Consider the following 60,948-nt stretch of genomic DNA (forward strand, 5'->3'; position numbering starts at 1 on the left):
TTTTTTTTTAATAACTTTTATTAAGCTTCAAGTGAACGTTTACAAATCCAATCAGTCTGTCACATATAAGTTTACATACATCTCACTCCCTACTCCCACTTGCTCTCCCCCTCTTGAGTCAGCCCTTTCTGTCTCTCCTTTCTTGACAATTTTGCCGGCTTCCCTCTCTCTCTATCCTCCCATCCCCCCTCCAGACAAGAGTTGCCAACACAGTCTCAAGTGTCCACCTGATATAATTAGCTCACTCTTCATCAGTGTCTCTCTCCCTCCCGCTGACCAGTCCCTTTCATGTCTGATGAGTTGTCTTCGGGGATCGTTCCTGTCCTGTGCCAACAGAAGGTCTGGGGAGCATGGCCGCCGGGATTCCTCCAGTCTCAGTCAGACCATTAAGTTTGGTCTTTTCATGAGAACTTGGGGTCTGTATCCCGCTGATCTCCTGCTCCCTCAGGGGTCCTCTGCTGTGCTCCCTGTCAGGGCAGTCATCGATTGTGGCCGGGCACCAACTAGTTCTTCTGGTCTCAGGATGATGTAGGTCTCTGGTTCATGTGGCCCTTTCTGTCTCTTGGGCTCTTAGTTGTCGTGTGGCCTTGGTGTTCTTCATTTTCCTTTGCTCCAGGTGGGTTGAGACCAATTGCTGCGTCTTAGATGGCCGCTTGTTAGCATTTAAGACCCCAGACGCCACATTTCAAAGTGGGATGCAGAATGATTTCATAATAGAATTATTTTGCCAATTGACTTAGAAGTCCCCGCAAACCATGTTCCCCAGACCCCCGCGCTTGTTCCACTGACCTTTGAAGCATTCATTTTATCCCGGAAACTTCTTTGCTTTTGGTCCAGTCCAATTGAGCTGACCTTCCGTGTATTGAGTGTTGTCTTTCCCTTCACCTAAAGCAGTTCTTATCTACTGATTAATCAATAAAAAACCCTCTCCTACCCTCCCTCCCTCCCCCCCTCGTAACCACAAAAGTATGTGTTCTTCTCAGGTTTACTATTTCTCAAGATCTTATAATAGTGGTCTTATACAATATTTGTCCTTTTGCCTCTGACTAATTTCGCTCAGCATAATGCCTTCCAGGTTCCTCCATGTTATGAAATGTTTCAGAGATTCGTCACTGTTCTTTATCGATGCGTAGTATTCCATTGTGTGAATATACCACAATTTATTTACCCATTCATCCGTTGATGGACACCTTGGTTGCTTCCAACTTTTTGCTATTGTAAACAGAGCTGCAATAAACATGGGTGTGCATGTATCTGTTTGTATGAAGGCTCTTGTATCTCTAGGGTATATTCCTAGGAGTGGGATTTCTGAGTTGTATGGTAGTTCTATTTCTATCTGTTTAAGATAACGCCAGATAGATTTCCAAAGTGGTTGTACCATTTTACATTCCCACCAGCAGTGTATGAGAGTTCCAATCTCTCCGCAGCCTCTCCAACATTTATTATTTTGTGTTTTTTGGATTAATGCCAGCCTTGCTGGTGTGAGATGGAATCTCATCGTAGTTTTAATTTGCATTTCTCTAATGGCTAATGATCGAGAGCATTTTCTCATGTATCTGTTGGCTGCCTGAATATCTTCTTTAGTGAAATGTGTGTTCATATCCTTTGCCCACTTCTTGATTGGGTTGTTTGTCTTTTTGTGGTTGAGTTTTGACAGAATCATGTAGATTTTAGAGATCAGGCGCTGGTCTGAGATGTCATAGCTGAATATTCTTTCCCAGTCTGTAGGTGGTCTTTTTACTCTTTTGGTGAAGTCTTTAGATGAGCATAGGTGTTTGATTTTTAGGAGCTCCCAGTTATCTGGTTTATCTTCATCATTTTTGGTAATGTTTTGTATTCTGTTTATGCCCTGTATTAGGGCTCCTAGGGTTGTCCCTGTTTTTTCTTCCATGATCTTTATCGTTTTAGTCTTTATGTTTAGGTCTTTGATCCACTTGGAGTTAGTTTTTGTGCATGGTGTGAGGTATGGGTCCTGTTTCATTTTTTTGCAAAGGGATATCCAGTTATGCCAGCACCATTTGTTAAAAAGGCTATCTTTTCCCCAGTTAATTGACACTGGTCCTTTGTCAAATATCAGCTGCTCATACGTGGATGGATCTATGTCTGGGTTCTCAATTCTGTTCCATTGGTCTATGTGTCTGTTGTTGTACCAGTACCAGGCTGTTTTGACTACTGTGGCTGTATAATAGGTTCTGAAGTCAGGTAAGGTGAGGCCTCCCACTTTCTTCTTCTTTTTCGGTAGTGCTTTGCTTATCCGGGGCTTCTTTCCCTTCCATATGAAATTGGTGATTTGTTTCTCTATCCCCATAAAATATGACATTGGAATTTGGATCGGAAGTGCGTTAAATGTATAGATGGCTTTTGGTAGAATAGACATTTTTACTATGTTAAGTCTTTCTATCCATGAGCAGGGTATGTTTTTCCACTTAAGCATGTCCTTTTGAATTTCTTGTAGTAGAGCTTTGTAGTTTTCTTTGTGTAGGTCTTTTACATCCTTGGTAAGATTTATTCCTAAGTATCTTATCTTCTTGGTGGCTACTGTGAATGGTATTGATTTGGTTATTTCCTCTTCGGTGTTCTTTTTGTTGATGTAGAGGAATCCAAGTGATTTTTGTATGTTTATTTTATAACCTGAGACTCTGCCAAACTCTTCTATTAGTTTCAGTAGTTTTCTGGAGGATTCCTTAGGGTTTTCTGTGTATATAAGCCTGTCATCTGCAAATAGTGATAACTTTACTTCTTCCTTGCCAATCCGGATGCCCTTTATTTCTTTGTGTAGCCTAATTGCCCTGGCTAAGACTTCCAACACGATGTTGAATAAGAGCGGTGATAAAGGGCATCCTTGTCTGGTTCCCGTTCTCAAGGGAAATGCTTTCAGGTTCTCTCCATTTAGAGTGATATTGGCTGTTGGCTTTGCATAGATGCCCTTTATTATGTTGAGGAATTTTCCTTCAATTCCTATTTTGGTAAGAGTTTTTATCATGAATGGGTGTTGGACTTTGTCAAATGCCTTTTCTGCATCAATTGATAAGATCATGTGGTTTTTGTCTTTTATTTATGTGATGGATTACATTAATGGTTTTCTGATATTAAACCAGCCTTGCATACCTGGTATAAATCCCACTTGATCAGGGTGAATTATTTTTTTGATGTGTTGTTGGATTCTATTGGCTAGAATTTTGTTGAGGATTTTTGCATCTATGTTCATGAGGGATATAGGCCTATAATTTTCTTTTTTTGTAATGTCTTTACCTGGTTTTGGTATCAGGGAGATGGTGGCTTCATAGAATGAGTTGGGTAGTATTCTGTCATTTTCTATGCTTTGGAATACCTTTAGTAGTAGTGGTGTTAACTCTTCTCTGAAAGTTTGGTAGAACTCTGCAGTGAAGCCATCCGGGCCAGGGCTTTTTTTTTGTTGGGAGTTTTTTGATTACCGTTTCAATCTCTTTTTTTGTTATGGGTCTATTTAGTTGTTCTACTTCTGAATGTGTTAGTTTAGGTAGGTAGTGTTTTTCCAGGAATTCATCCATTTCTTCTAGGTTTTCAAATTTGTTAGAGTACAATTTTTCGTAATAATCTGAAATAATTCTTTTAATTTCATTTGGTTCCGTTGTGATGTGGTCCTTCTCATTTCTTATTCGGGTTATTTGTTTCCTTTCCTGTATTTCTTTAGTCAGTCTAGCCAATGGTTTATCAATTTTGTTAATTTTTTCAAAGAACCTGCTTTTGGCTTTGTTAATTCTTTCAATTGTTTTTCTGTTCTCTAATTCATTTAGTTCAGCTCTGATTTTTACTATTTGTTTTCTTCTGGTGCCTGATGGATTCTTTTGTTGCTCAGTTTCTATTTGTTCAAGTTGTAGGGACAGTTCTCTGATTTTGGCTCTTTCTTCTTTTTGTATGTGTGCATTTATTGATATAAATTGGCCTCTGAGCACTGCTTTTGCTGTGTCCCAGAGGTTTTGATAGGAAGTATTTTCATTCTCGTTGCTTTCTATGAATTTCCTTATTCCCTCCTTAATGTCTTCTATAACCCAGTCTTTTTTCAGGAGGGTATTGTTCATTTTCCAAGTATTTGATTTCTTTTCCCTAGTTTTTCTGTTATTGATCTCTAGTTTTATTGCCTTGTGGTCTGAGAAGATGCTTTGTAATATTTCGATGTTTTGGACTCTGCAAAGGTTTGTTTTATGACCTAATATGTGGTCTATTCTAGAGAATGTTCCATGTGTGCTAGAAAAAAAAGTATATTTTGCAGCAGTTGGGTGGAGAGTTCTGTATAAGTCAATGAGGTCAAGTTGGTTGATTGTTGTAATTAGATCTTCCGTGTCTCTGTTGAGCTTCTTACTGGATGTCCTGTCCTTCTCTGAAAGTGGTGTGTTGAAGTCTCCTATTATAATTGTGGAGGTATCTATCTCGCTTTTCAATTCTGTTAAAATTTGATTTATGTATCTTGCAGCCCTGTCATTGGGTGCATAAATATTTAATATGGTTATGCCTTCCTGATCAATTGTCCCTTTTATCATTCTATAGTGTCCTTCTTTATCCTTTGTGGTGGATTTAAGTCTAAAGTCTATTTTGTCAGAAATTAATATTGCTACTCCTCTTCTTTTTTGCTTATCGTTTGCTTGATATACTTTTTTCCATCCTTTGAGTTTTAGTTTGTTTGTGTCTCTAAGTCTAAGGTGTGTCTCTTATAGGCAGTATATAGATGGATCGTGTTTCTTTATCCAGTCTGAGACTCTCTGTCTCTTTATTGGTGCATTTAGTCCATTTACATTCAGGGTAATTATAGATAAATAAGTTTTTAGTGCTGTCATTTTGATGCCTTTTTATGTGTGTTGTTGACAATTTCATTTTTCCACATACTTTTTTGTGCTGAGGCGTTTTTCTTAGTAAATTGTGAGATCCTCATTTTCATAGTGCTTGACTTTATGTTAGTTGAGTCGTTACGTTTTTCTTGGTTTTTATCTTGAGTTATAGAGTTGTTATACCTTTTTGTGGTTACCTTATTATTTACCCCTATTTTTCTAAGTAAAAACCTAACTTGTATTGTTCTATATCGCCTTGTATCACTCTCCATATGGCAGTTCAATGCCTCCTGTATTTAGTCCCTCTTTTTGATTATTGTGATCTTTTACCTATTGACTTCCATGATTCCCTGTTATGTGTATTTTTTTTTAATTAATCTTAATTTGTTTGTTTTTGTGATTTCCCTATTTGAGTTGATATCAGGACGTTCTGTTTTGTGACCTTGTGTTGTGCTGATATCTGATATTATTGCTTCTCTGACCAAACAATATCCTTTAGTATTTCTTGTAGCTTTGGTTTGGTTTTTGCAAATTCTCTAAACTTATGTTTGTCTGTAAATATCTTAATTTCGCCTTCATATTTCAGAGAGAGTTTTGCTGGATATATGATCCTTGGCTGGCAGTTTTTCTCCTTCAGTGTTCTGTATATGTCGTCCCATTCCCTTCTTGCCTGCATGGTTTCTGCTGAGTAGTCAGAACATATTCTTATTGATTCTCCCTTGAAGGAAACCTTTCTTTTCTCCCTGGCTGCTTTTAAAATTTTCTGTTTATCTTTGGTTTTGGTGAGTTTGATGATAATATGTCTTGGTGTTTTTCTTTTTGGATCAATCTTAAATGGGGTTCGATGAGCATCTTGGATAGATATCCTTTCGTCTTTCATGATGTCAGGGAAGTTTTGTGTCAGGAGTTCTTCAACTATTTTCTCTGTGTTTTCTGTCCCCCCTCCCTGTTCTGGGACTCCAATCACCCGCAGGTTATCCTTCTTGATAGAGTCCCACATGATTCTTAGGGTTTCTTTATTTTTTTTAATTCTTTTATCCGATTTTTTTTCAGCTATGTTGGTGTTGATTCCCTGGTCCTCCAGATGTCCCAGTCTGCATTCTAATTGCTCGAGTCTGCTCCTCTGACTTTAGTGCATTGTCTAATTCTGTTATTTTATTGTTAATCTTTTGGATTTCTACATGTTGTCTCTCTATGGATTCTTGCAACTTATTAATTTTTCCAGTATGTTCTTGAATAATCTTTTTGAGTTCTTCAACAGTTTTATCAGTGTGTTCCTTGGCTTTTTCTGCAGTTATCCTAATTTCATTTGTGATATCATTAAGCATTCTGTAAATTAGTTTTTTATATTCTGTATCTGATAATTCCAAGATTGTATCTTCATTTGGGAAAGATTTTGATTCTTTTGTTTGGGGGGTTGGAGAAGCTGTCACGGTCTGCTTCTTTAAGTGGTTTGATATGGATTGTTGTCTCCGAGCCATCACTGGGAAACTAGTTTTTCCAGAAAATCCGCTACAAAAAAAAATGCAGTCAGATCCCTATCAGAGTTCTCCCTCTGGCTCAGGCTATTCAGATGTTAATGAAGCTGCCTGGGGAGGGTGGGGGAGGGAACAGAGAGATAGGAGAGTAGCACCTCAGAATATAGCCAGAGTTGCTTGTCTTGCTTGGAATGACTATTATATCTGAGATTCCCGCGGGAGCGTCGCCTATGTGTGCTGGCTGTGTGGAGATTGCCCCCCGGGGGGTCTGGCCCGCTGGAGTCACGGTCAGATCCTCCGCTTCCAGCCCCACGCCCAGCGTCAAGGCTCCCCTACTGGGACGGTGCACTCTCGACTCCAAAATCAGTCGCTGCCTCCCGGGGACTTCTCGTCCCTCCAGCCGCGTGGCCGTGCCGCCTCCGAGAACCAGTTGGGCCTCCTCCCGGGGTTAGTTCAGGTGGGTGGAGCAGCTCCCCGTGCTTGTGCCGTGACCGAGTGTCCCGGCTGGGACGCTGTTCTCCCCGCTCCAATACCAGTCGCTGCCTCCCGGGGACTTCTCCTACCGGCTGAGTCCCACGCCACCCGCGCGACCCAGCTGGTCCCCTTCCCGGGGTTAGTTCAGGGGGGTGGAGCAACTCTCCGTGTTTATGCCGTACCTGCGTGCAGTCCAAATCCCTGCGGGACGGTTCCCCGGCTCGGACGCTGCTCTTTCTGCACCAAGACCAGTCACTGCCTCCCCGGGACTTCTCCTACCGGCTGCGTCCCACGCCGCCCGTGGAACCGGCTGGTCCCCCTCCCGGGGTTAGTTCAGGGGGGTGGAGCAGCTCTCTGTGCTTGTGCCGTACCTGACTGGTACGCTGGCTCCAGGCTCTGGAAACAATCGCTGCTTCCCCGTATTAGTCCGTTCTCCGTCTCTAAATCTGTGTTTGTTGTTCAGGGTTCGTAGATTGTTATGTATGTGACCGATTCACTTGTTTTTCCGAGTCTTTGTTGTAAGAGGGATCCGAGGTAGTGTCTGCCTAGTCCGCCATCTTGGCTCCGCCACTCTATGCCATTGATTTTTCAGGAGAAACTGGATCATTTGTTCTATAGAATTTTTCACATTCTAAATAGGCTGATTTCTTCCTTGTGGTATCATTTAACATGTCCCTCATATTTCCTATAAACTGATAGTTAAGCCTAGAGGCTTGAATAGATTAGGGTTCAACTTTTTTTAGGCAAGGGTATTACATGGGTACTCCTATGTTCTCCCTGGTGTATCACACCAAGAGGGACAACATATCTGGTCGTTGCAGTTTTGATGGTGCTAAGACCAATCAGCCCGTTGCAACCCTATAGGACAGAATAGAACTGCCCCATAGGAGCACCTGGTGGATTCAAACTGCCAACCTTTTGGTTAGCAGCCGTAGCTCTTAACCACTGTGCCACCAGGGCTCCAGTAGCATGAGCCAACAGGAGATCCAACAGAATGCAGAAACTGTCAAACAACATCATACGTAAGTAAAATTTGCTGGAGAGCATTCAAAAGCGATTACAGCAGTACATCAACAGAGAAGTGCCAGAAATTCAGCCAGATTCAGGTGGGGATGTAGAATGAGGGCTGTCCTTGCTGATGTCAGATGGATCATGGCTGAAAGCAAAGAATGCCAGAAAGATGTTTACCTGTGTTTTGACGACTACGGAAAGGCAATGGACTGTGCGAATCATAACAAATTATGGATAACATTGTGAAGAATGGAAATTCCAGAACGCTTAATTGTGCTCGTGAGGAACCTGTGCTTAGACCAAGAGGCAGTCGTTTGAACAGAACAAGGGGATACTGAGTGATTTAAAGTCAGGAAATACGTGTGTCAAGGTTGTATACTTTCACTGTACTTATTCAAACTACATGCTGAACAAATAATCCAGGAAGCTGAACTATATGAAGAACTCAGCATCAGGATTGGAAGAAGATTAATTAACAACCTGTGATATGCAGATGACACAACCTTGCTTGCTGAAAGTGAAGAGGACTTGAAGCATTTACTAATGAAGATCAAAGACCACAGCCTTCAGTATGGATTGCACATCAACATAAAGAAAACAAAAATCCTCACAACTGGACCAGTAAGGAACATCATGATAAATGGAGAAAAGATTGAAGTTGTCAAGGCTTTCATTTTACTTGGTTCCATAATCAATGCCCATGGAAGCAGAAGTCAAGAAATCAAATGACACATTGCACTGGGAAAATCTGCAGCAAAAGATCTCTTTAAAGTGATAAAAAACAAAGATGTCACTTTAAGAACTAAGGTGTGCCTGACTCAAGCCATGGTGTTTTCAATTACCTCATATGCATACAAAAGCTGGACAATGAATAAGGGAGACTGAAGAAGAATTGATGCCTTTGAATTCTGGTGTTGGCGAAGACTACTAAATATACCATGGACTGCTAAAAGAATGAATTCTGGTGTTGGTGAAGACTATTAAAGATACCATGGACTGCTAAAAGAATGAACAAATCTGTCTTCTATGAAGTACAGCCAGACTGCTCCTTAGAAGCAAGGATGGTGAGACTACCTCTCACATACTTTGGACTTGTTATCAGGAGGGACCAATTCCTGGAGAAGGACATCATGCTTGGTAAATTAGAGGGTCAGGGCAAAAGAGGAAGACCCTCAACAAGATGGATTGACACAGTGGCTGCAACAATGGGCTCAAGCACAACAATTATGAAGATGGCGCAGGACTGGGCAGAGTTTCGTTCTGTTATACATAGGGTGGCTATGAGTCGGAGTAGACTCAATGGTGTCCGACAACAACCACAAAAACAAGACCAATCAGTGAATTCAAGTGGTGCCAGTCTGATCCTTTCATTATTAAGATCTTCATCAGTCTTTCAACCACTGATGATCTTTGTCCAAATCGATTGTTTTATTAAGAGTTGCGAAGTAGTGATTTTACTGATTCCATCTTCCCTTCTGCATTTATTAACTAGAGTTATTTTATAAAGAACTACACCCCCAACCCTTGATTCTTTGATTATCCTGAAATACAGTTTGTACAGAAAAGTCAGGGTAAGTGCTGGATTCCTTCCCATATCAACTTAATAAGTCAATCCTTTGTAACCTCGATTGGTTACCAATGAAGGTTGTGGGTTTTTTTAAGTATCATTATGAACTTAGGATTTTAATGTATTTGATGTGTTTAAATCAATTACAGTTACTCTTTTTTGGTGCTTGAATTTCCCCATCTTTTATCAGGCAAAACCTATTGGAGTTGGCTCTTGAGTCCTTTTTACACAAACTCAGTAACCTTTGTCAGGTTCCTTGTTATCTGGCTCAACCTGGTGACCCAGCATGCATCATCTTGGAATTTTTTTTTTCCCCCCAGATCTGGAATCAGCCTTTTCTCTAAGGGCTGCTTGCTCCTGTTAACCCCATCGCTGTCAAGTCAATTCCAACTCATAGTGACCCTATAGGTCAGAGTAGAACTGTCCCACAGAGTTTCCAAGGCTGTAATCTTTACGAAAGCAGATTACCACATCTTTCTCCCATGGAGCGGCTTGTGGGTTCAAACCACCAACCTTTCTGTTAGTAGATGAGAGATTTAACCACAGCCCCACCAGGGCTCCTTCTGGCTCCTGTTAGTAGGAGTAATTTTAGAGATCACAGTCTGTGTGTCCTGGGTGCTCACTGATAGTGGGTTGTCATTGCTTCTAGGTTTATTAAGTGAAGCTAAAAAATACTATGTATTTTTAGAGAGAGAATCATGAGTTCATAGTATTACCAATTCAAAGATACGTAGATTTTAGTTAAATTTTTTAAAGTTTTTATTTATGTATCTTTTCCTTTATGCTGAAAATATTGATGCTGTAATGACACTAACATAATTAAGTGTCTTATCCTACAATATACCTACTATAGTTTCAAAATTACAATAGCATTTATATACTAAAATTGTTGCTGTTAAGTGCTGTTGAGTTCATTCTGACTCATAGTGACCCTATGTACAACAGAATGAAACACTGCCCGGTCCTGTACCATCCTCACAATCATTGTTATGCTTAAGCCCATTGTTGCTAAAATAAGACTATTAAATGCTGTTTCAGAGTTCTTTGTTAAAGCATTACTGAAGAAGAACAAATTGGGAGGCCTCACACTACCTGATTTTAAAGCCTATTATACTACCATGGTAGTCAAAACAGCTTGGTACTGGTACAATAACAAATACATAGACCAATGGAATAGAATTGAGAATCCAGACATAAATTCATCCAACTATGAGCAGCTGATATTTGACAAAGGCCCAAATCTATTAAACGGGAAAAATCTCTTTAACAAATGATAGGGGCATAACTGGCTATCCATCTGCAAAGAAAGGAAACAAGACCCATACCTCACATCATCCACAAAAACTAACTCAAAGTGGATCAAAGACCTAAATATAAAATCTAAAACAATAAATATCATGGAAGAGAAAATAGGACAACACTAGGAGACCTAATACATGGCATAAACAGAATATAAAACATAACATACAATGCACAAACACCAGAAGAGAAATTAGATAACTGGGAGCTCCTAAAAATCAAACACCTATGCTCATCCAAAGACTTCACCAAAAGAGTAAAAAGACAACCTACATGCTGGGGAAAAAATTCTGGCTATGACATTCCTGATCAGGCTCTAATCTTTAAAATCTAAAAAATACTGCAAAACTTCAACCACAAAAAGACAAATAACCCAATTAAAAAATTGGCAAAGGATATAAACAGGCACTTCACTAAAGACATTCAGGCAGCTAACAGACACATGAGGAAATGCTCACAGTCATTAGCCATTAGAGAAATGCAGATCAAAACGACAATGAGATTTCATCTCGCCCCAACAAGGCTAGCATTAATCCAAAAAACACAAAATAAAAAATGTTGGAGAGGTTATGGAGAAACTGGAACACTTATACACTGCTGGTTGGAACGTAAAATGGTACAAACACTTTGAAAATCAATTTGTCGCTTCCTTAAAAAGCTAGAAATAGAACTACCACACGATCCAGCAATCCCACTCCTTGGAATATATCCTAGAGAAATAAGAGCCTTTACACGAACAGATATATGCACACCCATGTTCATTGCAGCACTGTTTAGATGGAAGCAACCAAGGTGCCCATCAGTGGATGAATGAATAAACAAATTATGGTATATTCACACAGTGGAATACTACACAACTGTAAAGAACAAAGATGAGTCTGTGAAACAATTTCATAACATGGGTGAATCTGGAAGGCACTATGCTGAATGAAATTAGTCAGTCACAAAAGGACAAATATCATATGAGATGGCTATTATAAGAACTCAAGGAAAAGTTTAAACACAGGAGAAAACATTCTTTGATGGTTACAAGAATGGGGAGGGAGGCAGAGGGGTATTCACTAACTAGATCGTAGACAGTCATCTTGGGTGAAGGGAAGGAGAACACACAATACAGGGAAAGTCAGCACAACTGAACTAAACCAAAAGCTAAGAAGTTTCCTGAATACAACCAAACACTTCAAGGGACAGCATAGCAAGGGTGGGGGTCTGGGGGCCATGGTTTTGGGGAACAACTAGGTCAACTGGCATAACAAAGTTTATTAAAGTGTTCTTCATTTCACTTTGGTGAGTGGTGTCTGAGATCTTAAAAGCTAGCGAGCGGCCATCTAAGATGCATCGATTGGTCCCAACTCACCTGGAGCAAAGGAGAATGAAGAACTCCAAAAGCACAAGGAAAATATTAGCTGAAGAGACAAAAGGGGCCACATAAACCAGAGACTCTATCAGCCTGAGACCAGAAGAATTAGATGATGCCTGGCTACCACCAACAACCGCCCTGACAGGAAACACAACAGGGACTCCTGGACGGAGCAGGAGAAAAGTGGGGTATGGGACTCAAATTCTAGTAAAAAGGCCAGACTTAACGGTCTGACTGAAACTGTAGGAACTTCAGAAGACATGGCCCCTGGGCTCTCTGTTAACCGAGAACTGAGGCCATTCCTGGAGCCAACTCTTCAGACAAAGAGTAGGCTGGACTATAGGACATAAGATGATAACTTGCGGGGAGTGTGCTTCTTAGCTCAGGTAGATATACATGAGACTAAATGGGCAGGTCCTGTCCGGAGGCAAGATGACAAGGCAGAAAGGGATAGGAGCTGGTTGAATGGACACGAGAAATCCAGTATCTACAAAGAGCTATCACCTCACCCCAACAACCAAAAAAAAGCCAAACCCGGTGCCGTTACGTCGATTCCACCCCAACAAGGCCACTATTAATCCAAAAAACACAAGGTGTTAGTGTACTGTCACATTACAGGGAGAGCAACCAGGGTCACTTAACAACGTATGTGTAAATTTTTGTATAAGAAACTAACTTGAGCTATAAACTTTCACCTAAACCACAGTTAGAAGAGTTCTTTGTTCCTCTCCTTGTCCTTAAAGTATGTTCCACTAGAAAGTACAATCGAAACACTGTATTTTAAGATCATCTGAACCAAATCATTGTCTGCGTGTGTGTATATGCCGCCATTTTGGTATGTGATTGGGTTCATTAGTATTAATTTGTACTTAAAATGTTTTTTAATTTCTTATCTTGCAAAACACATACATGGTTCCCAAGCCAAAGCTACACAGTAAGATACATGCACAGAAGTCTTGCTTCTGTCTCTGCCCACCATGTTCCCCTTGTGAAAAAACAAACCCAGTTGCTATTGAGTTTCTGACTCAGGGCAGCTCCCAAGTGTACCCGAGTGTGGTGTACAGCTACGCTCCATAACACTTTCATTATGAACTTAGGATTTTAATATATTTGACAAGTTTTCAGGCTGTGGTCTTTCAGAAGGAGATCAACGTTTTCTTCCAAGGAGCTGCTAGGTGGATTCAAACCGCCAACCTTTTAGTTAACACTCAAGTACTTAACCATTTGCTCTACCCAGGAACTCCTTCCTCTTGGAAGTAACTATTTAAATAACTGTTTTTTATTTTTTTATACAACTGTTTTTTTTAATATGTAAGCAAATATAAATATACATTCACATTCCCGTTCTTATGCAAAAGGTAGCATATTATATACATTCTTCTGAACCATGCTATCTTCACCTCATATATCCTGGAGGTCACCCCTGAACAGCGTAGAGATCTTTCTTATCGTTCATTCAGCTGCGTAGCAGACTGACGTTTAGTCAACCAGTCCCCTAGTGATGGAATCTAAATTCTTTCCAGCCCTTGTCCATTTCAAAGACCACTACAATGAACAGCTTTGGAAATACTTTCTTTAATTTCCGGTGTATCTCTGGGTTAGAGACTTGGTATGAGACCGATGGATCAAAAGATAAATGCATCTGTAATTTTATCGGACGTTGCCAATCACCCTGCATTGGACTTTCACATTTTGCATTTCCACCAGTAATATATGAGAGTGTTCCTCTCCTCAGAGCCTTGCCAACGAATCTTGTCAAGTTCTTGTTTTTGCCAATCTTGTAGGTGAGACGTAGACCGTCAAGGTGGTTTAATTTGCATTTCCCTTAATGTGGGCTGGTTTGTGTATTATTTATCGTGATGGTTAATTTTATGTGACAGCTTGGCTTGGCTGTTGTTCCCAGTGGTCCTGCCAAACACTGGACTAGTTGCTGCTTCATCATGTAACGTAACATAATGTAAGGTAATGGCCTTCCATAATGCAGTGTCATCAGTCGGTCAGAGGGGGAGTTCCTTAGGGTGTGGTCCGCCTTCAGACTATAAAAATAGATGTTTTGGTGGGTATCTCTGTCTCTCTCTCAGCTCTGCATTCTTCCTGTCTCCTGACCTATAAATCTGGGGACACAAGCCTGCAGAAGTCTCCGGGCAGTTGCCTGACCTGCAGGTTTTGGACTTGCCAGCTCCTGGCAATCCCATGAGTTTGCAGGGGTTTTCAGCCTGTTGCCTGATTTTGGATTTTTCAGGACCCACAATTGTTTGGGTGCATCTCTTGAAGCAAATTAATCAATCAATGAATCTCTCTCTCTCTATTGTTGTTGCTGGGTGCCTTTGAGTCAGTTCCGACTCATAGCCACCCCACAGGACAGAGTAGAGCTGCCCCATAGGGTTTCCAAGGAGCGGCTGGTGGATTGGAACTGCTGAGCTTTGATCAGCAGCCGGGCTCTTAACCACTGTGCCACCAGGGCTCCGTGTATATATATATGGTATATAAAAAACCACTGGTCCTGTTTCTCTCAAGAATCCTAAAGACACTTATGTTTAAGGGTCATTCAGATTTTTTTCCCTACTATTCAGATGTTGTGTCTATTTTTCTATTGGTTTGCTCATTTTTCGTCTTTATTTTTGTTGTTGTTGTTAGGTGCTATTGAGTTGGTTCCGACTCATAGCCACGCCACGTACAACAGAACAAAACACGGCCTGGTCCTGCGCTATCCTCACAACTGTTGCTGTGTTTAAGCCCACTGTTGCAGTCACTGTGTCAATCCATTTTGTTGAGGGTCTTCCTTTTCTTCCCCGGCCCCTCTTTATCCTTTTTCTGGAAAGGAAATTGAACCTGATTGAGACTCAACAGCAAGACTCAGCGGAGAGCACAGGCTTTGGTGCCAGACGTAACTAGATGCAAGTCCTGGCTCCGTCACTTATGACCAGTTTGTCCTTGAGAAACTTATGTAACCTCACTGAGCCTATTTCTTTATGTCCCTGTGTGATACGAACAGTTTACACACTCAATTGCCAACTGAAAAGTTGCAGGTTCAAGTTCACGTGGAGGTGCCCGGGAAGAAAGGCCTGGCACTGTTCTCAAACTTTAAATGAATTAACACATTAAATCCTCACTCCAGCTCTGTGAAGTAGATATGATCATAACTCCACTTTAAAGGGGAGGAAACTGTGCCACACAGAAATTAAGTAACTCGCTAGGGTTATAAATGATAAAGCTAGTGTCTACTAATCTATATCTTTCCATTTTCCACTCCTTCCCTCCATCCAATCATTCATCTTCCCGTCCATCTATCCGTCCAATCATCTATTTCCCCATCTTTGCATTTCCCGAGCCACCCTTCTCCCAGTCCATCCATCCATCATCTCACCCTCCCCAACAAACACTCATCACGTGCCCGATTCCAGGCCCCTGACGCCTGCTGTACAGGGAGGAAAGTCAGGGAGCTACCTGAGAAGCATGAGACAAACACATCTGGGTGAAGCTTAGCATAAGACATTTATTCAGTGCTCTCACACTGGCCCTCACTGGCTCAGCAAAGGGGTGGAGCAGGGTGGGGTACACAGTGTATCTTTCGACCACTGCAGCCTCCAAGGGATCAGGTCCTGAAGTCTGCATTCCTGGTGGATGACTCATCAGCTGTGGCTGCAAGACAAAGACACTTAGCACCTCCTCTTGCAGACTGAGCACCCACCCTGACTGCCCCCTTCCCATGAGGACGCAGCTGTCCCTGCCCCAAGAAGCCTGGCTTCTGTGCTACATCCCTCACCATGGGGAGAAGTCCTGTGCTCTCCAGCTCTCCAACGCCGGCTTCCCCTGGGAGTCATGCCCATCATTGGTCCGATCTCCGTCAAAGTTTCCACAGGCCCCACACAGTATTCCAGCGTGGTCATCACTGACCATTATAGCCAGCTGCCTGTTGGTCCCAAGCCGCACCTGGACCCCTGCCTTCTGCTGGACTAGCACAGAGCCATCAGGTGTCCGACTCACGGACACAGATGTTAATACCTCGGCTGGGAGATCCACTTGGCGACCATTCACCTGGTATGAGGGGAGAGCAAACACAAGGGTGAGGCCAGAGCTACAGAAAGGCTGTTGCATTACCAGGATGAAGACTCCAAGACAGGTAAGTTCAAGAAGCAAAAGCAGCGGTGGGTGCTGAAAGCAATGAAGACCTAGATGGAAACACTACACGGAGAGATGGATACATGAGGAAATGGCTGGAGGTTTGGACGGATAGAGAGAAGGATACAGAAGTAGATGGATGGGGAGCTGGACAGATGGATAGGTAGGCATGCTCATAGTTCAAGGTCAGGCAAGGAAAAAAAAAAAAAGCACTTTGTACCAGAGAGTTGAACAAATGAAACCCCAGGGCCACCTTGTCTGGTTCTAGTTCTCAAAATAACTCTTGAGCCTGTCCCTCTAAGTTACTGGTTCCCTAACAAAGGCAACTTTATGCCTTCTTTTTGTGATACTGGTGTCTGAAGATAAGTAATGGCCTTAGCACATGCAATAATCATATGAGAAAATTACTGTTTGTCTATCACAGTCTGTGGACTCAGAAACCTTGGTAACCTTGTGATTTTTTTTTCCTTTAAATAACTGTTGTCTTTTTTAGTTGATGAGTTAGTTCTTCTAAAGTTAGACTCCCTAGCAACGCTTCTTTAAAAGGAAATTTCTTTTTTCAGAATGATTTTGTCTCTGAGTGTTCCTCTGACAGATGACTGGAAAGGTAAGCGGATTGCTAGAAAGACAGCTGAAAAGATGGATGGATGGATGAATGAGTGGTTGGATGGAAGAAAAGAAAGAGGGAGGTTGGGAGGGAAGAAGGAAGGAAGGAAGAAGAGAATGAAAGCAAGATGGAAGGATGGATGGATGGATGGATAGGTGGATAAAACCCAAAGAATCCACTGCCATCGAGGCGATTCCGACTCATAGTGACCCTAGGGGACAGAGTAGAACTGCCCCATAGGGTTTCCAAGGAGTAGCTGGTGGATTTGAACTGCTGACCTTTTGGTTAGTAGCCAGACACTTAACCACTGTGCTACCAGGATAGGTGGATAGATGGATGGAAAGTCCCATCAGGCTGCAAGATTCTCAAGCAAAAGAACTGGGTCTGAGTCATCTGTTACCCAGCATATGGCCTGACACTGAGGGAACAGGGCTGAAATTATTTCTGAAACCAAACTTTTCCTGGGTATCCACTAGGTGCCAGACCATGATCTGAGTAATAGAAACAAACTGGTGACCAGGATAAACAGGATCCCTACCCGCCTCAAGTTTATATTCTACCGACACAGAAAGGCAACAAACCACTGATAACTTCAGATAGTGATACTCGCTGCCTGAGTCGATTCCGACCCATAGCGACCCTAGAGGACAGAGGAAAACTGCCCCATAGGGTTTCCAAGGAGCAACTGGTGGATTTGAACTGCCGACCTTTTGGTTAGCAGCCGTATCACTGAACCACTGTGCCACCAGGGCTCCTCTTCAAATACTGGTAAGTGCCTTGAAAGAAAGAAAAAAGAGGGTGACAGGACCAAGACTAGGATCCAAAAGAGAGCTTCTAGAGGTCAAGGAGTTGGGCAACTTTGCTGCCTGTAGAAGCAATGCTAGAACTGCAAAGGATGAGAAGAAGCCAATTTTTTTGAAAATCCGGGAAAACAGCATTGCAGCAGTGGGAACGGCAAATGCAAAGGCCCTCAGGCAGGGACAAGTCTGGTCTTCCATACAAATACCAAAAAGGGCCGCAGGGCTGAAGAACAACTAGTGAGGGAGGGAGTTGTAGGAAATGGGGCTAGAGAGTCCAGCAAGGCGTCAGATCACACAATGCTTTAGATGTCATGAGAGGGAGGTGGCTTGGGTTTGGAATGCTGTTCTGGGAAGCTGAGAATGGAACGCTGATGGGTGCTGAGTCTCGGGTGCCCTGACACTGCTATCCTTAGAAAGGCTGCTTTCAAGGTTGGTCCTTGGCTGGTGTTATGAATTGAATTGTGTCTCCCAAAAATGTGCGTCAATTTTGCCAGGCCATGATTCCCAGTATTGTGGGACTGTCCACCATTTTGTCATCTGATGTGATTTTCCTAGGTGTTGTAAATCCTACCTCTATGATGTTAATGAGGCAGGACTCAATCTACTGGATTAGGTTGTGTCTTGAGTCAATCTCTTTTGAGAGATAAAAGACAGATGAGAGCAAAGAGACTGGGGACCTCATACCACCAAGAAAGAAGAGCCAGGGGAATGGCACGTCCTCTGGACCCGGTATCCCTGAGCTGGTGGAGTTGAACTGCCGACCTTTTGGTTAGCAGCCATAGCTCACTGTAGCTCTTAACCACTGCGTCACTGGGGCTCCAGGGAAGGGTCAAGTGGCCTGGAATTAGCGGAGTCAGAGTCCCACCAAGCACTGTGCTTGGACTCCATCTTAGTCCCTTGTATCTATACAGTAACCACAAGCACCCCTTTACATCAAAGTGGTTAAGGACAAGGACTCTGGTGACTTCAAAGCCTGGGTCTCCCATGGACTCTGTGAGTGACTTGAGTCAATGACTTCACATTCTTGAGCCTCAGTGTCTCCTCTGGGTAAAATGAGGATAGCAATGGTCCCCTGACCTCAGGTGTATAAAGGTCTTAGTGCAGTGCCTGGAAAGAAGTAAGTGCTCAATAGTTGTTGGCTGTGGTAGCCAGCCTCCAAGATGGCCCCCAACGATCCTGCCTCCTGGCATTCATGCCCTGTGTAAGCCCCTCCCACACCCATATCAGGTTTGGTCTGCACTGCCAATAGGAAATGGCAGAAGTAATGATGTGTCACTTCTGAGATTAGATTATAAAAAAGACTGTGGCTTCCATCTTGGAGTTGCTCTCTTGCTTGCTCACTTTCTCTTAGATCACACACTTAGAAGGAAGCCACTTGGTAAGCAACCCACACAGAAAGGCCCACGTAGTAAGGAAGCCTTCTGCCAACAGTCACATGAGTGAGCTTGGAGCTGGCACCTCCAGCCCCAGGCAAGTCTTCAGAGACAGCAGCCCTGGCCAACAGCTTGACTGCCACCTCATGAGAGCCCTTGAGACTGAATCACCCAGTTAAGCTGCTCCTGTACACCAAACCCTCAGTAACTGTGTGAGATAATAAACATTGGTTATTTTAAGCTGCTTTGTTTTGGGGTAATTTGTTATGAATCAATAAATAACTAATACATCAGCTATCATTAACAGAAATATTGTTGCTGAAGTGGCCAGTTGTTGCTTTTGCCCACCCGGCATCTATGTCATTCTCTTCTGGTAAGAGAACCTCCCTTCGACCTTCCTTTGGGCCCCCATCAATACCCAACTCTGCATCCAGCTCCATGTTGATTAGGTGTGTAGAAAAGTGTTAACATGGCAAGCCTGACACTGCTATCCTTAGAAAGACTGCTTCCAAGGTTGGCCCTTGGCTGGGTCTGGGAATTCAGATTTCTGGAGGGTTCTCACTGTACCCGGAACTGATAAGAGCAGCTCACTGTGCCTCAACTATTTGTACAAACAATGTGGCTTGTACTGAACACCTGCTTTCTTTCTATGAGTCTGGAATTTTGGTATCTGCCAGGCAGAGGGTACCTACATGACCAGCCTCCAATAAAAAACCCTGTGCACTGAGTCTCTACTGAACCTCCCTGGTAGACGCGTGTTGTCACTACTCAAAGCTGCAGGAATTAAGCACATCTTGTGTGAATCCATGGGGAGAAGATTCTGGAAAGCTTGTGCCTGGTTTCCTTCAGACTTGGGTCCATGGACCTTGTCCCTTTGCTGATTTGTATCTTTTTTTTTTTATTGTGCTTTAAGTGTGAAAGTTTAAAAATCCAGTCAGTCTCTCACACAAAAACTTATATACACCTTACTACAGCTTTGTATCTTTTTGCTGTAATAAATTTTAGCTGTGAGAATGGCATATATACTGAGTCCTGTGAGTCCTTCTAGCAAATCAGTGAACCTAGGAATGGCCTTGGGGACCCTGACACATCACGTGACCCAAACTTGACCAATCACACTATTCCATCCCTAAGGCCAAAGCAAGAGGTCCCAGGGGTGGGCATGCAACCCAAGATGACCCAGTGAGATATAATCCTGGGTCTTTTGTTGCATCACTTTCTGTTAAGGTAGCTAAGCTGCTGGGATGATAAGGAGCAGCTGGAGAGTCGCCTTTGCCCCTGTGAGGTGAGAGCTGGCCGAAGAATGAAGCTGATTTGGTGAACAGCAAGTCTAAGAGATAACAGGACAAATTCCTGATAATACTGCTAGGGCACCTGGATCCAGCCACTCCTGAAGCTCTACTCCTGGACTTTCTAGTTAAATGAGCCAATAAATTGCTTTTTGGTTAGGGTAATTTGAACTTGGTTTCCTGCCAATTCTTGATTCCTATCACTTGCAACCCATGGAGCCTTGATTAACACTAATATCAAAATTATTAAGTTACTTGAGAATGTTATTGTCCCTCAGGAACTCACCCAGTGAGACTGGAGAAACCCCCAAAACTATGGCCCCTAGATGCTCTGTTAACGTGGAACTGAAACCATTCCCAAAGCCCACTCTTCAGACAAAGATTAGATAGGACTATAAAACAAAAAATAACACACATGAGGAATGTGCTTCTTAGTTCAATCAGATATATGAGACCACATGGGCAGCTCCTGTTCAAAAGCAGGATGAGAAGGCAGGAAGGGACAGCAGCTGATCGAATGGACATAGGGAAACTGGGGTGGAAAGGGGGAGTGTGTTGTCACATTGTGGGGATTGCAACCAATGTCACAAAACAATATGTGTAAACTTTCACCTAAAGCACAATAAAAAAAAAAAAAAGAATTCAGCTGGGACTGGGATACTATGTTTGAAATATCGAGACAAATATAAATCCAGACAAATATCCAGACAAATATACCACACTGCAGAGACCCGGATAAAGAAAACACAGAGCAAGACAGACAGGCAGCCAAGCAGCCAGGAAGGTAGGGATACTGCAACAGGAAGAACAAAAACCCAGGCTTACCCACACGCCCTGGTTCAGGGTCACCGTGACCAACCCATCCTGGAAGAAGATGTGGGCCAGGCCCGGGCCTTCAGCCTCGCCATGGCAGGGCTGGGTGTCTGTGACCACACGGTACCAGGGTGTAGTCTCCTGTTGTCCTGGACAGAGGGAAGAGAGCTCGTAGACGCCAGGGGAGCTGATGGCAATGGGGGCTCCATCAAAGGAGGTGAGGTTGGCATCTGCAGAGAGGGAACAGAGCCCACGAGGGTTCCAGCAGTCCCGGGCCCCGGCCTGGACCTCACATTCGCGGCCTTCGGGGCAGCCGGCTGTCTGGCATGTGAGGCCGGTGGTTGAGGAACAGGAGCAGCGCTCACTGCAGTCTGAGGTCAGCAGGGAGGAGTTCACCTGTGACAGAAAGAAGCAGGTTATGACCATGAGGGGCATTGCAAAAATGGCCACAATCCTGCTCTCCAATATAATGAAAGTACAAAAAAACAAAATCAAATCAAGTGGCCGGTGAAGAAGCTCTGCCACCATGAACTGTGCCATTGCATAAGGTCTACTTCAATTTTGACAGTCGATCGGTTGGCAACCCTCAGAGCCCCCTTTGCTGACAGTTCTTTCAACCAATCCTAAATAATATTCCTGTGGCCTCCAGGAGTGATTTGGATGTGGTTCCTCTCATCAAATATCAGTATCCATGCAGAGTGATTTTGCAGCAACTCTTATCAAGATGTAGAATTTATTTCCCCTCCCCTGAATCTGGGCTGGCCTGAAGACTATGCTTTGGCCAATACAATGCAGCAATAGCCATGCTGTGCCAGTTTCAAGTCTAGCTCTCAAGAGACCCTGCAGCTTCATTTTCTCTCTCTTGGAACTCTCCTCAGCCACCATGAGAACTATTCTGGGCTAGCCTGTTGGAGCACGAGAGGCCACATGGAAGAGAAACAACTACCTCAGCTGAAACCACCCTAGATCAGCCAGCCCTCAGCCAATCCATCTGTGATTACAGATACATGAGTGAACCCAGGGGACAGCAGAAGAACCACCCAGCTAAGCCCAGCCCATACTGCAGAATCTCAGAATTGTGAACTACATAAGTGGTTGTTGTTTTAAACCACTAAGTTTTAGGAGTACTTTTTAACCAGGAAAAGCTAACTGATACAGGCAGAAGTGGGCATTGGCGATGCCCCACAATCCAGGACCTGTGGCTTTTAGTTTTCTTGAGATTGGATGAGATCACCCAGGTAGTGAATGTAGACAGAGGTGAAGAAAGGTCTGAAGACTGAGTCTTGAGCTAGGTAGTTTTAAGGATTTGAGAGATGGGGAAGAACCTGAAAATGAGATAGACAAATAGTAGCCAGTCAGGTGGGAGAAAACCAGAGAAAGTAGGTTACAAGGATTGGGTTTATAGGGCAGAGTGGAACTGCCCCATAGGGTTTCCAAGGCTGTAAATCTTTATGGAAGCAGGCTGCTGCATCTTTCTCCTGTGGAGTGGTTGGTGGCTGAGGACTTAACCACTGTGCCACCAGGGCTCCTGGCTCCTGGCCCGGGGAGAGAGGGCAGGTAAATTGTTACAGAGAACTTTATTGGGACAACTGGTGAAATTTGAGTAAAATCTGTAGATTATTGATTCAATCAATGTTAGTTCCCTGATTTTGGTAATTGTACTGTGGCCATATAAATGAATTTCCTTATTCTTAGGAAATTCACACTGAAGTACTTAGAGGTAAAGGGGATCATGTCTGCAATATACTCTCAAATGGTTCAGAAAATATATATATACATACTTATATAGATAAAGAATGACAGAGAAAGCAAATGTGGCATAACGTGAACAATTAGAGAATCTGAGCGATTCAAGGGGAAGGAAATTAGACTCTACCTCTTGATGAAGGGAGCCCTGGTGGTGCAGTGCTTAAGAGCTTGGCTGTTAACCAAAAGCTCAGCAGTTCGAATCCAGCAGGCACTCCTTGCAAACTCTATGGGGCAGTTCTACTCGGTCCTATAGGGTCGCTATGAGTCAGAATTGACTCAACGGCAACCAGTTTGGTTTGGTTTTGGTATGCTGATGGCACCCACCTTTACGTCTCCAGCCCAACCCCTCTCCTGAATGCCAGACTCACGAATCCAAGAAACGTCCAGCACGGGCAGAAGATCAGGCTGGGACGGGGACGCATGGGCGGAGAAGTTGGGGCCAGGGCCGGGAAGGGGGTTTCAGACTTCTGGTCTCCAGAATCATGAGAGAATAAATTTATCTGGTTTTAAGCCACCACGTTTGTGGTGATTTGTTACAGCAGCCACGTGAAATCAATACAGGGACGTCACCAGCATCGAGTCACACGGCTGGGAAATTGTGGCAGCTCCTCTGTCCCCATCCATGAGGAGGTTGGCACAGAAGCTCTGAGCCTCCCCCAGACCCGGCACCTTCCTTACCCACCTCCAGCCCCAGCTTACCGGCAGGTACCGGCCGTCATGGGCGCAGCCGCAGTCTTGGGTAGGGATGCAAACTCCGTGGGAGAGCAGGAAGTGGTCATCACACTCACAGCCCTCAAAGCAGCGGGTGGTGCAGCCTGTAAGGCCCGAGAGAGCGGCACAGGAGCCCTGGCAGGAGCGCGTGCAGATGGAATAGTGGCTGTGGGCGGGACACTGGAGAGCTGCAAAGAGAAGAGGCAGGGTAGGTCATGCCTCCATGTGGCACTGAATAATTAACAGGGTCTACTGCGCACTCAGAGCCCCGGTGGCGTAGCGGTGAAGAGCTCAGCTGTTGGCAATCTGAATCTACCAGCCGCTCCTTGGAAACTACTCTGTCCTGTAGGGTTACTATGAGTTGGAATCGACTCTGTGGCGATGGGTACTGCACACTCAGCCCTGGGTAATGCTGTGCTGGGGATGACGTGATGAAGACAGCCCTAAGCCCTGCCCTTGTGGAGTTCCTATCCAGCAGGACAGACAGTGACAGCCCAAAGGGGGCTGGGCTGTGATAGAGGATACCTCCAGGGTGAGGCCCTGAGCTCTGGCTGGGTGATCAGCAGGTAGTGTGGCTGCTCCAAGATGGGGACCAGGGAGGGAGACAAGGAGGATCAGGCTTGAGGTGAATTGCTGACGTCAGTTGAGAACACAGCAGGTGCAAGGGCCCCTAAGGGACCCCAGGGAAAGGCGTCCAGTAGGCCACTGGACCCCTAAGGCTGGCAGTCAGGAGAGAGGTCAGGGCTGGAGACAGACAGTGGCCACTGCCGGCACTGACAGGCTGTGAGTTGATGATGGCTGGGCATAGGTCCTGCCCTGAATATCTCAGGGGAGGAGGCTCTGCCCGGGGGTCTGCGTGAGCCTCAGACTCAGGCTTTATTGGGTGAGCTTCTGGCCTGCCTACCCTCCCTCCATGTCACCACAGTCTAGGATAAAGCCCTCTGAAAGAGCTGAATTTAAGGGTTGAGGAGAGTGGGCCCCTGAAAGGAGTCTGAGAAGGGTCAGCCAGAGAGGCAGGAGGGAAACCAGCAGAGTGGGAATGGGATGAGCAAGCCGAGAAGCAATTCAATCAGGAGGGCCTGCTCTGGAGACGGAGACAGAAGGAACTGGTCAGCATGATCTCAGGGGACATCTACCTCAACTGGCATAACATAGTTTATAAAGAAGACCTTCTACATGCTACTTTGGTGAGTAGTGTCTGGGGTCTTAAAAACTTGTGAGCAGCCAACTAAGATACTCCAATGGTTTTACTCAGTCTGGAGCAAGGGAGAAGAAAGAAAACTAAAGACATGGGAAAGACTGGTCCAGTGGAGGGATGGATCACAACTACCACGGCCTCTACCAGACTGAGTCCGGCACAACTAGATGGTGCTCAGCTACCCAGGGACCACAACAGAGGGTCCCGGACAGAGCTGGAGAAAAATGTCGAACAAAATCCTAACTCACACACACACACAAAAAAGACCGGACTTGCTGGTCTGAAAGAGACTGGCGAAACCCCAAGAGTATGGCCCTCGGACACCCTTATAGCTCAGTAATGAAGTCACTCTAGAGGTAGAAATAAAGAAAAAAGGAGGAGGAGGAGAGGTCAGGGGACGCCCAGAGCCGGGCCTGCGGACACTCACGGCAGAAGCTGTCCGTCCTCCAGGGCTCCAGGGCCACGCCGGCCGCCTGGCAGGCAGCGGTGTAGGCTGCCAGGCTGCGGCAGAGGACTGCGCTGTCTCCCTTTTGGGCGCACATGTCGTACACGCACTGGCGGAAGTACTCGGAGGGGCTCACCACCGCGTGGCAGGTCTGGAAGGCGCCCTGGGCGTCCTGCAGCCGCCCGCAGGCCTGGCTGCTCTCATAGGGCGCCGTCTCCTCCGCGCGGCACACGGGGCACCCGGAGGCCCCACAGCCCTCGTTGCAGCCTGCGGAGGAGCTGGGCGCCCTCCAGGAGGCTCCGAAGTCCTCCACGCTGGGGGCCGCGTTGCCGTTGGGCAGGACAAAGTCGTCGCTCCAGTTGCCATTGAAGTTCCCACAGAGGCCACAGAGCCGGCCGCGGAAGGGGTTCGGGATGGATATGAGGATGTGGGCCTCGTCATTAAAAAGCAGCCGCAGCCCCTTGGCCGTCTGCAGAACCAGGTTCCGGCCCTCGGCGGTCACCCGCACAGGGCCCACAGCCACGGGCAGGGTCACGGTCTCCCCATCCACAGAGATCTGAGTGGAAGGGTCAGGTGAGTCAGGGGCTCGCAGATCCACAGGTGGGGCTGCCCCTTCATGTCCCCAGGGCGGAGCTCTGTCCTTTCAGATGCCCCCACATGGGGCCATGTTACCCGGGGTAGGACTATGTCCCGTTCACGCAGGGCAGGCAGGGTTATTTCACTCTCAGCCACCCCCCTCCCTTCTGCAGGGCAGGGCCATGTCCCCCTGAGACCCCCAGGATGGGGCTGTGTTCCTTTCAGGCCCCCAGGATGAGGCTATGTTCCCCTTAGACATCCAGGATAGGGCCGTGTCCCGCTCATACCCCCAGCATGAGGCTGTGTCCCTCTCAGACCCCCAGGATGGGGCTGGGTCCCCCCACAGGCCACCAGGATGGGGCTGTGTCCCCTCAGACCCCCAGAGTGGGGTTGTGTCTCCCTCAGACCCTCAGGATGGGGCTGTGTTCCCTCATATACCCAGGGTGGGGCTGTATCCCCCTTAGACCACCCCAGGGTGGGGCTGTGTCCCCCTTAGACCACCTCAGGTTGGGGCTGTGTCGCCCTCAGGCCCCCAGGGCAGGGTCATATCCACTCACCTGCAGCCCTCGAGCCAGGCTGACAACGTGGCTATCTACAGTGACCAGCAGGCGTTGGGGGTCTCTGTCCGCACCCTTCTCGAGCACAATGGAAAAGTCCTCGTCCTCAGGCTGCGGGTGGCAGACTTTGGCCAAGACATAGGAGCAGGAACCAGGTAGGTCATAGACACGCCCGTCAAGGGTGATGTAATGGATGCCCCTGTTTGACAGACATCGGCCACAGCCTGTAGGGTGACAGGCCTGGACGCCGTTCTCTAGCCGGCACTCCTCATAGGGCCTGCATGCTGAGCCCTCCTGGCAGCTGACCACGCCACCTGGCTCACACTCACAGCGCCGTTCACACTCCGGGCCTGGGTAGAAGGACTCGCCCAGCTGGTAGTAGTGGCCTTCATGGAGGCAGCCACACTGGCCCACAGGTACACAGGTGTCGCCGCTGAGCACAAAGCCAGCATCGCAGACGCAACCCTCGCGGCAGGCTGGCTCGCAGCCCTCGGGCGCCGACAGGCTCGGGCAGCTTACCGGGCAGGAGTTACCACAGAGCTCGTAGTGGCTGTGGGCAGGGCACTGGACGGCTGTGGGGACAGAGAGGAATGAGCCAGGCAGGGTGAGGGGTGGGAGGAAACTCAGGGTGGGAGAATTCGCCTGGGTGAGTCTGTGTGTCAGGCTGGGTGGCACAAACAGTTAAGTGCTGGACTACTAGCTGAAATGTTGGTGGTTTGAACCCACCCAGAGGTGCCTTGGAAGACAGGCCAGGCAATCTGCTTCCAAAAGGTCACAGCCTTGAAAACCCTATGGAGCAAGCTCCAGTCTACACACATGGGGTCACCATGGGTCAGAATTGACTCAAAGAGCAACTAACAACAACAATCTCACTCGGTGTATGTCATGAGTGAATTTGTCCAAGGATCTGACCGGGGTATCTGATCAAGTACGTCTGAGTGGGGGATTCAGTATGGGAATCTGTGGGGAGGTGGGTACATAATGAGATCTTGCTAACCAGGCTGTGTTAATCTGAGCAAATATATTTCTAAAGATTAAGTGAATCTGACTGTGTGGATTTGACCACGTATATTTGACTGGGATACTGCAGAATTAGAACCAACTCTGAGTATCCCAGGGCAGTTGTACCACTAGGGTTGGTGTCACCCCCATGCTAATTACTACAACATCGTAGCTAAAACGCCAGAAAATCTGACAAAATTGGTGATTATAAAAACACCGGCAGCAACAGAAACAAGAGTGTGTGCTCGTAGCGCATGCAGACGAAACCATGTGACCCCAAGCGCCACTGTAACTAGGTAATAATGCCAGCTCTGGCTGGAGCACGTTAGTAGATTCCAAAAGTAAATTAGCATAGAGTTTTAGCCTTGTAGGTATACATGGTAGCTGGCCTTAGAAAAATGTTTTTGATGTTCTAACTAACCAGAGGGATATTTTAATAAAAATAACAAATTTCTGCTGAAACACTCCATGAAAACTTTATAGACAATCATTCTGGTGTCATCCCCTCTGACAGTGTCACCCGGTTCAGCCTGCACTTCCAGCACCCCCCTAGTGACGCCACTGTCCCAGAGTGTGAACCTGACTGGGGACGTCTGACCAGATGTATCTCGGAATATGAATATGCCCGAGTGTACCTGGTACACATCTGTTGGAGTTTGCCTGCCATGGTTTTTGTCAGTGTGTGCCTCAGACCACGTATCTCTGACTGGGTGAAGCTGACAGGACACATTTGACCAAGGATATCTGAACGAAGGGGATTACCAGGACTATCTGACTATGGAGATCTGACTTTGGGGCTCTGGTAGGGCAATGGTTAAATGATATGGCCACTCACCAAGAGGTCGGCAGTTTGAACCCTCCAGCCGCTCACTGGAAACCCTATGGGGCAGTCCTAGTCTGTCCTCTAGGGTCAATATGGGTCAGAATCGACTTGACAGCAAATTTTTTTTTCTTTTTTTATATTTCTCTATACTGGGTACTGGGTTTTATGGGAGCCCTGGTGGTGCAGTGGTTAAGAGCTACAGCTGCTAACCGAAAGGTATTAACATAACCAAATGTCACTGAAGGCATTGGACCAATTCTGTCTAACCAGGTGCATTTTGGTGACAGTCACACTGGCTATACCTGAGCAGGTGTGTCCCACTGTAAATCTGACCCAGTGTCTCTAACCATCAGTGTCCCCATCTGAGGTCCCTGACCTTGTACATTTCAGTGTGTGAAACAGTCTAGGGGCATGTGACCAGATACAACTCTCTAGGACTGACTAGGGACACTCCTTCACGGGCATACCCCGCTGTGTAACTTTACAGGGTCATTCACCCAGTCTATGGACACGGATATCTGAGCACCAAGGGTTTCTGACCAGGCGTATCTAACTCTCTGCCACTGGCGCACCTGACCCGGAGGATTTCAGGGTGTAGTTGGGAAGGAGTCTCTCTGACTGAGATACCTGGTTCAGGGGAGGTAGGGTGGACCCGTGAGGGGAGTGGGGACGCCCCTCCTGTGTGGCCCATTCATGGGTCAGTACTCACGGCAGAAGTCCGGCCGCCTCCACTCCTCCAGCTGAGCCCCAGCGGCCTGGCAGGCTGCCACGTAGGTGGCCAAGGCAGGGCAGAGGCCTCCGGGGTGGCCCTGAGCCTGGCAGGCGTCCAGAAGGCAGCCCTGGAAGTACGGCTCGGGGGGCAGGAGTTTGTGGCAGGGCGCCAGCGGGCCGTCGGCAGCCGTGATCACGCCACAGGCGTCCGGGCCGCCGAAGGGCGCCTGCTGCTCCGGGGTGCACGGTGTCGGGCACGGCCCGGGCACGCACTCTCCGCAGCCCGCGGCACCGCCCACCTGCCATCCTGCAGGGTCCCCTTTCACTGCCTGCAGGTCGTCCTCAGGGTCCCGGTTGTAGTTGCCGCACAGGCCACAGAGGGCGCCCGCGTACGCCGCCGGCACGTGCAGGCGCACCAAGCTGTTTCCGTCGAAAGCCAGGGAGAGCCCGTTGGCCGCGGTCACCACTACGTCGACGCCGCTCACGTACACGCGTAGGAGCGAGTCCAGCTGGAAGGGCAGCGCCACACGCTTGCCGTCCACCTGCGGGCGCAGACGGGAGCAGGGTGACCGGCGGGGTCCTGGAATCGAATCCCGGCTCCAACACCTACTAGCAGAGGGACCTCCCCTCTTGTAATAGTAAGAATAATTCTGGAGATAGTAATAATCACTACAATATAACTAAAATAAATATCATAAGCTCTTAAATTCTCAGCTGACCCTCCCATCTGTGGTCATTTACAGTGTCTGCCCTAGTAGTTAATAATGTATGGTAAAAAAAAAAAAAAAAGTGGTTACATAACTGAATGGTTTCTCCCTCACAGACCCAATACCGGACATTTACAGATACAGTGTCACTGGTTTCTCCCACTGTCCTCTGAAGCAGGTACTTTTCTTAGATACATTTTACTGAAGAATAAACTAAGGCTCAGAGAGGGGGAAGCCACCACTCCAAGCCACTGAGCTCCAAAACTTGTGCTCTGAACCCATCCAGCATGCCCCTCCTGAAGAAGTGAAAGGTGCTTGAGAGGATGGCAGCCCCAGGGCAGGCCTGCAGCCCTCCTCACCTGCAGCTGCCGGGGCCACTGGGCACTGAGGGTCAGGCTGTGGTTGTAGATGTGCAGGGTGACACTGCGGGTGTAGCTGACAGCCTGGCTGCCCCGGTGCTCATTGACTACGGTGACGGTGAAGTTCTCAGTCCCCTTGGGCGGTGCCTGGCAGGGCGCGCTCAGCAAGTACTCGCAGGCTCCCTGAAAGTCGTATCGCTTCCCATCCAGGGTGATATAGTGGGGATCGCCCCAAGCCTGGCACTCAGCTGTGCTGACGGGCTGGCAGCCATGCTGGCCTGAGGGCAGGAGGGTACACTGTTCACCCAGCCCACAGCTGGCAGGTATGCAGACCACAGAGCCACCGCCAGGCCCACAGCGGCACCGCTGGGAGCAGGTGCCATCAGCCCAAAACTCGCTGCCTGCTTCGTGGTAGGTGCTGTTGGCCCAGCAGCCGCAGCCTCCATCCAGGGGGACACAGTGGTCAACACTCAACACATAGCCCTCGTCACACTGGCAGCCCTCAGTGCAGGGGCCCGAACATGGGTCTGAGGTCTTGAGGGGTGCGGGAGATGGGCAGCTGGCTGGGCAGGGTGGGCCACAGAGCTCGTAGTGGCTGTTGTCAGGGCAGGGGATGTCTGTGGGCAGAAGGAGCAAGAGAGACAGAAGGTTGTCAGGGGGCAGGGTCTGAGCACAGACAGACAGACAGACACACTCAGGGGGCTGAGGGTGGGGCAGAAAGAGAACTGGACCCAGAGACACTGAGAGAGACAAAGACTCAGAAAAAGAAGTAGAGTGGGGACCTGGGCCAGACCAAAGCCTGGACCAGAGTATGCAGAGACAGAGATAGACAAAGAGGGAGAGACAGAGAGAGGGAGAGAAGTCAAACACAGAGAGATCAAGACAGACAGAGCAAGAGACACGGACAGAGAGAGAGAGAGACGAGAGGAAGACAGAGACATAGACCCAGAGAGAGACAGAGAAAGAGGGAGAGAGACAGAGCAAGACAGGATAAAAGAGATAAACAGAGACCCAGGTGGAGAAGAAGAATCAAAGGGAGACACAGAGAGAAGCACCAGGAGACAGGACAGAGACACAGAGAGACAGACACAGGGAGAGGGGAAGCTAAGAAACCAACAGACCCAGAGGCTCCAGAGTGAAACCAGGCTTCCCCGCCCCCCCACCCCCCGCACACTCCCTCAGCACTCACTGCAACCGGCCTGCTCTCGCCAGTCCTTGATGGTGATGTTGGCGGCCTGGCAGGCTGTGGCATAGGCGGCCAGTGCCTGGCAAAGTATGTCATGGGCCCCACCGCCCAGGCAGACGTCCAGGACGCAGCCCTTGAAAAAGCTATCAGGTGACACGTGGGCATGGCAGGTGGCGAAGGGGCCCCCTGTGCCAGGGGCCAGGGGTCCACAGAAGTTGGGGCCCCCGTACTCCTCCAGCCGGTCCTCGGGACACGTTGGGCAGGACCCTCGACATTCGTCCCAACACAGTGGGTCCCAGCCTGGGGCTCGCCAGCTGCCGCCCCAGACAGGGATGGAGGGAGCCAGTGTGCCATTGGGGTAGGCTTGGTCATTGCTGGGGTTGCCGTCCATGTTCCCACAGAGCCCACACACCGTGCTGTAATAGCTGCTGGGCAGCGTCACCTCCACCCGCCAGTCCCAGTCATAAGTGACCCGCAGCCCGAAGTCTGCCGTCAGCACTGCCTTCGATGCACCATGGGTCACTGCCAGCCGCCCGCCAGCCACCGAGACAGGCAATGCTGTCAGCACACCGTTCACCTGGGGAGAAAGGGAGGCCAACAAGTGTCACTCCAGGGAGGAGGCCCCATCTCTGGTCCCCTGCAACCTCACCCCTCCTGCTGGGGCAGCAGCTGCCAAGGCCTTCCTCATGACTGATGGCTGTGTAGTCATTTGACAAACATGGGTGTCAGCTCTGGTCCAGGCCCTGTTCTGGGGACTGAAACCTCATTCTACTTCCTTTCCTGGGTCTCTCTCTCTCTGCCTCTTTTTATCTGCATCCAGCTCTCTTTCTGCCCCCGACCCCACCTCCCTGAGCTTGTCTGTCTGTCCTTCTTTGCATTCTCTTTCTGGCTGTCTCTCTCTTTCTAGGTCTTTCCCAAGGTCTCTCTCTTTACCCAGATTCATCTCTGTTTCTGGGTCTTTCTCTCCCTACATCTTTCACATGCTCTTTGTCTCTTGTGCTTTCTCTCACTCTCTCGTGCTCTCTCTGAATCTCCCTCTCTCTAGGTCTCTCTCATATCTGGGTCCAGCTCTCTTTCTGGGTCTCACTGCATAGCTTCATCTCTCTCTCTCTGTCTCTTTGACTCACTGTCTCTGCCTCTCTCCTCACTGCTTTTTCTGAGTATCTCCAAGTCTCTGCATGTCCGTTCCACTCACTCAGCATTGTTGACTGAGTGCTGACCCTGTTCCATACCTTATTCTGTCCTTCTGAGCTGCCATCAGCCTGCACCTTCATTTCCGGGGCAGAAGGGTGGTCCCCCCTCTCCCCCTTCATCTCCCTGAGACCGTCTCTTCATACAGGTCTCTGGGCTTCTCATTTGTCCCTTCACTCACTGGGTGCTTACCTGGGCCAGACCCTGAACTGAGCACTTTGCATGCGCCACCTTGCTGTGGGATGTCGCCTGCTACAATCCCCATTTCACAGATGAGGAAAGCAATCACACAACTCATAAGAAGGAGATCCTGGATTCAAATCCAGGTCTCTCTAAAGAAGCAAGTTTTGAAGTCCTCCTTTAAAGCCCTTAGTACAGGACTCGCTCAATTCAATTCCCAACGGAAGGGTGATGTTTTTGCTGTAATTATTGTCGTTACAGTCACCCTTCTGTCCCAGGCCTAGGTGAGGGCAGAGAGCCTTGAGCCTGCAGGACCCGGGTGTGGGGCTCAGGGAGCCATCCTGCTGGACCTACCCGCACTTTGCCGATCTCGCCTTTGTGGATGGAGATGTTCACGCCAAGGGCAGTCACGGTGACGAGCCTCACATAGGACACAGCGGGGTTGCCCCGGTTTTCATTCTTTGTGATGACACTGAAGGGTGTCAGACCCTTGGCATCGACCCCCGGGCAGTCAGTTGCTGCCAGCACATAGCTGCAGGTGCCCTGGAAGTCGAAGTTCCGGCCGTCGAAGGAGTGGTAGTGTGGGTCGCCCCACAGCCAGCATGTGACTTCATAGTTGGGCACGCACACGCCCTGGCCACCCTGCTCCTGGCACGTCTCCTGTGGCCGACACGTCACGCCATGGCATGGGTCTGGGGGCAGAGGGGACAGAATCTTGAGGAACTGCCCAGCTTAAGGCCAGCTGATCTCCGCACCTGCCCAAGTCTGTGCCAGGAACCCTGGCTCTGAGGGTCACCACAGACAACACCTGGGTTCCAGGGTCCTCATATCTGAGATCCAGGACCTACATTTTGCCGTGCCCGAGACTCAGGCCCCGGGGTTCCCCCACATCTGACACCAGGGCTGTGTGGACTGTGTCCAAGATCCAGGCATCACAGGTCCCTGCAACTGAGACCCAAGCCCCAGAGTCCCCTCGCTTGTGATCCCAACCCAGGAAACTAGATCTGAGACCAAGAGATACAAGAGCTTGATCATGTTTGAGACCCTGACTCTCAGGTCTCTGTATCTAAGTCTCATGGCTTGAGGACCCTCTGGATAAGACTCCATCCCCAAGTGGCTGCATCTGAGACAGAGGCTGTGGGGTCTCATTTCTGAGACTCTGCCCCAAGGATTTCTGTGTCTAAAACCCTTTCCCTAGCATCATTGCACCCCATGTCCTGCAATTCCCGTGTCTATGACCCCAGCCTTAAAACTCTCTCCTCTTTCCCTCTGTGTCAATTATCAATTTATTACCTCTCAGCTAGCTCCAAATTACCCCAAGGTGTTAACCTTTGTCAGGAGAGGGCGCTGGAGGGTCACTCCAGGAGGAAAGGGCTCCTGCTTCCAGTGTGACCTTCTCTCTTGCTCTTGCTGTGTGAGGGGGCCAGCAGCCCTGGCTTCCCAGCAAGTCACTCAAGTGCCCAGGAGGCTGTTTCCCAACAAGCTTCAGCAGCACCCCCTTGGGTGCTAGCTCCAACCCAAAAATCCAAACCTGCTGTCATCGAGTCAATTCTGACTCATAGAAACCCCGTGTGTTACAGAGTAGAATTGCTCCATAGGGTTTTCTTGATTGGAACCTTTATGGAAGCAGATTGCCAGGCCTTCCTTCTGCAGTGCCGATGGTGGGTTTGAACTGCCAACTTTTAGGTTAGTAGTTCAGCTCCAGCCTGCACAAACTTCTCTGCCATTCCGTGAGCTACAGCCACACCCTTTCCAGTGGGGTCTGAATCTCTGCCTCAGGGTAGGGGTCCCTCTTCCAAAATGGTCCCTTCCCTTGGTACTCTGCTTTAGCCCTTGAGATAGGGACTGACCTCTGTATCTGCTACTCTTGTACTCATTTGCATTCTCTTTACCCCTCAGTTGTAGATCCGCTATTAAAAACCCACTGCCGTCGAGTTGATTCCGACTCATAGCGACCCCACAGGACAGAGTAGAACTGCCCCATAGAGTTTCAAAGGACCGCCTGGCGGATTCGAACTGCCGACCTCTTCGTTAGCAGCCGTAGCACTTAACCACTATGCCACCAGGGTTTCCAGATCCCCTATTACGAGTAAATAATACTTTATATTCAGCTTTCCCTATTCAAATTACAGAGTCCCTGGGTGGACACCCTGGTGGCACAATGGCTGCTAACCAAAAAGGTCAGCAGTTCAAATCCACCAGGTGCTCCTTGGAAACTCTCTGGGGCAGTTCTACTCTGTCTTATAGGGTCGCTAGGGGTCAGAATTGACTCAGTGGCGATGGGTTTGGTTTCTGGTTTTGGGTGGTGCAGGTGGTTAACACACTCAGCTGTGAACAGAAAGGCTGGAGGTTCAAGGCTACCCGGAGGCTCCTCGTAAAAGAGGATTGGTGACGTACTTCCAAAAACAAAACAAAAAAAGCTCAGCCCTTGAAACCTTATGGAGCACAGTTCTACTCTGAAATACGTGAGCTCAGCACGAGTCAGAGTCAACTTGACAGCAACCAGTATTCACCGTGTTCACTGTGTGGTTTCCGTCTCCTCACTGGACCCTGACTGCAGACATCCCCATCCCTGGAAGTCCCTTTCATCTTGCCCATGGGCCCCGAGGGTCTCAGTCCCCCTGCCTCTCAGTTCTAGAAGTCCCATTACCTTGGCCCTGGGGGGTTCTCTGCCCTTCACCCTCAGAAACCAGCCCCAGGAGGTGATTCTGTGTCCCAACTTAGTCTTGGGGGGAGCGGTCCCATGTCTGTATCCCTAGAAATCTCTGATCCTCAGCTTGAGGGGCTCCCTGTATCCCAGGTCCCAGCCTTGGTGGAATCTCTGCCCTCTGTCCTGGAAATCTCCCCAAGACCTCAGAACTTTGTGCTTTCTTTCCCTGTCCCCAGGGCCCCCAGTCTACCCTGTCCCTCGGCGTTGGTGTCTGAAGCTCTGAGCCTAATCCCACACACCAGTGCTCAGCAAACTATGGTGGGGTGGCTGCCTGGTTTTTTTTTATAGTCTGCATTGGTCCACCAGAATATGGACCTGATGAAGGTAGGGAATGCATCTTAAAAAAGATTATTGACTTTCAGGACAGACATCTTTGTGGATCCCCAAATATGTTAATTCCTCTATTCATTTTTTTTTTTTTGTAAAGTTTTATTGGAACACAGCCATGCTGGTTCAGTTACATTTTGGTGATGGCTGCTTTCATGCTACAAAGGCAAAGCTGAGTAGTTGTGACAGAGACCGTACGGCCTCCAAGTCTTGAATGTTTACTGTCAGGCCCTTTACTGGAAAAGCCTGCCTATCACTGCCTCACACTGAGGGTCTCTGATATCTGTCCCAGGAAACCTAGCTCCAAGGGTCCCCGCGGCCAAGATTCCACCCTAAGGGTCGCCGCCTCCCCAACTAGAGGTTCTCTGCCTCTGGGTCTCCAGGTCCGAGACCTCAGCCTTTGTCCTCTGTGAAGATCACAGCACCCCTCAGCTCCAGAGTCCCTGTCCTCCATCCCCAGCTGCACCACCCTAGCACAGCACCTTTGTTGACGCAGCTCAGGACACCTCCCTCGGGCTGGCACACCGCCGGGGGCTTACAGGTGTGCTCCTGGCACACCAGACCTTCACCCACGTGGCAAACGCACTGCTGCTGGCAGTTGTCAATGAGTACCGTCTGATTTGGCTGTGGAGACAGAGAGCATGGCCATCAGGGATGCCATGGCCATCAGGGTGCCAGCCGTCACACAGGCTCACTGCCCGGCAAGGGACAGACTTTAGACAACTACACATGCGGGCGAATGGAAAAGGACTGACTGTGAGAGAGCAAGAGAGAAAAGCAGAGGGAGTCAGAGGCAGGGATAACTGAGAGGCATAATCGCATCTTGGTGGTCAGCGGTGGCCTGAGGAAGTGATATTTTTGCCCAGACCTGTGATATGAGACCCAAACTTGACCTGCGGAACCAGGGGAGAGGTTCAAGCTACAGGGTCCATGGTCATATTTAGAAAGGTCTTTCCCACTGCCATGTGGAGGGTAGACCAGAGAGAGCAAAACTAGGGGCTGAGAGGGATCCAGGTGGGACAGGACATGCTGGAGCTGGGAGCGGGGGGAGCAGTACGAGAACAGAAGAAGGGGTAGGTGGGAGAGACTTTTGTGGGGCTGAGAGAATAGGGAATAGGCCAAGGGGCCAAGGGGTAGAGGGGAGGGGTGTAGGGCTCCTACATCGTAGTAGACACCGTTGTGGTAGCAGCCACAGTCCTGGATGGGTACACAAGCTTGGCCGTCAGAGAGGAAGCCGGGGTCACACTGGCAGCCCTCGGCACACAGATCTGGGCACTGTGAAGGGGCACTGAGGGCTGAGCAGCCGAGGGAGCAGGTGTCCGCGCAGATCTCGTAGTGGCTATGAGGGGGGCACACCATTGCTGTGGAAAAGGGGTGCCAGTCAGAGCCCCAGAGGGAAGGGGCTGCAGGGTCTAGGGTCTGCCCCTTCTGTGCCTAACCCTCTCCTTCTCTCTGTCTCTCAGTCTCCCGTTTATCTGCCCCTCAGTTTCCCCCTTTCCTGAGCCTCAGTCTCTCCGTTATCTGCCCCTGTCTCCCCTCCCTCTGCTCCTCAGTCTCCCCTCTCTCTGCCCCTCAGTCTCCCCCTCATTCTGCCCCTCAGTATCCCCCTCTCTCTGCCCCTCAGTCTCCCCCCTCTCTGCCCCCAGTCTCCCCGCCACCCTTCAGTCTTCACCCTTTCTGCCCCTCAGTCTCCCCCTCTCTGCCCTTCAGTCTCCCCTCTCTCTGCCCCTCGGCCTTCCCCTCTCTCTGCCCCTCAGTTTCCCCCTCCTCTCTGCCCCTCAGTCTCCCCTCTCTCTGCCCCTCTGTCTCCCCTCCTCTCTGCCCCTCAGCCTCCCCCTTTCTGCCCCTCGGTCTCCCCTCTCTCTGCCCCTCAGTCTCCCCTCTCTCTGCCCTTCGGTCTCCCCTCTCTCTGCCCCTCAGTCTCCCCTCTCTCTGCCCCTTGGTCTCCCCCTCTCTGCCCCTCGGTCTCCCCCTCTCTCTGCCCCTCAGTCTCCCCCTCTCTCTGCCCCTCAGTCTCCCCTCTCTCTGCCCCTCAGTTTCCCCCTCTCTCTGCCCCTCAGTCTCCTCTCTCTCTGCCCCTCCGTCTCCCCCTCCTCTCTGCCCCTTGGTCTCCCCCTCCTCTCTGCCCCTCAGTCTCCACCTTCTCTGCCCTTCAGTCTCCTCTCTCTCTGCCCTTCGGTCTCCCCCTCCTCTCTGCCCCTCAGTCTCCCCTCTCTCTGCCCCTTGGTCTCCCCCTCTCTGCCCCTCGGTCTCCCCCTCTCTCTGCCCCTCAGTCTCCCCCTCCTCTCTGCCCCTCAGTCTCCCCCTTCTCTGCCCTTCAGTCTCCTCTCTCTCTGCCCCTCGGCCTCCCCTCTCTCTGCCCCTCGGCCTCCCCTGTCTCTGCCCCTCGGTCTCCCCCTCCTCTCTGCCCCTCAGTCTCCCCCTCCTCTCTGCCCCTCAGTCTCCCCCTTCTCTGCCCCTCGGCCTCCCCCTCCTCTCTGCCCCTCAGTCTCCCTCTCTCTCTGCCCCTCGGTCTCCCCCTCCTCTCTGCCCCTCGGTCTCCCTCTCTCTCTGCCCCTCGGTCTCCCCCTCCTCTCTGCCCCTCAGTCTCCCCCTTCTCTGCCCTTCTGTCTCCTCTCTCTCTGCCCCTCGGTCTCCCCCTTCTCTGCCCCTCAGTCTCCCCCTTCTCTGCCCCTCGGTCTCCCCCAGCCTCCACCCTTGGTCTCCAGTTCCCTGCCCCTCACTCACGACAGAAAGTCTCGGTCCTCCAGGGCTCGACGTGGCCTCCCGCAGCCTGGCAGGCGCTCACGTAGGCTTGGATGTTGCTGCAGAGGATGGTGTCGTTCCCGCCGCCCAGGCAGAGGTCAAAGACGCACTCCTCCAGGGGGCCCTGGGGCTCCAGCAGCTGGTGGCAGGCGGCCAGCGGCCCCTTGGGGCTGGCGAGGAACCCGCAGAGCTGCTCCTGCTGGTACTTCTTCTGCAGCTCGGGGGCGCACTCCTCGGTGGTGTCGCAGTCCCCGCCCGGCTGGCAGGGGGGCAGGCACGGGGAGCCGGGCGCCAGCTCCTCCCAGGAGTTGCCGAACTCTTTGGGGTTGCCCGCCTGCAAGCCGTCGGGCTTCTGGAAGTCATCCTTGGGGTCCCCATTGTAGTTCCCGCACAGGCCACACAGCTGCTGGTGGTAGTTGCCTGGGATGGTGACCCGCACGTAGTACTGGAGGTTATAGGCCACACGCAGGCCGAAGTCAGTCTCAATCACCGCGTCCGAGCCGTGCTTGTAGACTCGGACCCGGCCCTCGGCCAGCTCCACGGGCAGCTTCATGTCCACGCCATCCACCTGGGAGGTGGGAGAGGCCACGCTTCAGAGGAGGCAGATCCTCATTTAAGCCCCTGCCTGACACTGAGGGTCTGTGTGGCCTCACCTCTCTGGGCCTCAGTTTCCCTATGTATAAAATGGGTATAATAACAAGGTCTCAAAGGAATAACAACTTTCCCAGCAATCCTTTGTCCACAGTCGAATGCGGTGGTTTACAATGCAACAACTGACCCTGGAGCCACCTGCCTGGGTTCAAACGCAGCTCTGCCCTCTCTACCTCTGAGACCTTGGGTGGGTCACCTGCCACTCTGTGGTTCTTTTCCCTGATCTGTCTAGTGGAGATAATGGGTTGTTGTCAGGATGAAATATTTGTAGAGCATTGAGAAAACTGCCTGGTACAGAAGGAGACCTTTAGGCACATTCGCTATTATCAGATTAGCTCCGGAGGGAAGTTTATTTATTTATTATTATTATCGTTATTATTAAACAGGCCTTAAGGATTTTTGGAGCCCTGGTGGCACACTGATTAAGAGCTACAGCTACTAACCAAAAGGTCAGCAGTTTGAATCCACCAGCTGCTCCTTGGAAACCTTATGGGACCGTCCTATTCTGTCCTATAGGGTTGCTATGAGTCAGAATCAACTCGACAGCAGTGGGTTTGTATTTTTGGTTTTGGGAAGGGTTTTTTCTTTGAGTGTCCAGGGGTGGAAAGTCTGGCTGAATTCCCAGGGAAATGAACTTCAAACCCATGAGTCAGGAATAACAGTTTCAGTTGGAGCCTTTGAAATCTACCCCTAATTAACATGCTGACTGTTGTTGCTGTGAGTCGCTGTGAGTCTGCTCCGACTCGTGGCGACCCCGTGTGTCCAGAGTAGAACTGCTCCGTGGGGTTTTCGAGACTGTGACTTTTCAGAAGCAGATCACCAAACCTGCCTCCCAGCGAGCTTCTGGATGGGTGTGAACAGCCAACCTTTTCAGTTAGTAGTCAAGCACTTAGCCATATGCACCGCCCCGGGACTCCCACACGTGTGCTGGGCCTTCCTTATCCCAGACACGATTAGGACTGGATTTTTTTCAGAGGTGTGAAGACTCAGGGGAGAAGGCAGGAGAAAGCCACGCTCCTGGCTGAGTCTCCTAAAAACACACAGTCAGTAGCCATCACTCCCAAGCAGAGCAGGGTCATGGTTAAAGACAAGTGACTTCACCTCTGGGCCTCAGTTTCCTCATCTGATAACTGGGAATAATAATTGTTTCCATCTCAGAGGGAAGCTGGGGGACTCATTGGGGTGCAAATAACAAGAATATGGACAACTAATGCTTATTTAGGGTTTACCATGTGCCCTGGGGAAACCCTGGTGGTGCAGTGGTTAGAGCTACAGCTGCTAACCAAAAGGTCAGCAGTTCGAATCCACCAGGCGCTCCTTGGAAACCCTATGGGGCAGTTCTACTTTGTCCTACAGGGTTGCTATGAGTCGGAATCGACTCAATGGCAATTTTTTTTGTTTGTTTTTTTGTCTTTTTAATACCTTCCAGGTGCCATTCTAGAAGCTTGGTATATATTCAGGAATATATTAAGTCATTTAACGTCTGTTCCATGCATAGTGAGCACTTGGTAAAGTCAGTTGCTTATCAGCACTCCCATGGTCAGTATTGCCACTAGGACAATGGCTACATCCCTGCATTTTACTGGGATCCGCTGGGCAGTCCCTCCAACCTGTTGCCATTGAGTCGACTCCGACTCACAGCGACCCTAACATTGCCCCTCTAGTGTAACAAAAATGCCTGGTTGTTTCCATACAAGGAGCCCTGGTGGCGCAGTGCTTAAGAGCTCAGGCTGCTAACCCAAAGGTCAGCAGTTCGAATCTACCAGCTGCTCCTTGAAAACCCTATGGGGCAGCTCTACTCTTTCCTACAAGGTCATAATGAGTTGGAATCAACTTGACAGCAAATGGGGTTTTTTGGTTCCACATAAAGTCAGAAAAGCACAGCTGAACAGCACAGGGTCAGGCGTGGCGCTCCTTGGCAGGCTGTTCTGGGTTCAAGTCCTGCCTTTGCAGGGGCATTTGGTCCTGTGATGGGACCTCCCTGTCTAAACAATAAAGGAAATCATGGGAGCTCCAGCTACTGCTATGAGGAACAGATGACCCTGTGGACATGAAGTGCTCAGCAGCCAACAGGGTCTGAGGTCAGCCATAAAAACTAGCTGCTGCTGCTGCTGTTATTACTGTTGCTAAGGGGGTGACGGGACCAGCTGGGGCTGGCAGCACCCACACACTGTTTGCTCCCTGTTCTTGGGCCTTTCCTGCCCCTGGACTTGCCCAACCCCTGACTGTACCATGCGCTGCCACTGGCTGGGAGACCAGGGCGCAGGCAGAGGCAGGGACCCAGGTGGTAAAGAGGGTGGAGCTGCACAAGCGCAGAGGACGTGGTCGACAGACCGAGGGGGAGAGAGAAGGGGAGACCAAGGGGCAGAGAGGGGGGAGACCGAGGGGTAGAGGGGGGGAGACCAAGGGGCAGAGAGGGGAAACTGAAGGGCAGAGAGAGGGGGAGACCGAGGGGCAGAGAGGGGGGAGACCGAGGGGTAGAGGGGGGGAGACCGAGGGGCAGAGAGGGGGAGACAGGGGAGCAGAGGGGCAGAGAGAGGGGAGGATCAAGGGGCAGCGAAGGGGGAGGCTGAGGGCAGAGAGAGGTAAGACCAAGGGGCAGAGAGAGGGGGAGACCAAGGGGCAGAGAAAGGGGGAGACTGAGGGCCAGAGAGGGGAAACTGAAGGGCAGAGAGACAGGGAGACTGAGGGGCAGCGAAGGGGTAGACTGAGGGCAGAGAAAGGGAAGGCCGAGGGGGAGAGAGAGAAGGAAGACTGCGGGGCAGAGAAAGTGGGGAGACCGAGGGGCAGAGAAAGTGGGGAGACCGAGGGGCAGAGAGAGGGGAAACTGAAGGGCAGAGAGAAGGGAGACCAAGGGGCAGAATGAGGGGGAGACTGAGGGGCAGAGAGAGGAGAGACCGAAAGGCAGAGAGAGGGGAGACCTAGGGGCAGAGAGAAAAGAAAGCCCGAGGGGCAGAGAGAGGGGAGACTGAGCCACTTGGGGGCAGGCCCAGGCCCTGAGGCCTTTTCCCTCCTTGGCTCCCCACTCCGGCCAGGGTCTGCCCGGCACCCCCTCTCCTGGAAGATCCCTTGCCTCCCACACTCTGAGCTCTGTGCCCTCTGCCCCCAGGGGCACTGCTGCCCACACCCCACCACAGCACCCTCCGTCCCAGGACCTCTCCCCCGGCTCTCTGCCCTGCTCTCACCTTGGCCTTCCACTGATTCTGCTCCAGCCGCACGGTCAAGTTAGCCACCTGGACAGTGACTGCCTTGGTCACGCTGACTTTCCCATTGCCCCAGGCCACATTTTCCTGCAGGACAGTAAACTGGCCCAGGCCAGGCCGGGCCCCACAGGTCTGAGCCAGCACGTACACACAAGTGCCCATGAAGTCGAAGCGGCGGCCGTCGAAGGTGGTGTAGTGGGGGTCTCCTGATGCCTGGCAGGTGGCTGAGCCCACAGCCACACAGCCCAGGATGCCACCAGACGGCTTGCAGGCCTCATGTGGGCCACAGGAGGAGGGCTCACATGACACCAGGCCGCCCTCCTGGCACTGGCAGAGGGACTCGCAGCCCGGGCCAGGGTAGAAGGTCTGGCCTGGTGGGTAGTAGGCGCCCTGGTGCACGCAACCACAGGAGGCCAGGGGCACGCAGGACTCGCCACTGAGCACGAAGCCCTCGTCACACACGCAGCTCTCGACGCAGTCCGAGCCACAGCCCCTGGGCACCGGGATGTCTCCGCAGGATAGTGGGCAACCCTGGGAACAGGCCTCGTAGTGGCTGTTGGGTGGGCAGCTGGGTGCTGCAGGGAGAAGGGCCATCAGATCTGACAAAGAGTCCCTGCTCCCCTCCCCGAGTTCCAGTCCCTCCAGCCTACATGACAGGCGGTTTCCTCAAACCACACAACAGAACTCTAAACGTGAACCCAGTCAAGGCTCCATCTACACTGTCTAATACGGTAGCAGCAAGCCACTTACTGCTATTTAAATGAATTTAAATTAAATAAAAGTGAGATTCAGTTTCTTAGCTAAACTAGTCACATTTCAAGTGCCCAGTAGCCACATGTGACTAGTGGCTACGTGTGATGGTTAATTTTATGTGTCAGCTTAGCTAGGCTATGGTTCTCAGTTGTTGGCCAAACACTAGACTAGTTGCTGCCATGAAGTTACATGTGATGAAATCGGTTGGTCTTGAGAAGATGACCTTCTGTGATGTTACGTGACATGATGTAATGTGATGTGACGGCCTTTCATAAAGTAAACTAAATGTAATCAACCAATCAGTTGAGGCCATATCAGTGTAAGGTGGAGCCTAAACCTAATCACTTCTGAGTTATAAAAAGACTAAAATACACACACACACACACACACACGCATACACGCACGCACACACGCGCACACACACGCACACACACACACGAAAACAGACACCACGTGGAGACTGTCTACAAGCCACGGAACACCAAAGAAGGCCCAGGAACCAAGGAGAGCTCAGGGCTACCAACAGGAAGGAATGACACAGTTGAGACCCTGATTTGGATAAATTCAGGAGGTAGCCTGCCTGGGCACAAACCACACACCTCAGGCAAATTACTTAACACTTCTGTGGCTCAGTTTCCTCGTCTTGTAATAGGGCGGAGGAACGATCCTGCATCACAGGGTGGTTGCGAGGATTAAATGAGAACCAAAAAGCCCTTAGAACAGAGTCTGCCATGTAGGGGGTGAGCCACACAAGTGCTGGCTGTAACTGTCTGTGTTCCTCTTAACATGACCGGCCTGCGAACGCACCTGTGGTGGAGCTGCTCTTCTTTTCCACCACTGTGGCTTACACAGCGCGCTTCTCCCACTTTACAGAAGAGAAAGGCGCCCCCACCCATCCTGAATCTCAACGGGGTGTGCTGCCCTGGGGTGTGAAAACGTCCAGGGACATAAAGAGACCATTTCAAATATTGGGGTGGGTGTGGAGACAATGAATGATGAATCATCGTGCATCAGAGCATAACTGTGCTCCATAGGGTTGTCGAAGGCTGATTTTTTGGGAGCAGATTGCCAGTCCTTTCTTCTGAGGTACCTCTGGGTGGACTAGAACCTCCAGCCTTTCAGTTCGCAGTGGAGCACGTTTACTATTTGCACCACCAGGGACTCAAAATGGACACTTTCTAATATTGGTACGGGGTAGAGAAAAGGAATGACTAATTGCTGTTGTCGGGTGCTACTGGGTCAGTCTCTAACTCATGTTCGTAGCAACCCCACGTGACAGAGTAGAACTGCCTCATGGGGTTTTCTAGGCTTCAATCTTTATGGGAGCAGATCTTTCTCCAGTAGAGCCGCTGGGAGGGTTCGAGCCACCAACCTTTCGGTTAGCAGCCAAGGGCTTAACTGTTGCACCATCAGGGGTAATCCTTACGGGTTCTAATTCTTTGCTCCCACCAAAACCCAAACGGGCCATAACAGAATCTGCTGCTGCTCACAGATCATGAAAACAAGTTTTATGGTGTTTCGCTCTGCTACTGTCTTCCCCGCAACTCAGGGTTTAAAGGATGGAGTGACGTTATTCTACCAAAACACCCTCCACTCCACTCACTTACTAACATCATAGCTGTGAAAACTAAAAATACGATTAGACTTGACACCGAACCCGGTCTCATCCTGACAACGTACACGGCCTATTGGAGCCTCACCCATCTCACTAAGAGATGACTTTCCAGTACATTTTACTTTTTGGGTTTAATGTTTTTATCAATTGTGTACTAATGATACTTGCAATAAGAACTCACCCCACACATTTCTTTCTTTATTTTAAACACATAGAGAATTATGGTCTCAGGAATTTCCACAAAAATTCATAAACCCTTTTCACATGAGCCTCGGTGACGCAGTGGTTAAGAGCTCAGCTGCTAACCACCAGGCTGACAGTTTAAATCCACCAGGTGCTCCTTGGAAACCCTATGGGGCAGTTCTACTCTGTCCTATAGGGTCACTGTGAGTTGGAATGGACTCAACTGGCAACAAATTGGGTTTTGGTATTCACACGTGTGTATGTTTGTGGCAGAGGGCTGTGACAAACTGTCAATGGCCAGTCCTTGACTCTGGGCGTGGCCACGGCTCTAGCTGCGGCTGAGGGAACTAACGCAAATGTGATGCAAGCCCGTTCTGTTTTCTCCACTATCACACCCCTGGTGCCTAGGACAGTGCCAGCAATCCAGCAGGTGCTCAGTAAACATTTATTGAATGAATGAATAGAAGTTAAAGGAGAAAAAGGAATGATGTGAGGTTTCGTGTATTTATCACGCATCTTTAGGCCTGTTAGCACTGGTGCGTACTACTGTGTAGTGTGTATCCATTGGGTATGTTAACCAGAGTGGCTTACGACAACTAACAACTTTATTTTAAGATGTCACCATTTTGTTGATCATCGTGGAAACTAGATGATGGATGAGTGAGGGTTCATGATCCCACTCTCCGTACTTTGGGGTATGTTCAAAAATTTCCGTAATGAAAAGATTGTAACAAGTCAAACATTACCGTTTTCTGGAAAGTGTATCTTTTGCAACTGTTCACACTTTGGATGAAAAACTAAAGCTGGTAAGTTAAAAACAGGGAAGGGAGTGCATACTGCTGAAGTTCTCCTGGTGCAAATCCATCACGCTCTTCACTTATGACGTGTGCACATTTCTGAATACGTGTTTCATATTTCAATCATGAATTAAAATTTTTCAAGAATTAGCTGCTATGCATGGTCTTTCAAACGTCTTTTATAGACAAGCAAAAATGTCTGAGGGCATTCCTGCACCCACATCCTAGCAAGGGTCTCAGATGGACTGCCCAAAGGGCCAAGCAGATGCAAATGAGCAAAATGGGCCACGTGGGGCTGAGGAGAACAGGAGAAGGGGCCAGACCCCTTGTAAAAGTAGCACCTACTACTCACCTTTGAATGACAGCTTCCACGTGGCAACCAGACCCGGGCTACCAGATGGAGTCAGTCATTCCACAATTATTTCCTGTGTGCCTACTGTCTGCGCCTTCCTAGCTCTTGTGATCCTGGACATGTAGCTTAATATCTCTGAGTATTAGTGTTCTCATCTGTTAAATGGGTATAACCATAGTTCTTGCCTCATAGGACTGTCTGTCGGGATTAAATAAACAATGATGTTAACAGTAATGATTATGCATAAATACTCACGGCAGAGCTTCTCACTCCTCCAGGGGTGCACGGTGGCCCCAGCGGCCTGGCACTCAGCAGCGTATGCAGCCAGTGCTTCACACAGTGGCCCAGATTGGCCTGGCAGCAGGCAGCGATCGTAGACGCAGTCACGCACAGCACCCTGGGGGTCCAGTGTGTTATGGCACTCCCGGAAGGGCCCCTCAGGGTCAGCAATGATGCCACACTCCTTCTTGCCCTGCAGCTGCTGGGCCACCAGTGAGTCCAGCTTGGGACAGTCACCCGGTTCAGTTGCCGCACAGCCTGGCCTTGTCTCTTCCTGCCAGCTATTCCCGAAGGCCAGGGCATTGGCAGCCTGGCCCCCACCCCGCAGAGCCAGGTCGTCGCTTGGGTCCCCGTTGAAGTTGCCACAGAGCCCACAGAGGGCCGAAGCATAGCTGCCGGGCACCTTGGCTGTCACACGGCTGTTCCAATCATAGGTGACAGTCAGGCCAAAGTCCGTGCGTATAACGGCGTTATTGCCTTGGCGGAATGTCTGAATCTGTCCATCTGCCGCTTGGAAGGGCAGGTACTTAAGGACACTGTCCACCTGGGTAGAAGTGGGGGTAGGGAGTCAGGGTGTTCACAGCTCTGTGGCCCATCTCTCTCCCCCAGCTCCAGCCACCCTGGCTTGCTTGCTCTTCTCCTGAGCACATTGTGTCCGTCTCACCTCACAGCCTATGCACTTGCTGCTCCCTCTGCCTGCCACATCATCCTACACTCTTCATCCTTCTGGTATCAGCTTAAGTCCAAACCCTTAACCCATGGCCTCCGAAGCCTACATGACCTGGCTCCCCATTACCTCCCTGTCCTGTCTTCCCCCATTCTCCCTCCCCCTCACTCTGCTCAGGCCACTCTGGCTGCCTTGATATTCCTCTAACTCACAAGCTCAGTCCAGCCTCAGGGCCTTTGCACTTTCCCTGGAACATCACCTACCACTTCTCACTGGCCGCCCCCCTTCATCCTTGAGGACTTGGCTGAAGCCCCTCCCCGCAGCCCCACCTAGGGTCCACAGCCTCCGATCTTTAGCGGGGTCCCCTGGGCCTCCAGCCCGCCCGGGCGCCACGCGGCTTACCAGCACTTGCCCAGGGTACTCTCGGCGCACTGCCACCACCACCCCGTAGGCCTCCACGCGCACGGCGCGCGTGTAGCTCACAGTCTGGCTGCCTCGATGCTCGTTCTCCACCAGCACCCGGAAGTCGGGCAACGCGGCGTTCTGGCCGCAGGAGCCGGCCAGCAGGTAAGTGCAGGTACCCATGAAGTCGAAGCGTCGTCCATCAAAGCTCACGTAGTGCGGGTCTCCGGACCCCTGGCAGGTTCCGAAGCTGTCGGGGTAGCAACCCAGGAGGCCGTCCTGGACGCGGCAGCGCTCGCCCGCCGGGCAGCCCTGCGTGTCGCTGCAGCGCACCTTCTGGGTGGCGCCGTCGCAGGTGCAGCGCCGCTGGCACCGGTCGTCGCCCCACACTGCCTGGCCGGGCGCGAGCGGGCGGCCCTCGAAGGTGCAGCCGCAGTCCGAAGCCAGCACGCAGGCGTCCCCGCTGGCCACGAAGCCCGGGAGGCACACGCAGCCCTCGACGCACTGGCGCGCGGAGCAGTTGGCCGGCGCCGCTGCGGAGTTGCAGGTGGCCGGGCAGGCTGGGCCACAGAGCTCATAGCGGCTGTTGGCCGGACAGGGCAGGGCTGTGGGGAGAAGGGGAATGCAGGGCCATAAGGCGCGCCTCGTTGGCAAGGGCGCCAGCACTTCTCTACCCAAACCCCGTGTCTGCCTCAGAGCTCCCCAGCCAGTTCCTGGCACTTCCATCCTTCTAGGTGGCAGGCCTCACTCTCATTGCTAACCAAGCTAATCTGTCAGGAAATTCTATGAGCTCCATATTCAAAATACATCCAGAATCTGCCCCCTTCTCCTCTCACCATGCTCTCTCTCCACTCTGGTCCTGGCCACCACAGCGGCCTCCTCCCTGGTGTGTCCTCCCCCCAAGTCCTGCCCCCCCTGCCATGCTCCCAGGGTCTGTTCCCCCATGCAGCCAGGGGGACCCTGTGGAGGCCTAGTCAGATCCCCATCTCTCTCCACTGCTCCAAGCCCTCCTGTGGCTCCATCTAACTGGGGGTGAAAACCAAAGTCCTCAAGGCTGCCCCAAAGGTTCTCCAGGATCTGGCCCCATAACCTCTCTACTCTTCTCTCCTCTCATTCTCCCCTTCACTCACTCTGCTGTGGCCACGGGGCCACCTCCCCATTCCTCAGGCTCCCACCTCAGGACCTCTGCATTGGCTGTTCCCTCTGTCTGCACTGTCACTTCCTCAGAAAAGCAGTACAATATGTGGTTAAGAGCAGGGCCACTGGAGTCCAGATGGCCTGAGTTCAAGTCCCAGTTCTCCCCTTCTTAGCTGTGTGATCTCCAGCAAATGACTCATGCTCCCTGTGCCTCAGTTTCCCCATCAGTAAAACAGGATAACACACTGCATCAAGTATATTCCAACTCATAGTGGCCCAACAGAACTGCCCCATATGGCTTCCAAGGCTGTAAATCTTTAGAGAAGCAGACTGCCATATCTTTCTCCTGCAGAGCAGCTGGTGGGTTAGAACAGCCAACCTTTCAGTTGGCAGCCAAGTGCTTTAATCACTGTGCCACCAGGGCTCCTTAAATAGGATGATAAAAACCCATTGCCTTCGAGTTGATTCCGACTCATGGCGACCCTAGAGGACAGAGTAGGGTTTCCAAGGAGCACCTGGTGGATTCCAACTTCTGACCTTTTTGGTTAGCAGCCTTAGCTCTTAACCAATGTGCCACCAGGTCCCCTTAAATAGGATGATAGCAAGAACCAGTCTCACTGGGTTGTTACAAGGATGAATGAGAGTCATTGTCATTACTTAGCTGACTCCATGGCATTATCCATCTCCACTGTCACCTACTCAGAGAGCCTTCCCTGATGCCCTCTCCACGAGCCTCCCACTCACTCTTACGATGAGAACTTGACTTTAGTCCTTTTGCTCTCTGAAGATACTTAATGGGTTACCTGCTCTGTCTCTTCAACCCTGCCCACCTGCCCCAAGATATAAGTGATCTTGTCTGTCTCAGGGGCCCCTGGCGCAGTCGTTAAGAGCTACGGATGTGGGAGTTCGAATCCACCAGCTGCTCCTTGGAAACCCTGTGGGGCAGTTCCCCTCTCTCTTCTTGGGCCACTATGAGCCAGAATCGACTCAACGGCAACGGGTTTGGTTTCTTGGTTTTGTCTGTCTCAAGCACTACTGAATCGCCAGCACCAAGGACCGCGCCTAGCACATAGTATGTGCACAGTACATACTGCAGAAAGGAAGGAGTGACTGAATAAACTCACTGGTTCCTCTTCTGTGTCATGCACTGGAGAACTGGGCAAGGGCGGGGGTGGGGGAGGCTTACTGGGGAGTGGGGACACAGCAGTGACCAAGACAAACCCAACTGGCCTTAGCGCCACCCCTACACTTGCTACCCCTCCAGAGTCCCCCATTTCCAGCCCCAGGCCTGGCCCTGGATGCCCTCCTCCCCTCCCTATCCTTTCTGCCTTTTGAACATTTCTCTGGGAGCCCCGTGAGGGCAGGGACAGATGTAGCTTGGTCACCACTGTGTCCTCAACATTATCAGCACAGGCCTGGGCCAGAGAGGGGCTCAGGCAGTGCTTGTTCAGTGAGTGAATGAAGGAATAAATGATTAAGCGGATGGCTAGCTGGCTAAGGAGCTTGGACTTTATCCAGCAAACAATGGGGAGCCGTGGAAGTTGCTAAGCAAAGGAAGATGTTCCGGTTTCTGCTTGGGAACATTCTGGACTACCGCTCAAGGCAAGCCTTTGCACATGCTGTTCCCTCAGCCTGGAGCCCTCTTCCTCCTCCCTTTTTTCTGGCTAGCTCCAGCCCTCCTATGGATCTCAGCTTGGACATTCCTTTCTTTTAGGAAGCTCTCCTTGACCCCCAAGGCTGGGTCAGGAACCTTCTCTGGGCTTCCATAGCCCCACTGAGCTTCCCCCATCTTGGCTCCAACCCCTCTGCCCATCCTCCCCTGTTCCAATCCGGACTCCTCTGAGCTGTCACTGTCTGGTGACATGTCTGCCCCGGCTTTAGGCTCAATATGGGCAGAGCCTGGCAGTCTTGGCCATCATTGTGTCCCTGGCATTATCCAGCACCAAGATGAACCACAAAAAGTGCTCAGCTCCCTTGCCTGCCACCATGTGCTCCCATCCCCCACCTGGGGTATCACTCACGGCAATTGGCTGGTGACCTCCAGTCCCCGACAGAGATGCCAAGCTCCAGGCAGGCCTGGGCGTAGGCGCTGAGGCCACGGCACAGGCTGGGCCGGTCCCCGCCGACCACACACAGGTCATACACACACTCCTTCAGGAAGGTCTGGGGGTCCAGACTAGTATGGCAGTTGGCAAAGGGGCCGTTGGACAGGGTCAGCATGCCACAGAGACGGTCACCCTCATAGTGCTGAGCCTGGCCCTGGGTGCAGGTGGGACAGTTGCTCTGACAGCCGTCCTGGCACAGGTAGTCCCCATCATCCAGCTTCCAGCTCTGGGCGAACTCCACGGCGTTAGGCGCCTGATCCCAGTCAGGTGTGAGGAAGTCATCAGCGGGGTCACCGTTATAGTTGCCACACAGCCCGCACACCTGGTCTTGGAAGCGCGTGGGCAGGCTCAGGGCCAGCTGGCAGTCCCAGTCATAGTTGACCACGAGACCAAAGTCCAGCTCCACCACGGCCCGCCTCCCGCTCTGGTACACACGCAGGCGACCGTCGCTGAGGGAGACTGGCAGGCGTGAGCGCTGGTGGTCGATCTACAGAGGGGGCAAGGGGGGGAAGGTCAGTCCCCCGTGTGGCCTGGCCTTCAGCCCCTCATCTCCTCCCACTCGCTCCCTCTGCTCCAGGTGTGCTGGGAAGCCTTCTGCTACTGCCAGAGTCCAAGCCTGTCCCACTTCAGGATCCTTGCTCTTGTGGTTCCCTCGGCCTGAATTGCTCTTCCTCAGATATCCATGTGGTTCACTACTTCAACTCCTACAAAATCTTTGCTCAAATGTTACCTTCTGGGTGAGGCCTTCTCTGACCACCCTGTTTTAAATGGCGACCTCTAACAACATCTGGTGCACATCCTAGCACGATTCTACCAGTAGCAGCAAACCTTTGTCAGGTCACTGACCACTGTGAGGACTGACAAAAGCTATGGACCCTCTGCCTGAAAACTGCCGACACATACAAAACTCTACACACAATTCCAGGGATGTGAAGTCCCCCTGAGCGTTTACCTTTTAATAATTAAAAAAAAAAAAAGAACCCAAAACTGTTGCTGTTGACTCTGACTCATGGCGACCCCATGTGTTACAGAGTAGAACTGCTCCATAGGGTTTTCTTGGCTGTAATCTTTACGGAAGCAGTTTGCCAGGCCTTTCTTCTGCAGCATCACTGGGTGGGTTTGAGCCACCAACCTTTAGGTTAGCAGTTGATCACAAACCGCTTGTATCCCCCAGGGACCTTATCTTAATCCACCTGGTTATTAATCACACAGATCTACCCACATATTCACAAAATGAGGGAGGTACGAGAACATTCATCACAATGTCGTTTGCAATAATGCACAATGTGTCCGTAAACAAATAAAAACCAAAACACTTGCTGCAGAGTCAATTTTGACTCACGGTGACCCCCTGTCAGAATAGAACTGGGCTCAGTAAGGTTTTCAATAGCTGGAATCTTACAGAAGTAAACGGCCAGGCTTTTATTCTGAGGTGCCGCTGGGGGGATTTGAGCTATCAACATTTCAGTTAGTATCTGTCACCGTCCAGTCAATTCCGACTCATAGTGACCCTATAGGACAGAGTAGAACTGCCCCATAGGGTTTCCAAGGAGCCGTTGGTGAATTCGAACTGCCGAACCTTTGGGTTAGCAGCTACAGCTCACCGTAGCTCTTATCCACTGCACCACCAGGGCTCCAGGGACCTTAATGTGTCCGTCCAAAAGACCCAAGCCCATTGCCATCAAGTCAATTCCAGCTCATGGCGACCCTCTGTGCTTCGGAGTAGAACTTCACTCCACAGGTTTTTCAAGAGCTGTAATCTTATGGAAGCAGATTGCCAGGCCTTTCTTCCATGGTGCCACTAGATGGGTTCGAACTGCCAGTCTTTTTTGTTAGTAAACAAGTACAAACCGTTTGCAACACCCAAAGACCTTCGTGTGTCCATAAAACCAAACCGAATCTGTTGTCGTCGAGTCAATTCTGACTCACAGTGACCTCACAGGACAGGGCAGAACTGCCCCACAGGGCTTCCAAGGCTGTAATCTTTACAGAAGCTGACTGCCATGTTTTCTCCTCTGGAGAGACTGGTGGGTTCGAACCACCAACACCTTTCTGTTAGCAGCTGAGCACTTAACCACTGTGCCACCAGGGCAACTTAATGTGTCCATGGGGATTAGTTAAATGAATTATGGTGCATCCATCTACGGGAGGACTACGTAGGTGTGAAAAAGAATGATGAAGCTTTCTGTGCACTGAGGCAGAAATAATTCTAGAAAGTACCGCTGTGTGCAAAAAGCAAGGTGCGCAACAGTGCACTTAGGACGCTAGCAATTGTTAAGAAATGGGGGGAGATAAGAATATATGTTGATTCTTAACTCATAAGAATATACGTTAATAACTTGTATTGGCATAAAGCAGCCCTAGAAGAATACTCAAGAAGTCAGTAAAGGTGAGGAAAAACCACATGAAGACAGAAATAGAAGCAAGACTTTTCACAATATGCCCTTTTTATTTTGAGCCATGGGAATGCTTTACCTGTTTAAAAAAAGCAATTGACTGCACTACTGTGGAAGAGCCTCATATGTGTTATGCTGGGCAGAAAAAGCCTTACAACACGGAAATACAGGGTGGAGGGAAGGAGTGTGCTGTCTCATTACGGGGAGAGCAACTAGAAGTATATAGCAAGGTGTATATAAATTTTTGTATGAGAGACTGACTTGATTTGTAAACTTTCACTTAAAGCCCAATAAAACTTTTTTTTTTTAAAGAAGCCTTACAGAAAAGGTTGTACACTACGTGACTCCATTTATACCAAGTTCTTTGAGTCGATTCCAACTCATGGCAACCGTGTGTGTGTGTCAGAATAGAACTGGCTACAGCAATGGGTAGATTAGTTCTATCTGTTCAAGAACTTGGCATAAATGGAATCATATAGGGTCTTCAATGCTATGACTTTTCAGAAGCACATTGCCAGACCTTTCTTCTGAGGTGCCTCTGGGTGAGTTTGAACCACCAACCTTTAGGTTAGTCAAGTGACTAACCATTTGCACTACCCAGGGACTCCTGAAACAAATCTATGGCAGAAAAAAAAAAAATTTCAGAACAACAGTTGCCTTTGGGGTAGGTCAGGTGTTGCCTGAAAAGAGGCAGAGGGAATGTTCTAGAGTTACGAAAATATTCTATGTCTTGATAGGGGTTTGCGTTGCACATTTTTCAAAGCTCAGTGAACTGTGAATTTTATTGTATATAAATTTTATCCCAAAAGTAAGAAAAAGAGCTATAAAAATATTGTATCCCAGTTAATGATATGTATGTTCAAATGTTTAGGAGTGAAGTGTGCTGATGTCAGGAACTCACTTTGGAGCACATCAAAAAATACAAGGGGTTGTTGAATGGACAGAGGGATGGACAGATGGACAGAGATGTCAGAAAGCAAGAAGAGGAAAATGCTAATTACAGAATCTAGGTGATGGATATTTGAGTGTTCACTGTGTAATGACTTCGACTTTTCTGGAAGTTTGAATATTTTCATCATGTTGTTGTTGTTGGGTGCTGTCCAGACTACTCTGACTCATAGCGACTGCATGTGACAGAGTAGAACTGCCCCATAGGGTATCCAAGGAATGGCTGGTGGATTCCAACTGCTGACCTTTTGGTTAGCAGCCAAGCTCTTAACCCACTCTGCCACCAGGGCTCCTTTACATGTATATATATAAAAAAAAATAGATATATAAAATCCCTGCACATACAACTTCTAGAAATGGAATTGCTGGATGAAAGGGTTTTAAGGGTTGTGCTATTGTTGTAATGTGTGGCGGCATGGGTTCCAACTCATAGCGACCCTATAAGACAGAGTAGAACTGCCCCCATAGAGTTTTCAAGGAGCGCCTGCTGGGTTTGAACTGCCGACGTTTAGTTAGCAGCCGTGCTCTTAACCAATGCACTACCAGGGCTCCAAGGGTTGTGCTACGAGGTTTCAACCCCCTCCCCGTCCCTTCCCACCTTCACGGTCCGCCCCACCAGAGGGTCGGGTTGGCTACTGTAACACCTGGCCTCTACCTCCTCTTTTGGACCGGCAGCTCATGGGTGTTCAACCCTGCAGCCTCCGGACACTCACCCGGGCGAAGCCGACCTCCCCGCGGGCCAGCGCCACGGAGTGGCTGTAGGCGCGCACGGTGACAAAGCCCACGTAGGAGACCCGGGGGTTGCCGCGATGCTGGTTCTTGGCCTCCACGCTGAAGGCCGGCAGGCTCTCGTCCGTGCTGCACAGCTCCGCCATCGTGTACGTGCATGTGCCCATCATGTCGTAGCGACGGCCATCGAAGGTGGTGTAATGGGGGTCACCCTGGGCGCGGCACGTGGCCGTGGGCTGCGCCACGCACTTGGCCTTGCCGCCCACCACCTGGCAGTGCTGCCCGGACCCGCACTTGACGCCTTCGCAGGAGGGCTTCTCTGCAGAGAGCAGGGCTTGGAGAGAGGAAGGCAGGAAACAGGGAGACAAAGAGTCAGGCGTGTGGGCATTTGTGCGTGCGTGCATGTATGCGTGCATGCATGCGTGTGGGCATGTGCACGTGTGTGTGTACGTGCGTGTGTGCATGGGTGCATGCTTGCGTGTATGCGTGCGTATGTGTGTGTGGGGGGTGGGTGGGAAGGGTGAATCCTGGTGCTCTCCTTCCGTGGAGAGGTTTGGGCAGCTCACTGATCATAACCCATTTTAGAGATGGGGAAACTGAGGTCTCAACCCCGGGTTTCTGATCCCTAACTTTAAGATTTTATTCTCTACAGCCCAGCTCAGCCCAGAAGAGCAGGAAGGCAGTGAGGAAGGATAGGTGGGAACCATCGTGGAAATGTTCATTTGTGTTTGTTCTGTCCCTGTTTCCCCTCTCCCCACCAGGGTCAACAGGCTGAAGGAATTTCAGTTTTCTTTTTTAAGGGCAGAGAATGAAAGACAAAGGTGGTTCTACCAGTGGGAATGACTGGTGGAGCCAGGATGCCTAGGTTCAAACCCTGGCCCCAGCAATTGACCATGTGACCTTGGACAAAGTTATTTAAACTCTCTGTGGCTCAATGGCCTCATTTGTAACATGGGATGATAATAATACCTTCTTCATAGAGTTTTTTTTGGGGGGGGTGTGTGGATGTTGTCAGATTTAAATGAGCTAAAACAGGGAGGGTTTGGAAGTGAACCCAAGTGTTAGTTGTGTGTTACCTACTGTAATTAATCACCCACCCTGCCCCCATTCTACCTGGTATGGTATGTCCTCGCCATCAAGCCCAAAGTGGCCCCTTGAAGTTGGGGCCTTCAGTGCCCTGGAGGCGGCCTATTTTTCCCTGTACTGGAAATCCCAATGTCTAGGGTCCTACTTTGGAGGGAGGATCCACACAGAAAAAAAGCCATCCTTCCTCCATCTGCCTCCCAGTCTTCAAAGCTCTTGCCTTCCTACCCCTCCTAGTGATAGCTCATCTTTACATAGCCCTCGTCATTAATCAGATACCTGCCTAAGTCGTTTACAAATGCTAGCTCATTTACCCTCACTACTTTTTTTCTCTTCACAACCTGGGAGGCAGGGGCAGTTACTATTCCCATTTTACAGATGTAGAAACTGAGACCCAGAGAGATGAAGTCACTTGCCCAAGATCACACAAGCAGAGCTGGGATTTGAACCTGGGCACTCTGGCTCTAGGGCCTGTGCCCTCAAACACCCCACTGCCCTGCCTGGTGGCAGCTCCCCAGCAGACTTGAGCCTGAGGTGGCACACAGTGGCCCAGAATTCTGATTAACTATATTAAGACATGTAAAGCCTCCTAGAAAGGTCCCTGGTATACTGCGAGACACGCTTCTCCCAGCGTGGTAGTCATCCTTATTAGTGTACTTTTAGACCGCCCAAGTTTGGCATAAACAGCCCTATCCGATATGGAGCAAGGGGGAGTGGCAGTTATTATTATTATTATTTTGTTGTTGTTGTAACTGTATCAGTTGCTAAAATATCAACATACTTCCAAACTGGTTGGAAAGAAGCTGCTGATCTGAGCCCCCAGAGATCCCCCCTCTGGGTGCTGTGACTCTCCCCTAGGACCCTTTTCCCAGCCTCCCCACAAGCCAAGAGCTGAAGGGTGGTGCTGGAAACCATGGGGGCTCCTGCGACCCCACTGCCATGCTCTGGCCGACATCTCTTCTGACTGGTTGGTGCCCTGGATACACTGGGAGGGTCGGGGAAGCTAGGAAGCCTTAAGGAAGGAGGACAGAGAGGGTGGAGGTGAGGGTGGACAGCCCAGCTGAGCCAGAAAACTCCAGAGGAGCAGGGGGGTGGGAAAGGGGAAAAGCCGAGAGAGGCTGCAGAGGGGTCACCAGGTGGCCAGAACCAGGGGTCATTTCCCAACACTCACTGTGGCCACAGGCAGCTGCCGTCCCGAAGCCCAGAGCCTGGGCCAGCCCGAAGGTGAGCAGACCGAAGTCAGTGGCAGCCTCAGCCGTGTGGGTCTTGTCAGCAGTACCGAGGTCCACCTCAGCATATGAGAACTCACTGCCTGGCACAGCTGTCCAGGTGACCTTGGTCCCCAGCACCTGCCCGTCTATGGTCAGCCCCTCAACAGCCTTTGTTGGTGCCACCACCATGGCCAAATTCTCAATGCCTGGCAAGCTGTTGACCACGTAGGCAGGGCAGTAGGCTGCCACGTCTGGGATCAGGACCAAGTAGGGGTCATAGGTCACTCTGTCCTTCATGGCACCAGTGCCAAACAGCAGGACCTGGATGCCCACGTCTGCAGACAGGTAGAGTGGATGGGATGGCCGGATCTCAAACCCCACCACGTCACCTGACTGGAGCCTGCGGGAACCAGTGGCACCCCCATGGTTGTAGGTCAGCTTTGTGGCCTGACTGGCCACAACGTAGGCCAGATCATAGCGGGCCTGAGAAGCCAGAGAGGGCACCACATAGCGGGTGCCCCAGGAAGATGTGGGTAGCAGCTGCTGTACCACGTGGTCACAGCTTGTGTGTTTCTGGGCACAGCTGTGGCCAGCGAGGACAGCCACGGGGCTACTGGCTGTGACTTTGGACCCCGAGAGATCAGCTGTGCTCTGTAGCTGGGCCACAGCAAAGGGCTGCAGAGTCACATTCAGGACACTACCGGAAGGGTAGACCCTTCCCTGGAATGTCACTATCCCCTTCAGGTGGATACTGACCAAGGCGCCCGCAGCCCCAGCCACCACAGCAAACTCCTTGAGATTCGAGGCTGAGGGGCCGGGGGGCGTGAACACAAAGTAAGTGGTGCCCAGGGTGTGGACAGGCCACAGCAGCGTCACATCTGCCGTGTTGGGCTTCTCGTTCACAGCCTGCACAGAGATGTTGCGGTCCGAGTGGACCACCACTGCACGCTGGAAGATGTTACTGCCGGCCATCTCAGCCTTGGAGGTGATGTTGACCACGACTGACTGTCCGGGCTTCACGGTGACATTCTGCAAGGTGTTGTCTGTCCGACTGAGGATGGAGACTGAGGCAGGGCTCTCTGACAGACTGGTGATGAGAAGGCGCAGGCTGGCTGTGCTGTACCCTGGGTGGTAGTTCTGCAGGAAGGCCGTGAGGAATTCCTCTCCCCCGGTGGTCCTGGGGCCCACCGAGGCCTCCTGGGTCAGCCCTGGGGTGAGAAAATGTAGCTGAGAATCCACTTACCAAGTCCTCCCTATCAGAAACCCAACCCCTTGCCTGGATTGTTGTTGTTGTTAGGTGCTGTTGAGTCGGTTCTGACTCAAAGTGACACTATGCACAACAGAACGAAACACTGCCCGGTCCTGCCCCATCCTTACAATCATTATTATGCTTGAGCTCATTGTTGCAGCCACTGGGTCAATCCACCTCATCGAGGGTCTTCCTCTTTTCCACTGACCCTGTACCCTGCCAAGCATGATGTCCTTCTCCAGGGACTGATCCCTCCTGACAACATGTCCAAAGTATGTGAGACGCAGTCTCGCCATCCTTGCTTCTAAGGAGCATTCTGGTTGTACTTCTTCCAAGACAGACCTGTTCGTTCTCTTGGCAGTCCATGGCATATTCAATATTCTTCGCCAACACCACAATTCAAACGCATCAATTCTTCTTCGGTCTTCCTTATTCATTGTCCAGCTTTCACATGCATATGATGTGATTGAAAATACCATGGCTTGGGTCAGGCGTACCTTAGTCTTCAAGGTGACATCTTTGCTCTTCAACACTTTAATGAGGTCCTTTGCACCAGATTTGCCCAATGCAATGCGTCTTTTGATTTCTTGACTGCTGCTTCCATGGCTGTTGATTGTGGATCCAAGTAAAATGAAATCCTTGACAACTTCAATCTTTTCTCCATTTATCATGATGTTGCCTGGATAGTATGTTGAAATATTAACTTGGGCTTTTTCCTCTCTTCTCTTTCCTTTCTCCTTATTCATGCAGAATTCACCTATAAGCATTCCTGGCTTTTGTTTTCCAAAACCCTGAACACTTTAGACAGAGGTCTCAGACTCAAACACAGAGGGAGCCAAGCAAGGAATATACTGTGAAGCAGTCCGGGTGGCGCCTCGTGGAGCCTGGGGCACTCATATGCCATCTCAAGTGGGTTGGTGCTACTAACTTTTACCAGTTGCCATCACTTCAACTTTGACTCATGGCGACCCCATGGGTGTCAGAGGAGAACTGTGCTCCACAGGGTTTTCATGGCTGATCTTTCAAAAGCAGATCACCAGGCCTTTCTTCCAAGGCACCTCTGGGTGGACTCAAACCTTTCAGTTAGCAGCTGAGGCGTTAAGGGTTTATACTACCCGGGGATAGTGCTACTCACTTTAGCCTAGTGTGCTATGAAGAATTGCTAGCTATTTTTTTTTTTTTCTTAATGCTAAATCTTCCCAGTTTTCAACAGAAGGTGGCAAGCTGGATTGTCATGAAAAATGTTTTCCAAGTGCAGGGCCCTAACTGGCTAGACTTGGCTGCCAGTTTGTGATTTTGTCTTAATCAGACTCGGGGGTAAGTGTTAAGGAGGCAAAGGGAAGAAGTTTCCAGGAGTGTGGACAAAATGTCTCCCAGAAACTGAGGGGAGAGGGAGCTTCTCAACACCCCCCAACTAGGAAGAGATTCCCCAGGGCTGGGAGGAGGGAGAGGGAAAGGTTGAAGGAGTCGTGGATGACTGCTGGCCGCATAAGACGAGCCTTGGAAGATAACCCAGTGTCTCACAGGGGCCAGGGGATCAGGGGCAAGGACATTTAAAAATAACCTAGATGGGTATTGACTGATGTCTAGAGGGCTCTGGTACCCCCTCCTTCCGCCAGTATTTTGGCTCTACCTATATCCCTGCTGGGAGCCCTGGTGGTGCACTGGTTAAGAGCTGGGCTGCTAATCAAAAGATCAGGAGTTGGAATCCACCAGCTGCTCCTTGGAAACCTTATGGGGCAGTCCTATTCTGTCCTATAGGGTCACTATGAGTCAGAATCAACTCGATGGCAACGGGTTTAGTTTGGTTTTTTTGAAGTCCCTGGGTGGTGCAAATGATTAAACGCTTAACTGCTAAAGGAAAAAATGGAGATTTCAGTCCACCCAGAGGCACTATCAAAAAAAAGGCCTGTGATCTGCCTCTGAACAGTCAGCCACTGAAAACCCTCTGGGGCACAGTTCTACTCCGACACACATGGGGTCGCCATGAGTCAGAGCTGACTTGATGGCAACTGGTTGGGTTCCCTAAGACTCTAGTCACGGGTACAACCCTGGGAGAAGTGGGGACAAAGCCCTCTAAGGATGACTTTAATGAAATTTCCCATCACCCCAGCAGAATGAAGACTCAGAAAGCCAAGAATGTGGTAGTTCTTGGACACTTGAATTTGGGAACTAAGGTTTTCACCTGCTTTTCTCAAGACGGGAGACAGAGCGGGGGGATCCCACCACAATTCTCTGCAGAACCAAAGCGGCCACTCCCCCATCTCAGCTCATCTGGGGTGATAGTGGGGAGATGGGTTTGTGGGAGGGGCATAATTGGAGGAGGCTGAACCAGGCAGGCAGAGTTCCCCAGATTGTGGCAAGGAAGTAGATGGGGTCTCAGTCTGACTTACCCCACAGAAGGGTTGCTCCGGCCCACAGCATCCACCAGCTCCACAGGGAACCCATGTCTGCAGTAGGGAAAAAGAGAGGTGTCTTACCCTCCGTCCAGAGACAGTGTCCCCAAGAGGACAGAGGGCCCAGTCTCAGGACAGGAGCCACCGGGGCACCAGGAAGGCTGAGATAGGAGGAAAGTTAGGCAGATGGGGTGAAGTGGGCTGGATCGAAGACCAATATGTATGTGGGGAGCTGGCTGCCGAGAGGGCCTAGGGGTGGGGATGGAGGATACAGAGGCAAGGATGGGGAGCTGGCTGCCCAGAGGGCCTGAGTGGGGTAGGAAGACCTGGAGCCAGAGGCAAGAGTAGGGGCCTGATGTCCCACCTCTGAGGGGGACTTCATCTCTCACCTGCAGGTCCCTGGAGCTATAGGGCCAACCTGTAGGCTGGGCTTTATAGTGGGGGTTTCTTGTCTGCTTAGACCACACCCTGGGTCACTTGCCAGGCAGATGGTGCCAACTTCCTGGACGAGGCTCCTGTTTCCAGGGCCCCGAGCCGTGGGGAACCCCCAGGGCCTGGCAAGGGTGGAGAGCTCACCTGGGCACCTGGGTCCTGGGAGGGGTGTGTGAACAGCTGGT

At 50.1% G+C, this 60,948-nt stretch overlaps 1 protein-coding gene across 1 annotated transcript; it reads right to left on the minus strand.

The window, feature by feature from the left end:
* Positions 1–15,481: 15,481 nt before the first annotated feature.
* FCGBP (Fc gamma binding protein) lies at positions 15,482–60,383 on the minus strand. The gene is made up of 20 exons (XM_064293482.1): positions 60,329–60,383; positions 56,647–57,894; positions 54,377–54,726; positions 50,236–50,806; positions 47,078–47,682; positions 45,985–46,552; positions 41,756–42,604; positions 41,058–41,128; positions 38,158–38,743; positions 36,592–36,791; positions 35,913–36,054; positions 32,748–33,124; positions 31,026–31,599; positions 29,837–30,453; positions 28,769–29,312; positions 26,235–26,806; positions 25,084–25,657; positions 23,447–23,646; positions 21,011–21,394; positions 15,482–16,032 (listed from the first exon to the last, which is right to left on the minus strand). The coding sequence occupies exons 1-20, from the start codon at positions 60,381–60,383 to the stop codon at positions 15,757–15,759; spliced, it is 9,363 nt and encodes a 3,120-aa protein (XP_064149552.1). The 3' UTR covers positions 15,482–15,756.
* Positions 60,384–60,948: the final 565 nt, after the last annotated feature.

This window comes from Loxodonta africana, chromosome 11, assembly GCF_030014295.1.
Source record: "Loxodonta africana isolate mLoxAfr1 chromosome 11, mLoxAfr1.hap2, whole genome shotgun sequence".
Classification (NCBI taxonomy): Eukaryota; Metazoa; Chordata; class Mammalia; order Proboscidea; family Elephantidae; genus Loxodonta; species Loxodonta africana.

Coding starts and splice junctions, on each gene's coding strand:
- FCGBP (XM_064293482.1), bottom strand. CDS start 60,383: ATGGGTTCCCTGTGGAGCTGGTGGATGCTGTGGGCCGGAGCAACCCTT. Junction 47,683..50,235: donor GAGGTCACCAGCCAATTGCC/GTGAGTGATACC, acceptor TTCTCCCCACAG/CCCTGCCCTGTCCGGCCAAC. Junction 26,807..28,768: donor GAGGCGGCCGGACTTCTGCC/GTGAGTACTGAC, acceptor CTGTCCCCACAG/CCGTCCAGTGCCCTGCCCAC.